Below are 72,089 nucleotides of genomic sequence, written 5' to 3'. Positions count from 1 at the left end.
ACAAATCAATTCAAGTAAAAAAAAATGAAATTAATTCTATATATATAAGCAAATTTTAAAATAGGAAATTAATCCTATCTTTGGTTACCCGAAAATATTAGGAAAGATAAAAATGCTAAAGAAAATTATTTTTCTTATTTTATTTTATTATAAAAAATAAAAAATTAAATTAAATATAATTAAAATTAGTAAGAAATTTATATATTTTTAAATTATTTAATTTTTATATAGAAAAGCTAAATAAATAAAATGGGTTTAAAGTAATATATAAAAAATTATTGATTTTAAATTTATTTTTTTATTTTTCATCACTTTTTATTTCCCTCTCTATTTTCTTTTCCTTGCATTTTCCTTCAAATTTTCTATGAACCAAATACAGCCTAACATATATGCTATGTTTGGTTCTCGAAAAATTTAAGGGAAAATGAAAAGAAAATAAAATATAAAAGAAAAATAGAAGAAAAGAAAAAATTGAAGAAAACTAAAAATATATATTTAAAGTCGATAAAATATTTTTATTTATTACTTTAAACTTATTTTACTTATTTTAAATCATCTGGTATAAAGATTGAATAATTTAAAAGTGTATAAATTTTTAACTAATTTTAATTATATTTAATTTTTTTATATTATTCATACTACAACAAAATATAAAAAAATTATTTTTATTTATATTTTTTTCTTTTTTTGGTATTTTTCAAAAATCAAACATGTTCATAGGTTATCTTTGAATAGATTTTTTATACAATTACCAAGTTTTTTTTTTTTTTTAATTAAGAAATAAAATTTAAACTGCCCCACATGCTTGCTTTTACAAAAATAGAAAATATGATTAAAAACCCAATTCAAGTAAAAGAAAAAACAAAGGATAAAAGAAATGATTTCCTAGCTTTACATGTTTGTGTTCCCTTGAACATCATGGGCCTTCTCATTTTGGCATGATGTGATCACCAGTCAACCACTGAATCCTTAAGGGAAAAAGAAAATAAATAAACAAAATGATTGTAACCCTATAATAATCTCATAAAAAATAAATAAAAATGATAGAGATAAAGGGGGTTGAAGCCGCCAAAGGGAGTCAGAGTTTTACATTGAAGCATCAAAACGTAATAAAATTAATATTTAATTTATTATAAATAGGGCAAATAGGACAAATGACAGTTTTCAATGAACCTTCTACAAATTTCCCCATCCATCCTCTCCCTTTCTCCCCCCTTTTTTATTTTCTCATAGTTTTGTTTTCTAAAAATTAAAAACATTATTCAATTCCTCCCCTAAATAAACATTAATAAAGCCTTTAATTTTTCATTAAATTACTCCTCGTACCACTACCTTATCTATAACATTTCCAATATCAAGTTATTAAAGAAAATTTATTATTTAATGACTTGAACTTTAAATATACTTAAATTATTCACTTGAAACTTATTATTAAATTCTTATTTTAAGTATTAATATTATTTAATAAAATTAATTTAATATTTATTCTAAATCATTAAATTTATATATTTATTCTCATAAATTATAATTAGGGTAAAAACAGTAAATAACAATAGAGGTCGTAGAATAACAACGAAAATTATGAAGGTAATTAGGGGAAATTGAGGTAAAAAAATCAAATGAAAATGTGAACTTAAAAGTAAATTAATTGTTTTTACTTATTATTTAAAATTTTTTTTTTACTTTAAGTTATACAATTAAGTTATTTTATTAAACATATTTAATGATTTAAATTAAGTTATTAAATTGGTTTATCAAACACCCACTTAATTTTAAATACAACTTAAAACTAAATAATTATTAATAGTGTTAAGTATTAAGTTATTTTTTAATAGTTTATTTTTATTAAACATTAAAAAGTAAAAAAAAATATATATGTTACTTTTAATATTTAAAAAAAATCAAATATTTTGATTTTTTTATTTAGTAATTTTTTTAAATAAGTAATAAATTAATAAAAAAAACAAATAATAAATTAAATTTATTTAAAAAAAAAAAAAACAAACGTGAACTCACATTATATATCTATCTTATTTACACATCCACTCTAAAACCGTAATCCTATTAAGACATTCATTTATAAATTTTTAATATACCTAAAATACTTTTGTCCTTGTACTCTTCCACATTTCCTTTTCTTACCCTAACCCAAAATAATTTCTTTCAAACTTATTTATTAAAAATATATATATATTTTAAATTTATTTTAACAAAATTATTTATAAGAATAATTAAAAAAAATTAAAATATTTTAAAAATAAGAAATTTTAAAAAAGTGAAAGAAAAAAGAGAAAAAAAAATTTGATATTTTTAAAAAATTGAATCATAAATAATTTATTTTAAAAAAATGAAAATGTAATTAATTTACGCATATCAATATCTAGTCGATGTTTGAATAGAATAGCAAAACTATTTTCATCAACATTTTTATTTTTATTTTTTTGGAAAATTCAAAACATGAAATTATTTAAAAATTATAGAAAAGAAGGAAAAAGCCAAGTGGAGTAAATAGAGTGGAGGAAAGAGAGAGTTGAGGGCCAATGAGGAGAGAGAGCGGCACATGCGTGTATGCGTACTGCACAACACTGCCGCTGAAAGCGAGCCTTTCTTACCCAAACAAAAAATAAAGCAGAAAGCGTTGTCTAAGCGTTGTCTACAGCTGTATCCAATTTTCTCACAACCCTTTCTTTCTCTCTCTTCTCTCCCCTCCACTCTTCCTTTTATATGAATATATATCTATACTTTTATTCATATGTACTAGTTCTAATCCATCATGCATTCATCATCCTCACCTCATTTTCATCGCATTCCTCTCTTTTTTTTAATCCAATTTGTTCCATTCTCATGTTAATTTCTCCGCCCCCTCGTCACAATTGAAATCATTCCAGCTTTTTCCTTGATGGGTTTTAGCTGTCTCCTCGTGATCCGTGCACAGTGCTCTTGTCTTTTGATGCCGTGATTCGCAGTGGAAGAGTGGCTTTTTGCGTACCCATTTGCTGAATTCCGAGGAAACTGTTTCTGGGTTTTTGTCAGGAGTTGGGAAAGAGTTGAGCTTGTGAAGTCGTGGTTTGATCCAGAAGAGCGTGCTTCCTGGATAGTGGATACCCATTTGTAGAATTCCTGGGTTTTCTCGGGAAAGCTCGTGAAGTGGGTTTCGTGCTTTGATCCATTCTTTCACGGTGGAAGAGAGTTTGTCTGGGTACCCATTTGCTGAATAATTCTCCCAGTGTCTGTTTTCTGGGAAAATTGTTTCCGTCTTTTCCTCGGGAGTTAAAGAATGCTTTGATCCATAGAGTGGTTTTTTTTTTTTTTTTTTTTGATACCTATTTGCTGAATTCTTCTCTCCATGTTTGATTTCTTGGAAAATTGTTTCTGGGTTTTTCTCAAGAAAGCTTGTGAAGCGGGTTTCATGCTCTGGTGAGGAAAAGTAAGGTGGGTGTTTCTTTGCTCTACCATTTCTAGTACTACTTTCGTCTTAAGGGTTTTTGTTTTCCCTTTTTTCCTTGAGTTATTTTTTGTTATTGAGATTTGTTTAGTTTTCTATTTGAAGTGCAATTGATGGTTTGTGGACTTTGGACTTTGTCTTAATCTTTAAGGCCTAGTTTGGCTGCTGAGAAAATGTGGGAAATAAAAAGTTCTTTTGTGTTTCTCCTTCAGTTGTACCTTTTGTTACTGGGATTTGTTTGGTTTCTATTTCCAGTGCAATTGATAGCTTGGGAACTTTGTTTCAATTCTGATTGCCCTTTTTGGCTGCTGAGAAAATATGGGAAATGAAAAGGCTTTAAAGTTTTTACTTCTAACCTTATTTATTTTTATTTGGAATTGGAACCAGAGACAAAGAAACTCTTCTCATTTATTTGCTTTTGGGCTTCCAATTTCTGTTGTCTTGAATTGGTGTGAAACATAAAGCAAAGCTGAGTCAGAAAGAAAGTGAAATCATGAGAATGAACTAAAGTTTGTGGCGTTAGCGCAAAATCAGAAACTGAGCCAGTTTTTGTTGTGGGTTGAGCGGGGAAGATAACACCTTTTTGCCATTTCTTTTGGGTGTCTCATATAGGCTCTGACATGATTGGTTTCTCCAAGAGAAAGATTGAAAAGAAAAGCCTGTAAAAAAGGGTGAAAATAGCTTCCTTGCTTTATACCCCATTTGATTCTGGAGAAAGTATGGGAAATTAATTCAAATTAGACTATTGATTCTTAGTTTTTAAGATTTGGGGAAAACTAAATTCTCCATTTTGGTGGCTTTGTTTAATTGAATATTTCATTTTCTGAAAAAGTAGTAAGTAAACTATTTTTCTTTTTCCTCTCATTTTCTTCTATTTTCTCTGGAATTAGGGTCAGTTTATCACTGTAAAGAATCTCCTTTTCTTTGTCTATTTTTTTTTTTTTTTTCAGAAGACAAACAGGGTTGTAAGATTAAAAGAGAACAGATATTTTTTATAGTCTGGTGCAAATAGAAGCCAAAATTGAGACCCCATCTTTTCGGTAAAAACAACATTTTTGGATTTAATCATCTAGATGTGGAGCTACACTCCAAAACTTTGTAACTTTCTCTTGCTGGGAAAGAAGCTGTAGCTGGCATGACAATTGAATTAATCAAAATACATTTAAGTAAATGAAAAGTGATTTCAGAACCTAAACACTTTTGAGCTCTCATGTAGTTGCCCCACCTCGCACTAGATCCAAATGTTACCTTATATGAATAGATATTGAAGGTGATATTGGAGAGCTTTCTGAGGCCTGGTTTTAACATTAAGCCTTGAGTTTCAATGTAACCTAACCAGCCATAAAGTGTGTATGATAATGCTGCAGCTTGTCTAATTGGCCTGAGGAATGCTGTTAGAGGATATAGTTGTATAGAGGGTCATTAGCCCACAAAACATGATGAGATACACCATTTCTCCATTTGTCACTGTAACTGCCATGATGTCATAGACAATGGCAGCAGACCAGGACTGTTCGATATGTGTGGCACTTCAGGCCTGGAATTGACTTTGGTGTTTGAGCAATAATTCATTCACAGTGGGTAACAACATCAATGAAATGGTTTGCTCTTCTGATCATTCATGGTATGAAATTTAGATTTTTGGATTTGAGAGTTTTTAGGGGTAAAGAACCGGTCTCCTAAACCCTAAACGGTAGGTAAGATTGGGGATCTTCCTTGCCTGGAGTTAAAGCGATAAAATTCTTTTCTCCTAGACTTACCAGGATACTTAGAAAATAATTGACCTTGGCAAATTAGATTTTCTGATCATTCATGGTATGAAGTTTATATTTTTGGATTTGAGAGTTTTTAGGGGTAAAGAACCGTCTAAACTCTAAATGTTAGATAAGATTGGGGATCTTCCTTGCCTGGAGTTAAAGCGATAAAATTCTTTTCTCTTAGACTTACCAGGATACTTAGAAAATAATTGACCTCGGTAAACAAAAATACCAATCTAGCAGCAACAAATGCATATTCTTTCCTTTCTTGTTTATACATATGCTGAAGTGGGATCATGTGTCATGAAATCTATGAATTTGTTGTTGCTCTGCATGATCAGCAGGGTATGCTGTCTTTCCAGTGGAGAAATGGGATGTGGCTCAGACATGGGTCTACTTGCATGCTGTTTATAATTTATATTGATGATAATATTTCTTGCAATTCCTTGTTCTGTTGTGGAAATTAATTAGCTTGGAGTGCTGTTTTTTATGACATAAATTTTGACAATCATGTCCATTTGTACCTTGGTTTAAGAACTATTTCGTGTGAGACAAACTATTTTCAGGAATGTTGTTAATAGTTTCTCATAAAAATGATAATGGTCCCATTATTCAGGGATTGGACTGGTCCTTTGTGATTTTCCTAGATAATCAATAACCACCTCTTTTTATTCAAAGAAAATTATGATGACTTGTGCTGGTGTCCCCATATCTAGATAAAATTTGACAGATGGCTTTTTTATCTCACAGAGAAAGAGCTATCAAAAGAGATGGAATCAATAAGTTCCACATCCATTTACATGTTGATGTTAACATTCTTGCCATTTTATACTTCAGGTTATTGCTGACCTTACTGTCAGTCTAGAAATAAGACAAAATTCTTGAGCTGTTCAAGACTTGAGCTTTTGATCAATGGGGGAAGGCTTGTGACGACAATGGATCCACAAGCTTTTATCAGGCTGTCAATTGGTTCATTGGGGTTGAGAATTCCTGGACCAGCTCTGAATGCTGCAAAATCTGGAATTCATGCAGTCCCCTCTCCATGTTCATGTGAGATCCGTCTTCGAGGTTTTCCGGTACAGACATCATCAGTCCCCTTAGTATCATCTCCTGAAGCTACTCCAGATTCTCATAGCATTGCGTCAAGCTTTTATCTTGAAGAATCTGATCTGAAAGCATTGTTGGCTCCAGGATGTTTCTATGCCCCTCATGCATGTTTGGAGATTGTTGTTTTCACAGGGCGGAAGGGTTCCCATTGTGGTGTTGGCATCAAAAGGCAGCAGATTGGGACATTTAAGTTGGAGGTGGGTCCTGAATGGGGTGAAAAGAAGCCAGTGATTCTTTTCCATGGTTGGATAGGAATTGGCAAGAACAAGCAGGAGAGTGGGAAACCCGGAGCAGAACTACATTTGAGAGTGAAACTGGACCCTGATCCAAGATATGTTTTCCAGTTTGAAGATGTGGCCACATCAAGTCCTCAGATAGTTCAGCTTCAAGGCACCATCAAGCAGCCTATTTTCAGTTGCAAGTTTAGCCGAGACAGGTAATATAAATTATACGATCTCTTCTACATTCACTAGCCTCCTAAATTATATGATTTCTTCTACATTCACTAGCCTCCTAATTTCTTTTGAATTTGTACTACTTATTCTTATTCCCTGTTAGTTCCAGTTGAGACTTGAAAGATACAGGACTAACAAAAATTAAGGGGGTAAAAGGAAAAATGTTTTCAGATTAACAGAGAATATTTGGTAATCTTGTATTCTTTGCCTTATTTCCATAATTTCTGTAAATTGTTGCTGGACAAGTAAGATTTGTCAATGTGTATAAGCTTTTGGCAGCACTGATGCCAACAGTCTGTCCACAAGTTGAACAGCTTTGTGATTCAACATTGGGTATGCTTAAACTTAGTAAAAGCAGGTTGGAACTTTTTGGTATGTAGATAAAAAGGTTTTGAAAACTAAAAACAAGTGGTCTTCCTTTATGCTTTATTTGGTTGTTCAGAATTCATGAGAAAGGAAAAGAGACCTTTGAGTCCTACAACATTGGCTCCAGTTGGAATCTGTTTCAAGATTCAAAGTTTTTTACTCCCAGTTCTTCCCCTCCCTCCGCCAGGTTTTCTCAGTAATCAAATGAACCACTGATAAGTCCTCTTCTTTGCTTCTGAGATTACTATCCGGGTTTGGTATCCTTGAGTTATTTTTTTGGGTTTATGTAGTTTCTTGACAGTTATAACGAATGGACAGGGTATCCCAGGTCGACCCATTGAGCGCCTATTGGTCAGGTTCTGCTGACAGTTCTGAGCAAGAGACTGAGAGAAGGGAGAGGAAAGGTTGGAAGGTGAAGATACACGACCTCTCTGGCTCGGCTGTTGCAGCAGCCTTCATAACCACTCCCTTTGTGCCATCAACAGGTTGTGATTGGGTTGCCAGGTCCAACCCAGGAGCTTGGTTGATCGTTCGCCCTGATGCTTGCAGGCCTGAGAGCTGGCAGCCCTGGGGAAAGCTTGAAGCATGGCGTGAGCGTGGCATCAGAGACTCCATTTGTTGCCGTTTTCACCTTCTCTCTGAAGGCCAGGATGGAGGCGAGCTTCTCATGTCCGAGATTTTCATCAATGCTGAAAAGGGCGGGGAGTTCTTCATAGACACCGACAGACAAGTCCGTGCAGCAGCAACAACTCCAATCCCAAGCCCACAAAGCAGCGGCGACTTTGCAGCACTGGCTCCAGCCGTAGGGGGGTTCGTCATGAGCTGCAGAGTACAAGGGGAAGGGAAGAGCAGCAAGCCTCTGGTTCAGCTGGCCATACGGCACATCACTTGTGTGGAGGATGCTGCCATCTTCATGGCACTGGCTGCAGCTGTTGATCTCAGCATAGAGGCATGCAGACCCTTCAGGAGGAAGTTCAGGAGGGGGAACTGCCATTCTTTATGAAAATGTACTCTAGTTTTACATATAAAATATATGGAGAAAAGGAGAGATTTGGATGAAGAAAGAATGACTGGGTTTTTCCTTTGATTGTTGTAACATTCTGACTTGTACAGGATCTTCTGGTTTAAACTAATTTATTCAGTAGGAGACATTTCTGCAAATCTTCTTGTGGTTTCACCCACACACTCCCCCAGCTGAAGGGCATATGATGATCCCAAATAAGTTGGGCTCCCTCTGGGTTCTATTTCCGATTATCTTACTCAAAAGTCAGTTTTCAGTTGCAATGATTCTTTTTTTTGTTATAAAATCGATATAATGCATAAGTTCATGTGCCTTAAAAATGGAGGCCCGGGATGTAGAGATGCTCTGATTTTCAAACATCAAACGGTTAAATCGAGTCTATATCAACTTTACTTCAAAATTTAGGACTATTTGAGTCTTCAACTAGATTAGGGACGACAACGTGGTAAGATTTTTTTTTATCAATTCACCTCGTTTCTAATAGGATGGGTTGGTGTATGGTTGTGTGCCTTTCCATAAATATTGTAGAGAATTAGTCAAGAATCATTTTTCCTAAATTATAGTTTTTTTTTTATTATAATTGTATATTAGTTGGCTAATCTGATTTTTGTAATTTATTAGTCAAGATATCATAGGAAATTAGTTGTATTAGCTGTAGAGATATGTTAGACTTCATAGCCTAGCTGGTATTCTTTATTCCCCTTTTTATTCTTAGCAATACCATGTATATACTCAACCCTATATACTAATTTTATAATCAATGAAAATCTTGGAAATCTTTTCCTATGAAAACCACATGGTATTAGTTGAATATTCAGCTAGAGAGTCCGTCAAATCATCATCCTCCTGAGAGAGAGACGCAGAGAAATGAGCTGAGGCAGGAGAGAAGCCGGCAACCAGTTGTGTAATGCCCCGGACCCAATTTAGGGATAAAATTGTAATTTAAAAATTATTAATTAATTAAAGTAATTTAATAAGGGTAAAAATATCTTTTTGTATTTAAAACTGTTATATATAAATTAGATTTTTCCTACCTTTTCTATTCAGAAAACCCTATTATATAGAGATCTGAAAGATCAGAGAACATAGGATTGAAGATTTGGAGGTTTAGGGTTTGAAGATCAATTATTCGTTAATTAGTTTTGAATTCTTTACATATTCTTTGAAATATCTCAATTTTGATTAGAATTCATTTAATTAATTTATAGGTCAAAAAGATTAAAAATTTATGAACATAGTTTGATTTATTAATGGAGATCGATAGATTTTGATTACTCAAATGAATAGATCTAAAAATAATAATAATAAATAAATAAAATAAGAGTAGTGTGATTTTCTAGAACGGTGAAAAGAAAAAAAAATAATATAGATATGTATCGTGTAACAAAGAGTTTAAAAGAAAAAAAAACAAGGATGCGTATGGATGTTAGGAAGAAAGAAACAAAAGAAGAAAAAAGAAATATTATTATTATAATAATAATAATAAGGGGTGTAGTTGGTGGCTTGGACTAACAGTAGTGGAGGTCTTTGAAAGTAATAATAATAATATATACATATTTATATAATGGGGTGTGGGGGTGGAATTGTGGTTAAGTAATAGTTAGATTATGGAAACAATAATAATAATAATAGTTTCTTGTATAAGTTTTAATTTAATTTAAGTATATAAATAAATAAATTATGAAGGTAAGATTAGGAAAGAAAAATGATTTTTACAATAATTTGGAAACTCAGTAAATTAATTTATTATTATTTAATAAGTTGAAAATAATATTGGTTAGTAATAATATTAGCATGAGAAATTAATTAGGATCTCTAATACTAAATAAAATATTTTTAGGATTGTCAAATTTTTACCTTTAGATAATTGTGTATGATATTATGTTAGGTGAGGAGTAAATTTGTCAAGCTAAATACTCCAAATTTTTTAGCGTTTCTTCAAGGTAAGGGAAATTAATGCAAATTTTTATAAAAGAAAATAATTTCCTTTTTATATTGTATTTTGAAATGTGTAAAAATATTATTTTTATTTTTACACATGGATCAAATATGTATTTTGTATGGAAAATATATTTGATAATTTTCTTTGTTTATAAAAAACGAAAAACTGAGGAGATATGATATTTTGTTTTGTAAGTTTGAATTAATGAAATAAAGTGTTTTAACTCTGAATTATATGGCCTTAGTCAACGGGTTATAATTGTTGACATTTTTTGGCCTAGTCAACGAGTTATAATAGTTGATATTATATGACCCTAATCAACGGATTATAATAGTTGACCTTATGACCCTAGTCAATGAGTTATAATTGTTGACATTTAATTTTGTTCACCTTAAATGGAACAAATTTGAAACTAGTTACTCAATTGTGAAGTCTCACCTAATTGGACACCATTTGTCATATGATAACCAGAGTAAAGATATTTTGAATGTATTCGATTTAGTTTTGATGATAAATTATTTTGAAATGGATATGAAAAAGTTTTGTTGAAAAGTTTGAATGTATTAGTATTTTGAACTCAAAAGTTTTTATGAAAATAAATATATGTTATATCTCCTATTTGCAAGCATGATTGAAAATATTTGATCCATGAAACTGTATTAATGTTCCTTATTGGGTTTTGAGTTCATCCCCCTTTGTTGATAATCTTTCAAGTAACCTCAGTTCGGGTAAGGAGTGACCGTTAGGAGGGAAATTTGGCTTTATTAGGACATTTGTTTAAACTCTCTTTATGTTGGACATTGTTTATATGTTAAAACTTAATTCTCATTTGAATTATTTGAGTTTGGAGTTATTTGGACAATAACACTTTGGTTGATGAATTAGTTTTTTCAAAATTGATACTTGGAGATTTTAGAATTTTGTCCTATTACTTTGAATAGGAATTTGGTAATTGGTAAATTTTCAGTTATAATACGAATGTTTATGTCGTTTCCACTTTGAGCATTTGGGCTTGAGGTGTGAAATGACCGTCATGCCCTTGGAGTGGGTTTTGGGGCATGGCAAAATCCCTCCCCGATTGAAAACCCATGATTCAAATAATAGCCCATAAGCTGAATGAAGAAAATTTTCTCTAATGGGCTCAATCAGTACAATTCTTCATAAGTGGCAGAGGCAAGATGAGGTATTTAGATGGCACGTGTAAGCTTGTTTTGCTTGGAGAAGTTGGGTATCAAACCTAGTTTGTTGAAAACTCAATGACGATGGCTTGGTTAATCAATTTTATGTACCCAAAAATTAGCTAAGGGTATATACTTTACACCACAACAAAGGAGATTTGGGATGCAACTAATCTAATGCACTCAAATATGGGAAACAACTCTAAACTCTATGAATTGAGTGAGAAGGCAAGGGCAATTCAACAAGGAGACTTGTCGACAATGGTCTATTTCAATTCTTTAAATATTTTATATAAAAAATTGATTTGTTCTAGGATATTGTGTGGAAAGACTTGGAGGATCATGTCACTTACCGAAAATTGATTGAAAAGAAAAGAGTCTTTAAATTCCTTTCTGGTTTACGATTTGAATTTGATCAAGAAAGGGACAGGATTTTAGTAGCTTGCCTATTCCATCTCTTCGGGAGGTCTTCAACTCAATAAGCAAAAAAAAGAGTCACATGAGCTTTATGATGAGTGGACCAAAATCAACCACAACTAAAACATCTACATTATCAACTGCAAATTAGCTGACTATAAGAAACAAAAATATTGGAGCAAATTTGGTTTATGTTGTAGGGAAAAATGCAAGGAAGAAGGATGATAAAGATAGTCTATAGTGTGACCATTGCCAAAAACCACGACACACAAGAGATGGCTGTTGGAAAATTCATGGGAGACCAACAAATTTACACCAAAACTTTGAATGAGGTCGTGGCCAGAATGATGGTGGTGGAGGACGAGGTTGGAACCCAGGATTAGGTGGGGGCTAAGGCTTCCAAGTAGTAGTAGATTTTTCAAAACAACCCAAGCAAGGAGATAATAGAGTTCCAAACCCTACCAAGGAGCAACTTGAGCCATTCTATAGGTTTATATTCCAAAATTCCCAAAATATTCCCTCTACAAATTTTGCCATGTAATTTTAGTGTAACCTTTTCTACTAAATACTTGAAATATGACTCCTAAATCATTGATTCAGGAGCAACCAATCATATGACTGGGAATTCAAGTCTATTTTGTTCTTATACTCCTTGTAATGGGACTCACATTGTAAAAATTGTTGATGGTTCCTTAACTAAAGTAAAAGGAATACGCAACATTCAAATTTTTGAGAACCTGAGTCTTAAATCTTAATTACATGTCCCTAACTTGTCTTGCAATCTTGTTTCCATTAGCAAACTTACCAAAGACTTGAACTACATTGCTAATTTTCACATAAACCATTGTGTTTTTCAGGATCCATGTATGAGGAAGAAGATTAACAGTGCTAGAGAGGTTGATGGACTATTTCTCTTAGAAGAAAAAAATTGTAAGGTGATGAAATAAGAAAGGTATATCAAACTGAAAGTAGCATAGGAGATAATAAAGAAATCTAGTTGTGGCATTGTAGACTAGGGCACCCTAGTTTCTCTTATCTAAAATTGTTGTTTCCTAGTATATTCAAGAATAAAGATATTTCTCAATTTAAATGTGAGAATTATGAGTATGCCAAACACCACTGATCTTCTTTTCCCATTCAAATTTATGAAAAAATCTTGTCCTTTCATGTTAATTCATAGTTATATTTGGGGACCCTCTCATGTTAAAATTAATATTGGAGTTCATTAGTATATAACATTCATTGATGATCACAATAGAGTATGTTGGGTGTATTTGTTGAAAGAAAAGTATGAATTTGTCGGTGTGTTTAAACAATTTCACAAGATGACCTTGAATCAATTTGAAACCAACATTAGGATCCTTCACACAGATAATGAGAGAGAGTATTACCCAAATATTCTAGGAGAGCATCTACAAAAAGAAGGAATCATTCATCATTCATCATGTATTGACACTCCACAACAAAATGGAGTGTCATAAAGAAAAAATCGTCACCTTCTTGAAGTTGCCCATCCCATGGTGTTCCAAATGAACATTCCAAAGGTGTTATGGGGAGAAGTTGTTTTGACAAAATCCTATTTTATCAATAGAAAGCCAACCCATCTCCTAAAATATGAAACTCTCATAAATACCCTAAAACAATGTTTCACTGCCTCTCATAATTTGTTTTCATTCCTAAATCCTAAGGTTTTTGGTAACACAACTTTTGTCCATATCCATGGCCAAAATTGTAGCAAGTTTGATCCTAGGGCACATAAATGCATTTTCCTTGGATATTACCTAACTTGGAAAGGCTATAAGTGTTATCACCCACAATTGCGAAAGTATTTTATGTCCATGGATGTATCTTTCTTTGAGAACTAGCCTTACAAGATCCAAAATTCTCTTTAGGAGGAGATTAGAGGAAAAGAGAATCTTTAGGAAATATTCCTAGGAAAGTAGTCAAGGGGAGAAATAGGAGAAACTGGAAGAATTCTTGAAAATATTTCAGTTGAAAAAAAAAATGAAGGAAAAGAGCCAGAAAACAAAGAAGAAAAAAATGAAGGAAAAAAGTTAGAAAATGAAGAAGAAGAAAAAAGGAAGGAAGAAAGCCAAAAGAAAAAATTAAAAAGGAGAATGAATAGATTACATATTCTAAGAGAAGAGAAAGAAATCCATCACCTCCTAAAGAGGGTCAATCTTTAACTTTGAAAACAAAGTCGAACATTCAAGTAAATCCAACTCCTATACCCTTATTTGATGATCTTGATTTACCTATTACTCTCATAAAATCTAGTCAATCCTACACACATCTTGTTGCTAAATTTGTTTCTTATAGTGCTTTAAATGGCTCATTTAAAGCATTTACCACTAACATGTCTCGTATTAGTATTCCTCGTGATGTTCATGAAGCATTGCAGGTTTCAAAATGGTGAGAAGCAATTAATGAAGAGATGATCTTCTAATAGGAAAGAAACCAGTGAGGTGCAAGTAGGTGTTCACAGCAAGTTCAAAGCAAATGGAAGCATAGAAAGACATAAAGCAAGATTGATGGCTAAATGTTACACCCAAAAATTTGGTATTGATTACCAGGAAACTTATACCCCAATAGTAAAGGGGAATACAATGAGAGTCCTCTTGTCTGTTGCAACAAAGATGAATTGGGCTATACAAATAACTTGATGAAAAAAATGCCTTCTTAAATGGTGATTTGGAAGAAAAGGAGTTCATAGAGTTGCCACCAGGTTTTGAAGATCAATTGGGTAAAGGAAAATTGTGTAGGCTAAAGAAATCTTTGTATGACTTGAAGCAGTCGTAAAAGGCTTGGTTTGAAAACTTCACTCAATCAGTGAAGAGCATGGGATATACTCAAGGGTAGATCGACCACACAATGTTTTACAAACATTCTTATAATGGTAAAATAACTATTTTGATAGTCTATGTTGATGACATTATCCTCACAGGAAGTGATAAATGAGAGATGTTGAGATTGAAGAAACCTTTGGCACACTCATTTGAAATCAAAGACTTGGGAAACTAGAGATATTTCTTGGGTATTAAGGTAGCTCGATCAAGAAAGGGAATTGTCCTATCTCAAAAAAAGTATGTTCTAGATCTTCTTAAAGAGGCAACATATTAAGACATAATCCTATTGACACCTCAATAGATGTAAACATCAAGATGAGTACTCATACATGTGGTAAAGAGGTGGATAGAAGGTTATCAAAGATTTGCCTTTGTTGTCAATTTAGTAAGCCAGTTTATGCACAATCCAAAAAAAGATCATCTCCAAGTAGTATTTAGAATCCTGAGGTATTTTAAAGGATCTCTCAAAAAAAGACTGTTATTCTCTAAACAAGACAAAAGTTTAGATGTGGAAGCTTTTACTAATGCTGATTAGGCAAGTTTTGTAGATGATAAAAGTTCTACCTCAAGTTATTGTACATTCTTAGGAGGGAATCTAATAACGTAGAGAAGAAAGAAGCAAGCAGTTATTGTAAGGTCTGATGCGGAAGCTAAATTTAAAGCATTCGCTCTTGGAATTTGTGAGCTTATCTGGATAAAGTCATTGATGAGTGAATTGAGAATGCCTTTGATGATACCAATGAAGCTCTATTGGGATAACAAAGTTGTCATTAGTATTGTACATAACCCAGTTCAACAGTATAGAGCCATGCATGTGGAGATTGATCAACACTTCATCAAAGAGAAGATACAAGTTGTGCTTATAAACTTGTCTCGTGTTTTTTCAAGTAATTAGGTGGCAGATATATTAACAAAAGGGCTTACTGGACATCAATTCAAGGAATTCACAAGCAAGTTGGGAATGGAAGATATCTACCATCCAACTAAAGGGGGAGTGTAGAGAATTGATCAAAAATCATTTTTCCTAAATTAAAGTTTGTAGTTATAATAGTATATTAGTTGGCCAATCTAATTTCTGTAATTTATTAGTTAGAATATTATAGGAAATTAGTTGTATTAGTTGTACAGATACATTAGTCTTCATAGCCTAGCTAGTAGTCTTTATTTCCTTTTTTATTCTTAGCAATAACATGTATATATTTAGCCTTATATACCAATTTTATAATCAAAGAAAAATATGGAAATCTTTTCCTAAGAAAACCACAGTTGTAACTGAGAGGTGAATGACCACACATTTAATGTAATATTAAAGTTCATTTATGAACTTCATTTACTCATCTTAAAGATGAGTAATGAGAGATAATTCAGAAAGCCTATAAAAAGACTTCCTATCCCTTATATAAGATCCATCCTAAGAAAGAAAACCTTTTTGAATTCTTTCTCTCACTCTCTTATTCTCTCATTCTCTCCTCTCAATTCTCTTTTACATTTCGTGAATTTATTTTTCGTTTTATAACACATTATCAACATGAATTACTTTGAATATAATTCTTTGATCTTAAACTTGAGGTTGTTTGTATAGAATAAACTTTACATATTTATATTACTTGTTCATTTAAATTATGTTATATATTGTTAGAAGCTATAAGCAAATTATTTGGTTTTTATTATAATCAAAAGTTATGCTATTGTTATCAATTTATTGTAACTGATTCTAATAATATTATTTTATATATATATATATATATATATATATATATATATATATATATATATATATATATATATATATATATATATATATAATTAAAGTTCTTTAACAATGTTGAATCCCATAAAACTCGAATTTGTGGTACTTGACATTTCATGAAAGAACTATCTATCTTGGGTCATTGATGTTGAAATACATCTTGATGCAATAAATCTTAGAGTTACGATCAAAGAAGGAAATCAAGCATCCCTACAAGATCGCGCAAAAATGTTGATTTTTCTCGCCATCATCTCCATGAAGGTTTAAAAAATGAGCATCTTACGATAAATGATCTTTTTACTCTATGGAGTGATTTGAAAGAAAAATATAACCACCAAAAAACTGTAGTTTTCCCTAAAGCTCAATATAACTGGATGTACTTGAGGTTACAAGATTTTAAAATTGTTAGTGAATACAACTCCGCGTTGTTCAAAATTGGCTCTTAATTAAAGTTGCATGGAGAAAAAAGATCATAAAAGAAGACATGTTAGAAAAAACTTTTATTACATTTCATGCCTCAAATGTGCTCCTATAACAACAATATCGAGAGTGTATATTTACAAAATCATTTGAATTAATATCATGTCTTCTTGTTGTTGAACAAAATAATGAGTTTTTGATGAGAAATCACCAGTCTTGTCCAACTAGATCTAAACCATCCCTTGAACTGAAGGCAATATCATCCAAACTTGTGGACGTGGGCAAGGACGAGGATGTGGTCATGGTCATAGAAGGAATTCCTGATACCATGGTGCTCATGGTAATAATTCTTTAAATTCCCCAAAAAAAAAAGTTGCATTGCACCATGAGAAGTGGAGTAATACTGAGGTAAAACAAGAAAATGGGAAGTGTATACAAGATAAATCTACCAAAAACCATGAGAGTAATGGCTACACATGTGATATGTAAGGGAATTGGGCGCGTACTTGTCGTACACCTAAACATTTGACCGACCTTTAACAAGCATCAATAAAAGCAAGAGGAAAAGAAATAAAGATGAACTTTACCGATGGTGATGAGTTGAACCTAACCTACTTGACATTGATTTCTTTGGAGGTTCTAGTGAAAAAACTAATCATTTAATAAGTGATGAAAATACTAACATGGACTAATGTTACTTTATATCTTGTTCTATCAATTAATATATCATTATGTTTTATATTTATTTATTTTTATTAAATTTATTATATCATTATTTGCATTACGCCTTGTTTTTTTTTTTTTTCAAATATTAGTGATATCTAAAATCCATATGTTATCAAGCCTCAAGATGAATGAGGATGATGTATGTCTCACAGACTATGCAATCACACATATAATTCTTCGAGATAAAAGAAACTTCCTCAAATTGACATTAACAAAAGTTAATGTAAATACCATATCCAGTATTGTAAACTTAGTTGAAGGCTCCAGATGAGTAAACATAGTGCTACCAAATGAAACTAGATTTCATATACATGATGCTTTATATTCTAGGAAATCAAAATAAATTTGAGTTTTAAAGATATTCTCAAAAATGGATATCATGTTGAAACTATGAATGAAGATAATGTAGAATATTTTTACATCACTCTATTATTTTTGACAAAAAACTTATAATAGAAAAACTCTCAGCTTTCTCTTTTGGGTTGTATCATACAACTATAAAACTTATTGAGTCATATGTTGTCATGAACCAGAAGTTCAATGACCTAAAATTTTTTATCCTTTGGCATGATAGGCTAGGTTACTCAGGGTCTTCAATGATGTGTAGAATAATAGAACACTCACATGGACATCAACTAAAGAACCAAAAGGTTTTTTTGCCCAATGAATACTCATGTGCTGCTTGCTCACAAGGTATATTGATAGTTAAACCATCTTTTACTAAAGTTATATCCAAGCCACCAATTTTTTTTAGATAGAATACATGGGGATGTATGTTGGCCTATCCATTCACTATGTAGACCATTTCATTATTTTATGATATTAATAAATGTCTCAACTAGGTGGTCACATGTTTGTCTCATTTCTATACGAAATGTTGCCTTTTGCTAGGCTCCTTGCACAAATAATCATATTACAAACACAATTTCCAAATTATCCAATCAAGATAATATGTCTTGATAATGCTGGCGAATTTACTTCTCAAACTTTCATTGATTACTGCATGTTAGTAGGGATAAATATTGAGCATCTTATTGCTCATACTCGTACCCAAAATGGTTTAGAAAAATCCTTTATGAAACATCTCTAATTAATAGTTAAACCATTATTAATGAAAGCCAAATTACTTACTTCTACCTGGGGACATACTATTATGCATGTTGCAACTTTAGTCCGTATTCGACCTACAACTTATCATGAACACTACCCTTCACGACTTGTACTTGAAAAACAATCAAATATATCTCACTTACAAATCTTTGGTTGTGCAGTATAAGTACCAATTGCACCTACACAATGCACTAAAATGAGTCCCTAACGAAAACTTAGGATTTATGTAGGTTTTGACTCTCCATCTATTATAAGACATCTTGAACCTTTGACAGACAATGTTTTTACAACCTGCATTGTGGATTGTCATTTTAATAAGAATGTTTTCACCACTAGGAAGAGAAAAGCTGATTCCAAAATAATGATGAGAAATTACTTAGAATGCATCTACTATGTCTCATATTGATCCTCATACAAATCAATGTGAACTAAAATTCAAAGGATCATTCAATTACAAAATCTTGAAAACCAATTACTAGATGCATTTATTAATACAAAGAAAGTAACAAAATCACATATCCCGGCTACAAATACTCCAGCATGGGTTGATGTCCTTGTAGGACAATTAGCAAATAAATCTAAGATATGTTTGAAATGTGGTGGACCCGTCAGTTCAAAGGATGCAATCCTTCAAAATGAGTGATCAGTCTATAATGACTTATCAAATAAAGCAAAAAGTCTCTGAAAAGGCACACATTGAACAAGAAGTCCCTGAAAATACACATATTGAACAAGAAACCTTTGAAGAGGTATGAATTAGACATATAACCCCTACAAAGGTACAAGTACTTGAAAAATTGTGAGAACTCAGTAAGTTATGTACACATGGGAGAAAAAGTGGGATCAAAATAATATTGTTATTAACAATACTTTTGCTTTCCAAGTGGCTTCTAATATCATAAAAAATAATGAAAATTTTGAACCACAAAATGTGAAAGAATGCTGACATAAAAATGATTGGCTAAAATGGAAAAAAAAACTATGTAGGCAAAGTCAAACTCATTAACAAAATTTTTGTAGTCCAAACGCCTAAAGATGCAAAGTCTGTTGGGTACAAATGAGTATTTATACAAAAACATAATGAGAATAATGATATCATAAGATATAAAGCATGATTAGTAGCACAAGATTTCTCATAGAAACCTAGTATTGAATACAAGGAAACATACTTTCTCGTCATGGATGCAATCATATCCGTTTCTTAATTAGCTTGGCAGTCTCAAAATGACTAAATATATGTCTCATGGATGTTATTATAACATATTATATGGATCCATGGATATTGATATATACATGAAAATCCCTAAAGGATTTAGATTGTCTGAAGCAAATAGGTTAAAGCCTCGTAGCATGTACTCAATCAAGTTACATCAATCCTTGTATATATTAAACCAATCCAAACGCATGTGGTATAATCGCCTTAGCGAATACTTGTTAAAAGAAAGGTATGTGAATAACCCTATATGTCCATGCATTTTTATTAACAAATCATAAATCATAATTGCGATTATTGTAGTGTATATTGATGACTTAATCTTGTTGGGACTCCTGAAGAACTCATAAAAACAACAAATTATTTGAAAAAGGAATTTGAGATGAAAGATCTTAGAAAAACAAAATTTTGTCTCAACTTGCAAATCAAGTATTTTCCAAATGGAGTTATAGTACATCAATCAACATACATAACAAAAAAATAAATAAAAATTGAAGCGTTTTTATATGAGTAAAACACATCCTTTAAGTTCTCCAATGATTGTCTAATCACTTGACTTGAAAAAGTTTCCATTTTGTCCTTGCAAAAAAAGTGAAGAATTACTTAGTCCTAAAACACCATATTTTAGTGTTATTGGCGCACTTATGTATCTTGCCAATTGTACATAACTAAACATTACTTTTCCTATCAATTTATTAATAAGATACAATTCTGCTCCAGCTCACTCAAAAACATTGGAATGGTATCAAACATATGTTATGCTATTTTCGTTTAACTATTGATATGGGTTTATTTTACTCAAGGAAATCAAAGCTATAATTGCTTGGATATGCAAATGTGGAATATCTTTCAGATTCACATGAAGTTAAGTCACAAATAGGGTATGTGTTTAATTGCAATAGTACTATTATTTTATGGAGATCTATCAAACAAACAATGGTAGCCACATCATCAAATCATTGAGAAATACTTGCAATTCATGAAGCAAGTCGTGAATATATATGACTAAGATTTATGATCTAGTATATTTGGGAATCATGTGGACTCTCCTCCATTAAAGGCAATCCAACAATATTATTTGAAGATAATGTTGTATGCATTGCATATATAAAAGGAGGTTATATTAAAGGAGATATAACTAAACATATTTCACCAAAATTCTTTAATACACATAAACTCTAGAAGAGTGGTAAAATTGATGTTCAACAAATACACTCAAGTGATAATCTAGTAGATTTATTCACAAAGTCATTGTCAATATTCAAGAAGTTAATATACAATATGGTAATGTGTCAATTTAAGAATTTTGACATGAGGGGGAGTATAAAAGGATGTTAGTGTATTATTGTATTCTTTTTCCCTTTGTTCAAATTTTGTCCCATTGGATTTTACTAGTAGGGTTTTTAACAAGGAAATCCTAATAGACCAAGAGTAGCTTAAAGAATTACAAGAATACCGTTTTTTTTTTTTCCTTCGCTTAGTTTTTTCTACAAGTTTTTTACTAATAAGGTTTTAATGAGACATATTCTTTTAATATTGTGGTCATCCAAGGGGGAGTGTTGTAAATGAGTGGTAAATGACCACACATTTAATGTAACTAGTAGAAAGCACGTGTGATGCATGTGAATGTATATGTAGATATGTGATTATCGATCTATGGAATTAATGAAATGAGAGAGATAACATCGGGAAAGGTAATTAATGAGTGAATTTAAATTATTTATAAATAATTTTATATTGATTAAAATAATATACAACATGATGTAACATACCTATAATTAAATTAATCTATAAATGGAATATATTATTGTATATGATTATAGTAATAGATAATATTTGATAATATATCATTTTAATATAAGATGATGTTTTAAGTTGCTTTAAATTCTTTATATTTTTTTTTTTATAATTTAGTAATTAAGTTAAATATGAAACTCATCTTAAAGGTCATATATTTGTTTTTTAAATTTGAATTAATTGTTCATCATTATTTGAAATACATTATTTAAATTGATATTTATTATAGTGACTTGATATTTATTATTGTGACTCTAAGATGTTGTACTTGTAGAAAAATAGATAAAATATAAAATTACACAACAAACATATTTGTATCATAATTTATATGTTTTGTAATCCACCATTTTTGTGATATATCCTTTGAAATTATTAATTTAGTTGTCCTCTTGCAGCAACTTGGAGGAATCATCACTATAATGATCATTAACTATTGATCATTAACTACTTGCTTGTCTTTGCAGTAGTTTCAAAAAATATATGAGCAAAATATTTTTACATAAGCTAAGGATACGTTATCTTATATTGCTTTTTGAATATTTTTTTTTTCATTTTTCTCTTGTTCTTTAAAAACTATATAATTTGTATTAAAGATATAAGTTTTATTATTTTAAAATTTAATTGAGAAAATGGTAATATTGTGAAAGTTACATTCATTTATAATGATATCAACGTATACTTACATCACTAATATAAAATTCTTCTCTTTCATGTTTCTTTTTCCTGAAATGAATTGGTGATAAGATATGTTTTGTTTATAAAATTTCAATTTAATTATTTGGAAATAAACTATATAATTTATTGGGCATACCTATTAAGAAAGTAGACATCCCATGATCTTTTTGATAAGTTTGTTCGATAAGTTTTACCTAACTGAGAATAGTATAAAATTTAATTTATGTGTAATTTTATTAATATAATTATATTATTGATAAAGATATATGTACCATAATCAAATCAGACTTTAAAGATGTATTAATTGTATTCCTTATTAATGTAAAAATATGAAATTAAAGTTATCATAAATGACATAAGGATAAAAATTAATTAATTTTTATAAGTTGAGAAAATAAACCATTGTTTTTTCTATTTTGTCAAAATGTTTTTGACTATTATCCATAAAGTTTATGAATCAACTTTGACTGTAGCACCCCATATGGACTATAGAGTTTTAGCTTCAACTAAGATTAGTTTGATTTGGTTTAGTTGTAGTATAAATTCAAAACCTAATATTCTGAATATTATGTTTAAGATGTAATACCTTATTAGTAGTCATAATCTCTTATTAACATGCTACTTGCACTTTTTATAGTTATTTAAATTTTTTTAAATCAAATTCATAAAATATTATGAATTTGTTAAAAAGTTTTTTTTTAAATAAATTAAAATATTTTTAAATTTAATATTTTAAAAAGTTTTTTTGTCCTTGTGAATTTATCATATTGGATAAAAGTTGAAACTTATATATAAATTTATTTTTATGGTCATTCAGAAATTTTTATCTATCATTACTTTATATAAATTCTTTTAACTCAAAATTTATTTATAGTCTTTCAGAATTTTTTACATATCATTACTTCCTCTCATTAATTTAAATAAATTCTTTTAACTCAAAATATGTTTATAATGATCCATAATTTTCTATCTATCATTACTTCAAATAAATTCTTTTACCTCAAAATTTACTTATGGTCATCCTATATATATATTTACCTATAATTACTTCAAATAAATTATTTTCACTCAAAATTTAGTTATAGTCATCCAAAATTTTCTATCATTGCTTCAAATAAATTATTTTCACTCTAAATTTATTAAGGTTATGTTAAATTGTAGAAAAAGATTCAAACTTTTTATTTTTGGTTTTCTTTGAGATAATTTTATGATAAAGATAAATCGTATAAGAAAATTCTAACTTTTTCTTTTCTAGTTTATTTAATGATAATTTTATGATAAATATAGACATGTTTTCTTTTCTATTGCTTTTTTATTTTATATTTTTTTTAATGTTAATACCTTTTTTTTCGTTTCATTTAATTAAAAATATGATATTCATCAATAAATAATATTTATAAATAGATATATCAAATATATTATCCTATAATGATTGATTATATTAATATATAATATAATGTAGTGTATTATAATGGTATAAGAGTGTCCTTTAGTTTCTCTAAGTAAATTATTTTAAATTTTGTATAATTTACTTACTTTTTTTCTTTATAAATATTGAATTATATCATTTAAATTGATTTTAATCCTCTAGACTTTTAGTTTTCTATTTGTTTCAATTGCATTTTTTAAACTGAAATTTATTATGGTAACTCATATAGAATATTAAAAATTAATTTCCATTTTCAATAATTATTAATGAGTTGTATTGTATCCTTTCATACTGAGTCACATTTAAAAATTTTCAAAATCAAATTGAAAATAAGAAACACTAAAAAATATCAAATATTTAAATAAATTTTAATTATATCAAAAATTATTTATAGTATGTGATTAAACATAAAAATCCAAATCCAAATGTTTTAAAAAAAATCTAAAATAAAATTGAAGACAATCCACTGCTAAAAAATATTTAATAAAATATCAAATACATTTAAAATAAAATAAAATCATTTTGTTACAATTTATTTATTTATATATATTATGATTTAAAGAAATTTAATTTTATAAATTTTAAATAAAATTAAAAATAAAGACCAACAAATATTTTATAGATCTAATTGTAAATTATTTAATTTTTTTTTTTTTGTGAAAAAAACTAAGTGAACTAAGTTTGAATAAACATCTAAAATTAATTTATTAATTTTATAATCAATGAATATCAAAGTGACTAATTTATAATTTGATGTCCTAGAGTTAAAGTTATTAAATTACACCTAAAAAATTATTATTTATAACATCAATCAAAGAATATGAAATTCAATTTTACCTTTAAATTATCTTTGATAGTGAAATTTTAATATTCATTTAAGGCTGAGTTTTATTTGAACTCAAAGAAATTTCATGATTTTGACGTAATCTGAACTCAATTTAATATTTATAATTTTATATTAAATTAAATTATGATATCTATTTAATACGACTTTTTTTTTCAAAACCTCAAAAATATCAAATTATATATTATTTAATTTTACCAAATAGTAAATAAATTTGATTTTTTTAATTTCTTTTATCATTTGTTTGAAATACTATCACATTTATTATTTAAATTTTATTATAATAATACAAAATATTTTAAAACCATGGTTGTTCAATCCTGCCCAACATGTTTTACCGGCAATCCAACTAATCCGACACAAAAAAAAAAAAAAAAGAGGTCGGAGGTTGAATGCTCGGATAGAGCCGTAGAACATAGAAGTAGGGTTAAGTTTGGTAGGAAGAGTTCCGGTTCAAGTGGTTATTAAAATAAACCGGGTTTTTTTTATGTTAATTCCGAAAGGCGGTTAACTAGAAGAAAAAACCCTGTTTGACTACTTCACTCATTGCTCTCCACAGCCTTCGGCCTCGAGTCCTTGACTCTCTCTCCTGCTCGAAACAGAAAAAATCTTCCTTCGATTTTCTCTCCAGAATATGTTCTTCTCCAGGGGATTTTCTCGGTTGCCAAAAGCCACCTTCAATCGCTGCTCCAAGTGGCTTCTCTCTCACCACCGCCACCCTCATCCACAGGATCATCACCACCGCCACCGCCACTTTGTTCTCTCTCCTACACACAGGGTAATGCTCGCTTAAAGCCTCTCTTTGTTCCTCTCCTCTGTTTTCTTGCTGAGAAAATATCCGGGAATATGGGGAAAATTTTGAAATTTTGTGTATTTTGTTTTGTGAACGATTGTGATTGGTACTGTGCAGCACGTGATGGAAATAGGATTTTTCAGCAGGAAAACACAGCATTATGTCATTTTTTATCATTATGAGGATCAGAATTCGCATTTATCATTCTTTCTCATGTATCATATATTAGATGATTGTGTATGTGTGTGCTATTTTAATGTTGAAGAGGATGGGTGATGAGGTTTCAATTTGTGGTATACTCAAAATAGGTAGCTGATTGCTTGTGTTGCTAATGGATCGTTTAAAGTCTACTTCTTTATGCGTGGGAATTGGTGTGGAAGATTGGGGAGCTTCCTGTGGTGATGAGTTCTTGTCTTGATTTGAGGTGTCGGGATCATGATAAATGGTGGACTCAGTGAATCAGCTGGGGAGCATGAAAGACTCCATTGAAGGCAGTTTGAAACGCGCCAGTGCTGTGGCTATCAATTGTTTGAGTGGGGGTTAGACTTTGAAAGGTTGTAATTTGAGATGGATGAGGAGCTGTTGGTCATGATTTATGAGAATGGGAAGCATGTAGAGGACTTCTTTAAATGCATTGATTTTTTATTTTTTTTTTTCCTTTGTTAGGTATATCCTATAAATCATCACATGAACTCATGCCAAGCAGTGGCAGTTTGTTGGGGCTAGGGTAGTTTACTAATCAGCTTTTGCTAATTCAATGGGCTCTGAAGAAAATAACATTGGTCAATGATATCCTTTAAATGTGTGATAGAAATCTTCTAAATGAAATCTATGATGGTCTGCTTCTCAGGTGTTAAGGTATCCCATCACAGTCTGAGATGTGTCTAAACAGTTCAAGTTATTTTAGCCCTACATTGAAAGAGGGAGGCTTTAAGTTTGTTTTTGCTTGGTGAGGTGGTTTCCTAGAGAGATGAGTTTTTTATGGTACCAAGGGATCAAGAGTATTTGTGGTTTGCATAAACTCCATATTGTGTCCTTGCAAGGCCATATCTCATTGTTTCTAGGATTTTATCTGCCATCCTTGTTTTATGGTTGATGATGGTTCAAAAATTCAAATTCTCCTTATAGAAATTTGATTGCTGGAGAAGCGTGAGGGATCATCAGTTGATGAGCCTGCCCTTTTATGTCTTTTTGGAATATCAATCTATTCTCTATCCTTTACGAGAGATGTTAGGGTTTTAATCCTAGTGAATTTTTTTCCATCCATATCCTTCTTTTTAAAATTGATTTCATCATTCCTTTTCCTTAAGCTAAGTTTCTTTTCTTTTCTTTTCTTTTTTCCTTTCCTTTCCTATAAGTAAGCAAAAAAATATTATAAATATTAGAAAAAAAAGCTATACACCAAGGTACATATGTATACAATTGGTACAAAAAGGCATTGCTAGAAAGAGAGAAAGAAAACACAAAAAATAACTACTTCCTCCCTTAGCTAGATTCTACTCAATCTACAAAATCAATTAAAGGAGTTGCCCTTCTTCTATGTACAAGTTAACCCATGACACAAGATTGCTAAGTAACAAGCATTTATCACTTGAAACGTCTGCAACTTGCTTTTGGAGACTCTTTGATTGGTTTCCTTCCAAATTGTCCAAAAAATGCCTAGCGGTGTGTCTCTCCAAACTTTTTTCTTCCCACAAAGGAGTCATGCCAATTTAAAGGAGTCTTTTAAGTGTAAAAGAAAGGATCCATGTAATGCTGAACAAAGAGAAAAAGCTACCATAATCCCTTACTTTAGTATAGTGAAGGAGAATGTGATCTATTAATTCCTTTTCGTTATTGCAAAGGACACATTTGTTCTCTATTAACCATCCTCTCTTCTAAAGTTGATCCAAGGTCAACACTTAGCCCTAATTACCATCCAAGAAAAAAAAATCACTTTTGATAAGACCCATGAATTCCAAATAATGGCTATGGGGAAAGGAATTGCATGCACCAACTTTAGAAAGGAATATAAATATATGCTAGAGAAGACCCCTTTCCTAGAATCCATTCATACCACTCTTATCCCTCCCTTCTACATGGACCTTCCTTGAAGCCTTGAGAAAAGAGCCTTGACATTATCTAGCTCCCAATCATTTAGGTGACCAGTGAAACAAGGATCCCAATGCCTCCCTCCCTCAGATCATCCCAAACATCCACCAGCCAAGCCTCTTTCAATGATGTTAAGGCATACAAGGAACGGAAAACCATACATAAGAGTTCGTCCTTGTACCACATATCCATAGCCCTTTTCATGAACTTGTATATTGATGCCACAGAGATAGGCTACTCTTAATTGTAAAACTTCATCCTCCTCCCATTTCCCTCCTCAAAGGATCTCTCCTGCCAACCAAGTCCTATCTCTTCCTAATGTTTTTACAAATTCTAACTTCATACCCATCCCCCATTTTGTAAGAACACCCACCCCCATCATATTCTCCATACTTCCATTGAATGACATAAAGCTTCTCCTTTTGAAGCATATCTCAAACATCATTTTCCCATGACTAATACTCCCAAGTGATAGGCTTCTAATTCCTAGTCTCCCCTTTCTCTTCTCCTTGCAAACAATCAGTTATGTCACTAAATGCATATGACCTTTTTGGGCATGCTATAATAGGGACATAAAATAAATAGGTAACAAGAGAAGGTGCTTCAAATTACGGTAAGCCTTCCATTTTTTGAAATATATTGTTTTTCCACAAAGATAGTTTTCTGTGGAATCTTTCTTCCACACTATCCCAAACTGACTCTCCTCTAAATGGAGTCCCTAAAGGAAGCACCAAATAAGCAGTTGGAAGCTCCCAACCCTGCATCCCGACTCTAGGACAAATCCTTCACATTAGCCACCCTCCCTATTAGGATCAATTAACTTTTCTCCATGTTAATTTTCAGCCTTGAGATAGCATCAAACCACATAAGTACCCAACCTACATGTATCATTTGACCTTGTGTAGCATCACAAAGAACTAAGGTGTCATCGACAAACAACATAGGACACCTCCACCCCCTCACTCTAAAACCTGACAAAAAACCAGCTTCCTTGGTCCTCTCCAAAAGAATTTTGAGTATATCCATCACAAAAAAAAAAAAAGGTAGGGAGATAGGAGGTCCTCTTGTCTTAAACCTCTAGAGCTTTGAAAAAACCAAGGAGTGTTGTTGACAAGTACATAAAACTTTGCTATCAAGATTCACCATTTAATACATTCAGTCCATTTTTGTCTAAACCCCATTTTTTCCTAGAATAGCTATCAAAAAACATCAATTGACATGGTTGTACATCCTCTCAATGTCAAACTTACAAATTATACCACTAGAGCTATTCTTCATCTTAGAATCAATTGCTCATTAGCTATAAGCGCTGCATCAAGAATTTGCCTTTATATGTTTAGGTAAGACTCCTCCAAAATCAGAGCCTTGCTTGGTTGGTGGTTAATGCGAAGATAAACAATGAGAGTTTGTTGCAACTCAAGCTCACCTATTAATTCATTAGATTTGAATGTCGCTTGTAAAGGAGTTTTGACCACCTTTACCTTCATTGCTTCCTGGTTTAGAGTTATGGTAGAAACTATTCTCTTTAGCAAGGATTTTCATGGGTACTGCTAAAGGCATTGCAAACTTGCTGATGATTTCCTTTCTTTCTTAGAAAATGTATCATTTGAAGGTTGGACAATATGAAGATATTTCGATGTGAAGAGGTAATGGACACTGTTTCGGTGGTCATTCTTGCTTTTTGGCTTTAGTTAGAAGTTGAGGTTGAAATCATGATTTTAAAGAGGTCAGTCTTGGTAATGGATTACATAAAAATGCAGTCATAAATCATAAGCTATATATGTCCTTAGAGAGAGAGAGAGAAATGGAAATGGCATTTCCTGTGAAGAAAAAAAGAAGGGTAAGGTTATGAAAGTTCAATTCAACATGCAACAGGTTTCTGGTATAAGCTGAAAAAGCGCCTCCATGAGAAGCAGCATTTTTTGCTTCCTATTAAGCTCTTTTATAAAACTATTCAAATAAAAAAACCAATTTAAATGGGGGTCTTTCTCTTCAACTCCTTCATCACAATTAGTGGGAGGCAATGGGACAGTTACCTTTTTATCCAGCTGTTGTGGCACTCTTTGGTCCTGTCTTATGTGGATTTTTTCCTTGATTGTTCACAAGTGCTAGTGGTCCAACAGTTGATAAATAGACCAGGAAGGAAGGAATTGGAACAACTTGCCTGGCTATTGTATTTTTTTCCTTTGATCAGACAATCAGATAGCCTTTAAATATTCTGGTCTTGAATTAGTCATAATTTTGATGAATCCGTGAAGTATTTGTAACAAGGTACTGGACTCAGTACACCGTCTTTTGATGCAATGTTCAGTGACTTAGAAATATTGCACTCTTGGTTTGGATAAATTCTTATTGGGTGAAACAAGTTTTAAGGATGAAAGTAGGGGGGACCTATAATTTAATTAGCAGCTTCTTTCATACACTATCTCAAGGAGCAAGAGAGGGAATTGGAGGCTTAACTCTCATTGCTTAGATTAGAGAATACATCTGAATCTTGTTATCGTGGTTCAGTATGTCATATAGTTCTTAGGGTCTTCTTCTGTTGATGTTTTGGATGCAATGCTTCTTTGTTAAGCTCATAGTTTCCACTTTGTGAATTTGCTTATTTTCCATATATTTTGGGCCTCTCACTCCTCTCTATAAGAAACAAGATGACTTATTGCATTGAAACATGGTAAGTACAATGAAGGATGAGCTTCCAAGGTTTATAAAAACCTAATAAAGAAGGAAAAGTATGCCTATAACTCTGGTTGTAAGGAAAACTATGGAGTAGCCAAAACAAAGTACAACCCAAGATTGCATTACATGTCTCAAGGGGGTAAAAGGTCCCTGGCAAAGCATACCGAGTGTTTAGCACCTTGCTTGGGCAAATGATCTGCAGGCATGATGGTACATGTGGAGTCCTAGAAAATTTTCTCTATTTTGTGTTTGATTGCTTTGAAACACCTATTAACAATTATTGCTTGGTTATATTCATGAGCAGGGTCACCTTTTTACATTCCAGTTGTAATGCTTTGTGATCTAGCCACTTATATTTCCTTTTATCTTTTACTCTGAAGAAAAAAAAGGGAAATCCTATATGAACAAAATAGCCACTATGGTCTATGTAAGTGTTATGCTATTCTACTGTTGCCTTGTTGATATACTGCCTTCTTGAGACTCTGGTACAGTTACTTTATAGATTAATGGTAGTCATGTATATGTTGTGACCATGCCTTGAGGCCTTGCTCCATCGGCAGAATGGTTGGGTTTGGAATGAGGAAATTCCAGGTACCTCAAAGAAAAAAAGAAAAGAAAAGAAAAGAAGTATATGTTGTGATCATTTTTGTTCTTGTAATTGTTTTGGTGATTAGTAGGTTTTGGGCTGTAGAGAAACTTATTCTTGGGGTTCCCCATTCTTGAGTGGTGTTCGGCATCAAATTCATCAGGAGAGCAGCTCCTTAGCTGAGGTCAGGTTTATTTTTTATTTTCATTTTTATTTATTTATTTTGTTGCTTAATATCCTACAACTGGCATTAGTGTTTGTGTTGTTGCTTATCTCCTATATCTGCCATCATTTTTCTAACTGACCAAATTTTCAATGTGCTATCCTTTTTCTTTTATGAAAGAAAAGAAAAAAAAAAGTGGAAAAAATTTCTTCTGAAGGGTGGAAAAAGAATTTCAGGTCTGCAGAGATTTCTTCTCAAATAATCTTAAATGAAATGGAAATAATAAGCCTTCCCCAATCTTCATGATGAAATATTTGTCTTGATAAATGGAAACTTCAGGTTTTTTATGACTATTGTCTGAAACAAAAGCAGCCTTGGAAACAATGCAAACTTGAAAATGGCAGCAAGTTCTATATGTCATACTTATTACTTCCATAATATACCCTAGAGAATGAATTATACACATTATACCTTTTTTTTTTTTATCTGAAGCAAAAATTCATCAATACATAGTTAGAAGAACACGAGAAGGATGAGAAATCCTTCCCAAATATACAAACTTTGATAAAAATCTAATGTATAAGATGTCTCCTATATACCACACATAGCTATACAAAAGAAGTGAGGTTATGTTTTCTTTAGAAATCAATGCGTCTATAAAGGAGGCCTGAGATATGCTCCAAGATTTGCAATTTTAAACCTCTATATACACACCAAGTCCCAATTGAGCTGAATAACACTCAGGAGTGCCCTTGAAATTTGAAGTTGTTGAGGCATAAAAAAATAGAAGTAAATTAAGTCTATATCGATTCTATACTTCTCTATTTATCCTTGAAAATCTTGCATTTCTCTTCCTATCATACCATCCCAAATTAAAGTGAGGCAAGCAATTTTACAAAAGTTTTGATTCTACCTATACTCCTAAGCCTTTGAAGGAAATGGTCATCATGTCACTTATGCTCCTTGCGGGAACCTAATCTAGCTTGACCAGGTTGAATGATTTATGCTAAAGTTCCATTGTCATGGGGTAGCGTAAAAGTAGATGATCGATCGTCTCACCGCTCATCATACACATAGTGGAACAACCAAAACTAAGGGCTTTGTGAGGTTTTCTCACCTATAGCAAGTAGTAGTTGTTGACCTTCTTGTTAGCCACTAGTCAAGCAAAAGCTTTGACTGAAGATTTGGTTTTAGGTTTCCATATGAGTTTTTCTGGAGATAAGTACACAGGAATTGTTAGATTGGACAAGTCTAAAAGGAAGGATTTTACTTAAAATATATTTGAAGAAGATAAAGACTGAGCTCTCTTGTTAGAGGCAAAAGGAATCAAATGCACATGAGAGAGAGAGAAGACTTTAGTCTTTCTAATCATCACAACTTTGAAATTATTTGAAAGAGCGTATAGAGGTTGATCCCCCCACCATAGGTTTTCTCAAAAGTGAACCCTTACCCCATCCATCAGAAGACAAGTATGACCTGAGAAATTTGCGAAGACCTGAGAAATGGCTTTCCAATGGCATTGATGTAACCACCTAATTAGAATGTTGGCGTCCCAATCATTTTGATGAGTTCCATGGATACTCAAAATTACCATATGCCCAAGAGCATCTCTTTCCTTAGGAAACCTCAAACATCATTTCCCTAAGAGTGCTTTATTTCTTAAAGAAATCTCCCTAACCCCAAACCCCCTCCCATCTTGGGCTTGTACACTAAGTTCCAACTAACAAGATGATCTCTCTTTCCCTCCCCTACCCCTTATCACAAAATCCCTTTACATTTTTTCAATTTTGACACTATTGCTAATGAAATCTTGTATAGCAAAAGGAATAACTAGGAATAGTTTTTTTTTTTTCCGCCATCTAATCTTGCGAAATTCAGTCTACCATTGGATCCTAAAGACCTAGCTTTTGGGGTTCCCCCCTAGAGGGAGACCCCAAATAGGTAAATCTCCAATCAAAAACCTTACATTTGAGCATTTAGCATTGAAGCCAGTCTACACATTATAATTATTACTATATAACATACATACTTGCCATAATTTACTCAAAAAAAAATTTAAACAAGTCTATTTGTATGTTCCTTTTTGGTTAAATATTCAACTAATCTGTTGATACTTCATCAAAACTTCAATCTTTTTCCAGTATTTATGTAATTGTGACCTTTTTTTCTTTTACAACCTGTTCAAATGAAGTCAAGATTTGGGGACTCTTTTCTTATATGATACTATTTGTTCTACTTATTCACAGAACCTCTTCCATCCTCTGCTCTTTTCCACAATTGTTTGTTATGTGACAATGGCCCTATTATTGTCATAAAATTTCGTAACACTTAAAAGTATGCTTTCAAACACTGACAACCTATGTTGGCAGCTCATGGTGTTCTGTGCTCATCACACCAATTATTTGGTGTCAGTGGTGGTGTTGTTACATTTTTATCTCAGTATATTGGATATGATTGTCATCAAGTAATTTTCTTGCCTTCTTCTGAATGACCTTTTTAAAAAAATGGCAACACTTTATTGGGAGCCCTGAAAGGGTCAAAAGTTCTGGGAGCCTCCAGCATTTCGGTGATGAGGACTCAACAATGGTTCTATCATGGGTGTCCCTGGTACAGAGGGCTATGGATCTTTCTTTCTATTGGGATTGGTTTCTTTTTTGCTTGGAGGTCTAAATCCAATATTCAGGGAACCGATGGTCTGACCAAAAGAGGAACTTCCCCTAGTTCAGTGTGAAGTTTTTGTTCTTCTGAGTCCTTGGGTCTTCTCTCTTTCTTTTCTGCACAGTTTTCTTTTATGATTCCTCATGCTTCCTCATATTTGAATTTTTTTTTTGAATTTTTTATTTTATTTTATTTTTTTATACTTGACATCTCTATAGTTTGTGATGGGATGGGACCTGGGGATGGATAGTTGATGGATTTCATGTTCTGTAGAAGTTGCACCTATAAAAGAAATTATAGGAAGACCCTATTTGATGGCAGCAGTGGCTGGATTTGCTTCAATTGTTCAACTGTCATTTCTAAAGATGAAAATTGTCATTCTTAACATTTTGGATAACGTTTATTTGTTTTGATAAAATATTTCAGATTACTAGGTTAGTATTTTAAGAGGGCAGAATATTTGGAAATTAAAGTGGGTATGTTTAGGAGAATGCTAGTAGTTTTTATATGTTTACCTAAATAATTTTAGAAGGCTATAGTTATTTTTGAGTGTGGGCTTTGACTAATGTTGTAAATACTCGGCTAATTTTTATGTAAGGTCTATTTAACTAATTATTTTCATCAATCAGAAGGCATTTTTCACTGAATGCACCAATCCTGTTACTGAAAGCTGCACATTCAATTACAAAAGTATAGTTTATGAGTGTGTTATCATTGTTCATGGTTGCAAGTCCAACAGTTTGATTGTCATATTTATCAGTTACTGTTCTATTCCATCTGTTCAAGTTGTATTGCCACCTTAGAAAAATCCTTAATAGCTTCTCTTGTAATATCTCATGAATTTAAACTTAGCTTATATTTGTTGGCCTTTTTCACCTTGTCTCCATTTATCTACTATATTGAGACAGTGGGATACTGTTTTCCAGGAACAACTTGACCCTTTTTCGCTTGTTGCTGATGAATTATCATTACTTGCTGATAGGTTGCGGTCAATGGTGGTTGCTGAGGTATCTAATTGTTCTCTCTCCCTTTATATATTCTGAAACCCCAATGCTTTGAAAGTTGAATAAACTTCAAGGAATTTTAAAATGTCAGATTTGGTTTCAATATGATAAAGATTTAGGTCTAATTTGTCATCCAGGTCCCTAAGCTTGCCTCGGCTGCTGAGTACTTCTTCAAGATGGGGGTGGAAGGAAAAAGGTTCCGTCCCACAGTAAGAATTATAGAATTGCAATGCTGATTTTCTCAATTTCATGCCATTTTTGTTAGATTTGCACCATTCATGGGCTAACCGGGTGACATGGTCTGAGCATACTTTCTGTGTGCATGGGTGGCATAATCCAAGTCTACAAGGTGATATTCTAGCAATGAGCCTTGGTCTAGTTGGCATCCAAGTGGTGGGGTTTAGGTTAGTTCTAAGTATTGTTCCCTGGAGGAAGAGTGACTTCATTAAATTTTACTGGATTCCAGAAAAAATGGAGAACATTTAGTGTGTTCTACTTTTCCATGTCTCTGTATGTGTACAGGCATAACATTCTTCCTTGAGATCTCCTGGTAACCCTTATGGCATTTTTTGATGTTAGTCATGTGGCACTGTTCACTTAAAAAGGTGCTACATTCAGTTTGATAGCATACCTAAATGATTTTACATGGATATATATGCTAGTGCTGGTATCATGGTACCTGAATATTTTCTGGTGATGAGTCTAATACTTGGAAGAAACTTCAACACCTGCAATTCTATCTGCATTTTTGCTATGTAAAGTTGGGAACTGATCCTCATTTGCCGACAGAAATAATTTTTTCTGACAGCTCTCTCTTACTGATTTTATACCTGGTTATTCAAAGTTAGGTAGTCCAATAAACAAGAGAAATAAAAGATGTGATAAATGTTTTCAATTAGGAGCTGCTCTCTCTCTCTCTCATTTTTATACCTGGTTCATCAATGTTAGATCGTCCAATAAACAGAAGAAATTAAAGATGTGATAAATTTTTTTGATAAGGAGCTCTTTCTCTCTAGAGAGAGAGAGAGAGAGAGAGAGAGAGAGATGGAAGGAGGCTAGGTGGTGGGGGAGGGAGGTTGGATTGGGGTTCTCTTCTTTATTATAGGGTTACCCACAATCTCTTAGATAATTTTATGGATTTTTGTACTTGGTTATTCAATATTAGTTGGTCTGATAAATAGAAGAAATTAAAGATGTAATAAAATTTTTTGATTAGGAGCTGTGAACTGGTTTCTTACTTGAATCTTGAGTATTACTGCAAATGATGGGAGGCTAGCGTTATGAAGTTGTCACATTGGTGCCCTTGGAAGGCCATTACATAGGTGTTTGGTAATTTCTCACTTGTTGCACTTGTTATGTAGTGGCTGATAGCACAAAAAATTGGATTATGGAAAGATTCTTGGTGTTGTAATCTAACTTTTTATGTTCAATCCCCAAACTTAAATAGACTAGTGAAGGAAAGAAATTCTAGTGTTTCTTCAATTCTGAGTTCATCCTCCTTTTAGTGCAACCTTTTGAACCATGAAATAGAGGAACTTACTTGTCTCATATTGACTTTAATCAATGTGTATATGTCATCCACTTTCCCTGAAGTGAGAATTTGGTCCTTAACATCCTTTACTTCCATTTTTGTCATGCCTTTTTATTTTTTTATTTTTTTATTTTTATAAAGCTTGTTCTATCTCACCTAACTTGAGCCTTTCCTCCTACAAATTTCATTTGAAAGTCAATGCCTTGGCATAACTAGTGGCAAATAAGAAGGTTAATACAAATAATTTTCTATAGAAGGGGAGACCTTACAAGGCCCTCAACTTGGAATGGTGTGTCACATGCAAGAGGAGTAAGGAATCAATAGATTATCTTTCTCTACATTCTTCAGTTGCACTTCTATTGTGGACCGGTTGCATGGCCTTACGAGATTGATTGGGTTCAGCCTAGAAGTGTGGGGATGCTAACCATTTCTTACTAGCGTTTTAGAAGCCTTCTTGGAGGCAAGTCATTGTGGCACATTGTTAGTCTCACTTTATTATGGACCATTTGGCAAGAGAGGAACAGAAAACATGTTTGATGATAGATGAAGGGCTTTTAAGGCATTATGGGTTCTATCCTATTTTTCTGCATCCCTTTGGGTATCGGCATGCATAACATTTGATGGCACTTCTTTGAGCATTATAGTGCTAGATTGGAACTTACTATGTAGATGCCAGGATGTCAAAGGAGACACTAGCTATTTGGACTCCCCTAGTGGGTGTTTTCAAAACTTGAATTTTGATCGATGTTTGAATCAATTGAGGACAACTAGGAATTAGAGGAACACCAATGGAACATCTTGGAACACTAGTATGAGCATTCTCAAAGCATGTTGGAGATGGGATAGCTGTTATGGCAAAGACCTTAGCCTTGTTAGAATACTTGAAGTTAGCCAAAGTTGAAGGTTTCTCTAATCTTTTAGTTGAGGGAGACTTGGGATAATCGTATCTTGAGTGAATAAGAAAGAAAGAGGTTCATGGAAGTTAGATGGGTGGCTTCACTAAATTTTTTATATTGCTTTAGAGTTGGGATTTTCTACCTTTATCGGGAAATTGATTTTAGAGTTGTAACCGTTTCTTGCTTTAATTATGTTGTTGTGGGTAGGCATTTCAGTGTTCATTGTACCTATTATTTCTGAGTTCTTAATGATGCAGAGAAATACATTTTAATAATTGGGCTTATATTAGTGATTGTCTTTTTAGTCAACATTGATGTAGGGCTTGTAACCCCTCTATTAATTTGTTTCATCTAATTTCAAATTTATGATACACCACTGTCATTATTGTGCTTTCTATTTAATATCTTTTAGTTTCAGAGTTAGTGAATTGAACCTGGACAGATTTTCTTCCAAGCTTGAGAGGTTTGAGGCAGGAAGATCCTTTCTCCTCCTATTTGTTCATGTTACTAACGAAAGCCTATAGTTGGTTTATATTTAAGGATTGGAAGGTGGGGTTATTAGTGGCTTCAAGATATGAATTGGGGTGGGTTGGGGTTGGGAGATTATGAGGTGGAGTAATGCATTTACTTTGTACTAATACCCTCTTAATGGTGTGATTGCCTTCCTGATGTGTTATTACCTAGGAACCTTGGTGTTGTTTCCAAAGATCTATTTTTTCGTTTTCTTTTCATCGAAGTGTGATAGCTTAGGAATCCCCTGGATGTGATTGCCTACATTTCTTTCCCCCACCACCCTGCCGCTCCCCCCACAGAAAAAAAAAAAAGAAAAAGAAAATTACGGTGTTCAACTTTTGAAGGTCCTGCATCATGAGCATTCCCTTTTATCCTCAAATTTGGGAAAATGATATTACTATTTTGTACTGATCAACAATATATTGCCAAACAATATTTGATACTGATCTATCTGTTTTAGTTTGTATTTCATCATTCTGGCTTCTATGGAATAACTGACATGTGCCGTGCAGGTCCTATTGTTGATGGCAACAGCTTTAAATGTGCCTCTACCTAGGCCGGCTCTTGCTGAAGTGCCTGAGACTTTATCAACTGAACTACGCACAAGACAACAATGTATAGCTGAGATCACAGAGATGATCCATGTCAGTTCTTTAAAATTTTGTTTTATTTTTCTGCATGGTTCTTTTGACAGTCATTACTTTTTGTGTCAAAATTGTCACTTCTAGGTAAGGCCTTTAGGGGATAGTCTTTCTACTAGGCTTTTTGGCAACAAAATTAGGTTACAGTTAAGTTAGAGAGTTTAGGTTTCTTGTGGGCATTCTAATTATTTGATTCTTTTGAAAAAAGTTTGAAAGCAACATTTTGGTTTTCGTTCCTAAAAGGGTGGGGAGGAAAATATCAAAGACTCTATACCTATTAGTCTAGTGGAAGGATTATATCAACTCTTGGCTAAGTTGCTTGCTAATATGCTAAGGATAGTGGTTAGAGAACTTGCCTCGAATTTCTAAAATGCCTTTGTGGAGGATGGGGAAATTTTTTATATCATTCTTCTAATTAGAGGCCATTGGCTCCAAAATGCAGAATTCTAGAATGAGTTTTGGATATTGAAAAAGTCCATAGTCATGTTAACTAGGATTGCTTGCTACTTTTGCTAGCTAAGATGGGATGTGGAATATGGATCCAAATCTCTCTTTGTAGTCGAACTTTTTTTTTTTTTCTTTTTGATAGGTACATAAGAATAAATATATATTAAAAGTGCCAATCAAGAAAAGGTGAGCATAATAAAGAAAAAAAAGCAAGCTACAATCACAACCTCAATCTAATACTTAAAGTTAAACCACTCAATAAAATTTATTAAAGATAGTGGTCCAACTTGACTATCAACTATAAGATATCCCCAAGACTATCTATATAGATTATATATAAAGGAGCCCTTGAGAGATTGGTCCGTGTGTTGCACTCCTTCAACAGTTCTTTGGTTGCCTTCCTTCTAGATTGTTTAGAAAAGGCAACGAGGAATTATTCTCCAAGCATTTCTTCTCTTCTTGCCCCTAAGGCTCCTATTCCAATCCAATAATAAACCCTTCATTGAATATGAGAGAACCCACAAAATGCCAATGAAGAGAATATGAAGTGTCATTATCCTTTGTCTTTCCTCTAATGGGTAAGAAAATGGTCTACTAGTTCTTCTACATCTTCACACATACGAAAATAACCCATCACAGACCATCCTTTTTTAAGCCCTCCCATGCAAAAAAAAAAAAAACCCACTCTAGTAAGGGCCTAAGAATCCAAACTAACTTTGAGGGGAATGACACTTCACCCTCCAATTCCAAGGTGGAGTAAAAAGATTTCATCAAGAATTTCCCACCTTTTTCTGGCTTTCCAAACCATCTTCTCCTCTCCTCCGCTACTTTTTCCTAACATGTATAACCTCCTAAGAACCTCTTTAACATTATCCATTTCCTAATCTTGAAAATGCCTTAAGAAGCATGGGTTCCACATGACCATCGCACCTTCTACCTCTCAAACCATTCACCCATGTCTCCTTGGAAGTTGCCAAGGAGAATAGCGGTGGAAAAGTGTCCTTTCATGGAACATCACTGCACTATACATCATGACAGAATTATATTGTTCTCCCATGATCCATTCAAATCTCGTTTTAGCTTTAAAAATTCCCTACCCTTTTCTTATTGACTTCCATAAGCCAACACCAGAGCCTTCTCTCCCTACCTGAGAGCATCATCCTCCCAACTATTCTACAAACTTACCCACTTTGACCTTTATCCACTAACATATCCTTTCCCAATGTGAATCTCCAAAACCGTGTACCCAAAAAGGATTTTTTGAAAACGGACAACTCCTTAATGCCTAGACCCTCTTTTTTATCTTTGCAAATTGTCAATGATTTCACTAAATAAGGCTTTTCCTTGAGAGCCCCTCCCATAGCAAATCCTTTTGAATTTTTCTAGTTTCACTGCCTGAGAGCACCATCGTCTTGACTCTTCTCTGAACTTACCTACTTTGACCTTTATCCACTAACATATCCTTTCCCAATGTGAATCTCCAAAACCATTTACCCAGAAAAGATTTTTTGAAAACAGACAACTCCTTAATGTCTAGACCCTCCTTTTTGTCTTTGCAAATCGTCAATGATTTCACCAAATGAGGCTTTTTCTCGAGAGCCCCTCCCATAGCAAATCCTTATGAATATTTCTAGTCTCACTACTACCAACTTGGGAATAATAAAAAGGGACATAAAGTAAATTGGTAAGCTTCTAAGAGTATCTTTTAGCAAAGCGAGTCTCTTGCCTTTGAGACTCATTATGGTTAATTGCTTCCTTTTAGGTTCTTTTCTTGAGCCTTGAGGTAAGTAGATCCTTTTTAACTTAAATTTCTTAGCTAGTGATGGAAGTGTTAAGTTGCTTCGTCTCCTAGGTTGTTTGGGGCCTAGTAAGGGGTTCCATGGGTGAGAGGAGAGATGATTAGGGGTTGAAGATGTTAGCTTGCTGATGACATTGGCCTTTTTTTCCTTCTTCCATGAAGTGTCCTGGGTCTTGGGATCCATCTCTTGATCTCAAACGCCGACTCCTTTGCTTTGATGTGGTTTTGGTGTTAAGTTCAATTTGAATTAAGTGAGATTATTTTATTGGGGGATGTGGAGAATTGGAACCTTGGGGACTATACTTGATTGTGAAGGAGGAAAACTCTATTTTACATGTCTCAGGTTTTCACTAGGGGGCAAATTATTCTTCTTTAATAAGTTTGGGGTGCAAAGTGTTGAGTTTTGAATGTGAGGGGGTAAAGTGTAAAATGCACCAAAGGTTGAGAGGGTAAAGTATTTTTTAATTAATAATATATCAATATTATTAGGAAAGAAATAAATAGTATGTATCAAAAAAATGTCCAAAGATCTCCAAATAATGTTCAATATGAGAGAGATTTTATATTTTTCTTGGTACCAAAATTTGGATGCAGTAATTTATTTATTTTTAAAACATATTAAATATTGGGATGAGATATGTTTTTCTTTTTTTTTTTCTTTCCTTCAAAAACCAAACATCAGTATGGTATAGGATATCTTGTTGGATACATGCCTAAAAAATCATATCTTATTGAATATGATGTCAAAAGATGTATTCTATTGTATCTAGTGACCAAACCTGGTCAATGTGAATTGTTTGTGTTTTCTCCTCTTGGCATTGTCTATCTTGTATCGGGTAATTCTGCCCCTGCTTCAGTGAAAGCTAGCTCCTAGCCCTGCTCCTCTATCATGGTTGGTCTTTTCAACATAATGTTCTTGGTGGCCTCCAGTATGGTAGGACAGTTGTCATGTTGCCAGTGATTGGTTCAGCTATGGAACCAGGCAGACATCATCACGCTGCAGACTCTTTTGGGAGTTAGATTACCAATAGCTTGGGGAGGAAAATGTCACTCCTGCAAAGCACTGACCTTATTTATCAGTTAACTTCTATTTATTTGTTTGCAACCCATAGGTTTCCTGCAGATTGTCATTGTTGGTTCTCTGGCCACCTTTGCTTCATTGGATTTGGTTTCAAAAGTAGGTTTTTCAACTATCAATCCTTTCAGATTATTCTCAACTTTTATGCAATTGTTAGGGTGTGTTTCAAGCTCATTGTTTGTCAGTGAATTCCTGTTTGTGTGGATGCAAAATTGACTTTGTGCACCGTCGGTGGTTGGTTGGAAGGAAAGGTCCTTGTGAGTTTGTCTTTCATCCTTTCATCCTTTCTCAGGTTGTCTATCTATTCCTGCCTTATTTTTTCATTTGGTTCCTAAACTTTCTGCCACCATTTTATCTGGGTCCTTTTAAATGGTGCTGCCAACCAGATTTCCATCTTTCTTAAGTCATCCCAGTTGAAGGTACTCATGAACTTGGAGATATTTGAGATAGATTTCATGAGAAATCTGGTGCCTCTTTAAGTTATTCTCATATTTAGATGTACTGATCTTTCTAAAGCGAACTGCATTTGTTCTCAACTTGTTTTTAACATGAAATGCTGATATGCATTTGCAATTTGGTTCACATGATCTGATTGTGATTTCATGATCCTAATTTTTGAATATTTTCCCCCTTTGTATTAAAGCTAAAACTGAGAAAGATGATTAAATGAGAACCTACCACCTTGGCACCTCCATTAATTTTGTTGGGACTTTTATGTCTCCTTGAGATCCCATGGGTCCTTTTTTGTTCTTCTGTTTCTTTAATATATAGTGCCATTATAGTTTACAAAAAAAAAGAAAAAAGTCCTTGATGCCTTATAATAAACTTCTGTTGTTTGATTGAGAATTATTTTAATGTTTCATAAAAATAGTTGAAAACAATAAATGCAGTCTATATCAATACCATTGTTGGCATATGAAGCATTTGTACATTTGGAATGGCCAAATTATAATAATTTAGTTTGTTACATAGTAGTGTTTGATTCAAAAGGTGCTCCATTTTTTGTGAGGAAAACTGGGAGTGGACTATCCGGTTGGCTTTTATCTAAAGCTGTGAATATTCAACTATAATGCGAACTTTTCTTCTTGAGGCACTTTGTTATTTCCTTCAAACTAAGTTGTTTGTTTCCCTATTTTAGGTGGCTAGCCTTCTTCATGATGATGTCTTGGATGATGCTGAAACGAGACGTGGTATTGGTTCATTAAATATTATGATGGGCAATAAGGTACTTGCATTTTCTTACTCTCTTGGAATAACTTATTTTCCTCCTTTCTTTTCTATGAATACATTTCCCCCCCCCCCCCCAAATATGCTTCTGCTTTTTAATAATTTTTTCTTATTTTGTCCACATAGACAATAAATTATGGGGTTAAACTTCTCATTTTATAAGTATGTAACACCTTGTGTCATAATGGCAGAATGATTATCCAATCCTTTTTCTGCTTTATTCAATCAAAACATATTGACTCATCCTAATCTGTAGGAAAATTCCTTGGTTCTTCAACTTCAGTGAAATTTCAGGAATGAATGCTTTCTTTGGAGGATAGGATTATGGTTGGAAACTAGGTTGATGTAGCACAACCCTAGGATGGTTGCCTACACTCAAGGGTAGGTGGGCTAGGGTTTTATTTTTAGGGTGTAAGGAGAGGAACAAAGAATTAATTTTATGGTAGAGAAAATTATAAGATAAGAAATAGAGAGAAAGAAGAAACAATGAAGAAAAGATGTAAAAACCTTAGAGTCTCACTAAGGCCTTCTAGGAGTCTCACCTAGAAGAAAATCAATGGATGCAACCTTGCAATGAAAGAAAATATAATATTATTCATATTAATTCATCTCTTTGATTTACATTGATTAGCCTATTTATAGGCTTCTCTGATAAATCCGAAGTCTACTAGGACTCTAATAACCTATTATGATTCTAATTCTAATTATAACATTCAAAGTCTACTAGGACTCTAATAACATATTATGACTCAAATTCTAATTATATTATAACTCAACTAGCTAATCCTAATTAGACTCCAACAAATATCAATCTCAATTCAATTCTAATTAATATTAATCCTATTTAAAGTTTACTTAGGTCTTCTCTTTCTTCCTTGAATAAACTTTAAAAGGCTTTCTCCCATCAATTCTCCCCGGCTTGAAAGAACTCGATTCCGACGAGTAAGATGCTTGATACAATTCATAGAGATCAGGGTTAAGCTTCTGAAAATCCGTTGTTTTTTTTTGATAAGTAAGTGAATTTCATTAAAGAAAAAGGGGGAAAAGAGACGCTAAAATAGCGACTCTAAGTATACAAAACCTATACACCCACCATCAAAGGCCAAAAGACAAAAAGCCTATTGCCACAGGCCTACTTAGAGCCCAACCAATCAATAAAGTTAGCTATAGTTAGAGGGCAATCGTCTATGAACAATTTAGCCTCAGCCCATAACGTAAGAATAAAAGATTGTTTCAATCTCTGAATTGACACCGACTCATCCTTGAAAGCCAATCGATTCCTCTCCTTCCAAACCGTCCAAAAAATATGAAGAGGAGCAGCTCTCCACACCTTCTTGCGATTTTTGCCCATGAAAAAACCATTCCAACTCAGAAGGTTCTCTTTAACTGAAAAGGGCAAAACCCAAGACACCCCAAATAAGGCAAAGAGAAGATCCCATAATGCCCTCGTCCTGGGACAATGAAGAAGGAGATGGTTTATGGTCTCCTCTTTCTCAAGACACATAAAACATCTATTCGCCAAGGCCTATCCTCTTTTTTGGACTAGATCCAATGTTAAAGCTTTGCCCCACGTGGCCTCCCATGCGAAGAAACTAATCTTGGGCTGCACATTCGCATTCCAAATAAAGCTTGAAGGAAACAAAGATGAACCACCCGCTTCAAGAGCTATATAAAGAGACTTGACCGAGAATTTACCGCTCTTGGTTTCAGTCCAAGATACCATATCCTCCACATCCTCAATAACTCTTTTACTCTGAATCCTCTCCATAAATCTTTCTGCCTCCTCAACCTCCCAGTCATTGAACGCTCTTAAAAAACAGGGGTTCCAACCCCCCCAACCCCCCTCAGCCAAGGGATCCCATATATTTGCCACCCACGCTTCCTTCTCAACCGTCAAAGCAAAAAGAGAGGGGAAGGTCATACATAGAGGAGACTCCCCACACCATCTATCCCTCCAGAAGCTCACCCTTCTTCCATTACCAACTGTGAAAGCCATCCTATCACTCACCAACTTCCAATCCGCCCTAATTCCTTTCCACAAACCCAAACCATGAGCCTCTCTCACTTCCCGCGAGCACCATCCCCCTCTAGCTTCTCCATACTTCCCTCTAATCACTTGATTCCACAAAGCCTCTCTCTCATTTGCGAAACGCCAATTCCATTTAGCAAGAAGAGTCTTGTTAAGGAGGGATAGGCTTTTGACCCCCAAGCCTCCTTTCGCCTTGCTTAAACACACTAACTCCCATCTTACTAAATGGGGCTTATGTTCCAGATTGCCCCCACCCCATAGGAAATCCCTTTGGATTTTCTCTAATCTTCGTCTAACTGAGCTTGGTAAGCACAACAATGACATTAGATAAATGGGTAAATTCGATAAAGTACTACGAATGAGAGTCGCCCTTCCTCCCTTGGACAAATATTGTCTCTTCCACATAGTTAACCTTCTTCGGAAGCGCTCTTCCACTCCATCCCAAACTGTGACTGACTTAAAAGGAGCACCCAGGGGCATCCCCAAATAGGTGGTTGGAAGACTACCCATACTACATCCAAACTCCTCAGCAAGATCATCCATACTGTCCACCCTCCCTACTGGAATTAATTCACTTTTTTCCAAATTTATCCTCAATCCTGAAACAGCCTCAAACCACATGAGAAGCCAACTGAGGTAAGTCAACTGATCTTGTGAAGGTTTACAGAACACCAGTGTATCATCAGCAAACAACAAGTGGGAAATTAGGACCCCTTCTTCACTTCGACCTTTAACCCTACAACCAGTTAAAAAATCTCCCTCTACTGCCCTTTTAATGAAAACACTAAAGACCTCCATAGCAATGACAAAGAGGTAGGGGGAAAGGGGATCGCCCTGCCTCAAACCCCTGGAGCTTTGAAAATAGCCCGTAGGGGTTCCATTGATCATCACTGAGAAACTTGCAGTGGATATGCACCACCGAATCCACCTAATCCATTTCTCCCCAAAGCCCATTTTCTTCATGATTGTGAGAATAAAATTCCAGTCCACTTTATCATACGCCTTCTCTATGTCCAATTTGCACAAAATGCCGCTCTCATTATTCTTCAGGGTCGAATCAATGGCTTCATTGGCTATCAACACTGCATCTAGGATTTGTCTACCTTCCACAAACGCCCCTTGAGCTTTGGAGACCACCTTTCCAACCACTTTTTTTAGCCTATTGGCTAATACCTTGGCCAGCCACTTGTACAAGCTTCCCACCAAGCTTATAGGCCTATAATCCCCTAAAGCTTCAGCCCCTGCTTTTTTTGGAATTAAGACCATAAATGTTGCATTTAGGCTTTTAACAAATTTGCCATTTTCGTGAAACTCCTTAAAGAAGCTCATCACATCAGCCTTCATGAAATCCCAAGCAAAAAGCCAAAAGGCCATAGAGAATCCATCTGGCCCCGGGGCTTTATCCCCATTACAGCCCACTAGGGCGTCAAACACCTCCTCTTCCATAAAAGGAGACTCCAATGCACTGACGTCCAAAGGCTCTAACATCTCAAACTGCAGCCCAGAAACAGAAGGTCTCCAATCCCCCGGGTTAGACAACAACGTCTTAAAAGCATTGGCGATCCCTTCCCTAATATCATTTTCCTCCGTGAGCCACACTCCGTTAATCTTAATTCTGTCCACATTATTCCTCCTCCTATGTGCGTTGGCCATTTTGTGGAAAAAACCAGTATTTCTATCTCCCTCTTTCAGCCACACTTCCCTGGATTTTTGCCTCCACGTGATTTCTTCAAGTAAGACCCATTTTTTATACTCTTCTTTCGCTTTGTTTCTGGCTTCCAGCTCTTCCAATGACAGCCTGCTGGTTTTCTCCTTTGCATCCCAATACTCCATCTGCTCCAGTGCCGTATTCTTTCTATATTCAACCCTTCCAAAACTGTTTCTGTTCCACTCCTTCAGCTTAGCCTTCATAAATTTTAATTTTTCAGCCAAGATAAAACTTGCAGATCCACTGAATCTGCCTTCCTCCCACCATTGCTTCAATAGATCCTTTACACCTTCTGCTTTCAATCACATATTCTCGAATCTAAACGGGATAGGGCCTCTTCTCATACCCCCACCATCCATAAGAATCGGGAAGTGATCGGACACGGGTCTTGGAAGGAGAAACTGCCTCGCATCTCCAAAATGGCTATCCCACTCCTCATTAACCAGAAAGCGATCCAACCTTGAACAAGACTGATTCCCCGCTCCTCCAGTCCATGTAAAAGGGCCCCCCACCATGGGCAGGTCCTTTAATTCCAGCTCTTCTTTCACTTCTGCGAACCTTCTCATAATTGAGTTCAATCTCCCTCCTCTGTTGCACTCTTCCGGTCTCAGTATGGCATTAAAGTCCCCTGCAACGCACCACGGCCCATTCCAAAGCCCCTTAATGGCCCCCAGCTCTTCCCAAAAACTCTCCCTCTCCCTCCTTAAAGTTGGCCCATAAACCCCTGTAAACATCCATATAAGACCATCCTCGCAACTCTTAAAAGTGCACGAAATAGAGAACAATCCTTTTTGCATGTCAACCAACTCCAGCATCCTGTTGTCCCATATCACCACTATTCCTCCGGCTGCACCCCTTGAGTCTATAGCTCCCCATTCAATGAACCTACCCACTCCTAAGCTCCGAACAATGCCCGTGGACATTTCCTGAATCTTGGTTTCCTGTAGGCAGACCAAGTCCACCCTATTTTTCCTAATCAATGCTTTGATCACCTTCCTTTTGTCACAATTATTAGCCCCTCTTACATTCCAGGTGAGCATTCGGAGCTTCATTTAGACCTACTCGTGCTTCCCCCTCCTTCACCTCCTCCTCCACCTCCAATATAGTTCACCGTCCATTCCAATTTTCTCAATTCTCTTTCGAATTTTGACGTCTCTAATTTTCTCCTCTTTGTGCCATCCAAATTACCTTTTTGAATCTTCCTCTCTTTCATTCTCTTAAGCAAGAACAATATTTCCCCTTCAAATCCCTCCGTCGGCATTCCTAGATAGCGGCTAAACTTAGCCAGACTACTAGACTGCCAACACAACTCCCCCTCTTTGCCCCTCTCATCCTTGTCCTCATGGGAGACTCTTCCCAAAGCCCCTACTGATAACTCCTCGATACTCCCAGCCTCTCTACCCACCATGTCCGAAACCTCAGCCTCCCTTCCGTCCGCCAAAATCATCCGTAGCGGGTCCATAACTGCTCCCCCTTCGTCATCTGAAGCTGTTCCCCGGTCGGAAGCCCTAGCCATGACGACACCTTTCCCATCCCACCCAGAAGGAGTAGAAAAGAGAGAGATATCCCATTTCCCCAGAGATAAGAAAGGAGAAGAGGTTTGATCGGAATACCTGGAGGCCTCCTCCAATAACGCCTCGTCAGTGATTTCTGAGTAATTGACGACCGGACGAGACGATCCTAGCTTGGACCCAAACAAATCCCCCTCCTGCTCTCCGCCACCACTGCGACGCCCATCGGGAGCCCTAACCCCTTTTGCAGTCTCCAAAATGGTTCTTCCCTCCCCCACCTGGCCTTTAAAAAGCTTCAAATTGGGCCGGCCCATTACCTCTGATTTTTAATCCCTTGGCCCTCCTCAGCGGGCTCTCTTACCCAGCCCGACTCACCTTGCCGGCCCAGTGGCATATATTCTCCAGGCCCAGAGAACAAACTCTTCCCCCCAGCTGAAGATCGGTCTCCTTTTGACCCTTCAGCCTCTGATACTGCTCCCGGCACAGTACCAGAGGGCTGAACTTTCGTGCTGCAGCTTCCTTCATCTGCTTTGTACGCCTCAGCCACTTTTGCAGGTTCCCCATACGTCTTTTCTCCCACCCTTTTGAATCCAGCGCGTGTATCTCCTTCTCCGTCATCCCTAACCTCCCGCTCCTTGCCCTTTTCTTTTCTAATGGCCGGAACCACTTCCGACAAGCCTGGTTTCACCTCCCACCATAGCTGGAGAGCATAACAAAAAAATCCCACTACTACTTGCATGGTACTCGGCCATTCTACACCTGCATATCTCACTAAAATTCTGGCCCACCTTAGTTCCTTAAGATTTGCAGTATTTACATCCACTTCAGCGAACCCCCCGCAACAGTCCCCTATCTTTCTGAAGGCTTCCTGACTCCAAAGATGCAACGACAATCCCATGACTCTTACCCAAACACTCTCGGCTCTTTCGCCATTTTGAGAACACCCCACTTTTGGGTCCCACCTGTCCAAATACAGAGTCGATTCCTTGAACCATCTGTTTCCTCTTAAAAGCACCTTGTCCGCCTCATCTTTATTCTCAAACTCGATCAGCAAGAGAGGGCCCCCTATCCTTGCAAACTTCAGACCTCCTTTAATATTCCAATAGGTTCTCCCCCAACTTTCAAGAGCATACATATCTGAATCCAACAGTGGAGTATGTCCCCATCTGCCAACCAGACATCGGTCCATTAACTTCCTCTCACTTGAGATGTCTTTCTCTCCCAACTGTAACCATAGTGTTTCCCCTACCTTTTTCTCTCTTGAATTCACCACATCGACATAGGATTTTTGGGCTTTTTCTTCAGATTCCCCTACTGTATTCCCTGTCCCATAGGAAACAGCATTTCCCCTAGACTCAACCCGAGACATAACCCCCAGGGAGCGAAGCTTTTCAGCCAACAGAACCCATCCTCCCAAAATTCCTTTCCCTTCTGGAAACACTAAACAATATCTCTTTGATTCCAGGTCAACCACGGAACACAATAAAAACCTGCCTGCCTCATTTGCTCTGCTTTCCAACTTAAACCTCCTTCCTCCATCTTCCCACCTTTTGACCAGACCCTGCACAACAACACCCCTACAGCAAGCCTCCACCCCTTCCAGCAAGCAGCACAAGCTGAGACTTCCAAACCTGACCCACGAAATAAAGCCTCTACTCCTTTCCACAATGATTCCCCTACATCTCTCCCCAATCACCTCTACAGAGATTTCAAAAGATTTTGAATCCACTGCAAACCAACATCTGCCTCCTCCCTTCATTTCACCTTCCAGGCATTTTTACATAACCAAATGCTTATCTAGCATCGACCATAGTCTACCTGAAAATCCGTTGTTGTAATCCATGTATTTTCAGAGTGGATACCGAAAATTTTTGGTGAAATGGCGAGGCAGAGTGTGGTTTGCCTCGCCATTTCACCAAAAATTTTCGGTATCCACGTTGTCGAGTAGACACAAGTTGATCATCAAGAACATCCTCGATCTCAGGACGTGGGCTAAGAGTAGGTGGTAATTGAAGATCCAACTCTTCACTTACATCGTTGTGATGGCCATGGTAGATATACAAATCTTCCACATTAAATATTGGACTAAAATGCAAGTTTGAAGGGAGCTCTAACAAATAAACATTCTCACCCAACCGCTTTAGTACCCGAAATGGACCCATTTTCTTAGCTTGAAGCTTTTGATATGTGCTCGGATGAAATCTTTCTGGTCATAGACGAATCATCACTGGATCACCTTCTTGAAACTGAATATATCTTCGATGTGCATCTGCTGCCTCTTTATAGTTCTCATTGCTGATTTTGATTTTTTCTCGTACCTTTTCATGTATATCTCGTATATGACATGCAAATGCATCACCATCTTGGCTAGTGCGGACAAAAGTAGGCAATGGTATAAGATTAACAGGTTGCTTAAGTTTCAACCCATATGCCACTTCAAAAGGTGAGTACCCAGTAGTACAATTAGTGAAGCTGTTGAAAGCAAATTCGGCTTGTGGTAAGACATTGTCCCAATTTCTCAACTAATCTCTCACAATGCATCTCAAAAGATTACCAAAGTTGCGATTGACAACTTCTGTTTGTCCATCAGTTTGAGGATGAAAAGAACTTGAAAACTTTAATTGAGTACCTAGTTTAGCCCACAAGGTTTTCCAAAAATGACTCATAAACTTGACATCGCGATCAGAAACAATTGATTGTGGTAATCCATGCAATCAAACTACTTCTTTAAAGAACAAGGCAGCAACATAAGAAGCATCCAAAGCCTTCTTACATGGGATAAAATGTGCCATTTTGGAAAATCTGTCAACCACAACAAATATAGAATCAAAGCCCCGTTGTGTCCTTGGTAATCCAAGTACAAAATCCATACTTAAGTCTTCCCAAGGTTTGGATGGAATTGGTAACGGTGTATATAACCCTGTATTTTGCTTTGAATCTTTTCCTACTTAACACTCTCGACATTGTTTGCTAACCTTCCAAACATCCTTCTTTAAACTAGGCCAAAAGAAACGATCTTCCACCAAAGCAATGGTCTTATCTTGACCAAAATGTCCACCCATTCCGCCTCCATGAAGTTCCCATATGACATGATCACGTAAGGAAGTCCTTGGTAAGCATAAACGATTTTTATAAAGCAAGTACCCTTCTAAAATCTGGAAATCAATACGTGTTGCTTTGGAACCACTCAAAAGAGAGGAATATCCAAAATCAGCATCATTGTCATAGCAATGCTTTAATTCTTCAAATCCAATTGTAGTGGTTGACATGTTTACTAAGTGAAGGGCCTTCCTACTAAGGGCATCAACTACTTTATTTTCAATTCCTGCACAATGTTTTAAATTAAAGGTAAACAGTTGAAGAAAACTACTCCATTTTGCATGTCGAGAGTTAAGCTTCTTTTGAGAATTAAGATATCACAAGGCTTCATGATCTGAATACAAAAAAAATTCCTTGTAACTGAGATAATGTTGTCAATGCTTAATTGCTTGCACCACCGCATAGAATTCAAGATCATATGTGGAGTATTTTTTCTTTACCCCATTGAGCTTCTCGCTAAAGAAAGCCATAGGATGTCCCTCTTGGCTAAGAACTGCTCCAATTCCCACATGGGAAGCATCACAGGCCACCTCAAATACTTTCTCAAAGTCTGGTAGACGTAGGATAGGAAGGTTCACCATCTTGGATTTGATTTCTTCAAATGCCTTGTTTGCCGCCTTAGTCCAAATAAATAAACCAGGTTTCATACATTCGGTAATTGGGGCCATAATAGAGCTGAAATTTCGAATAAATCGTCTATAAAATGTAGCCATTCCATGGAAGCTTCGCACCTCATGGATATTTGTTGGTACTGGCCAATCAACAATAGCTTTAATCTTCTCCGGATCTATTTCAACACCCTTAAAAGACACAACAAAGCCAAGAAATACAACACTAGGGCTCATGAAAGTACATTTTTTCAAATTAATGTAAAATTTTTTAGCCCTAAGAGTGCGCATTACTTGCTTCAAGTGTTCCTCATGATCTTCACAAGATTTACCATAGATAAGAATATCATCAAAATAGACAACAACAAACCATCCAATAAAAGGTTTCAATACCTGCATCATAACCCGCATGAAGGTACTTGGAGCATTGGTTAGTCCAAACGGCATGACTAACCACTCATACAATCCATCCTTCGTTTTGAAAGATTCATCCCTTGGTCTAATACATATTTGATAATATCCACTTCTTAGATCAATCTTTGAGAAGATTACTGATCCAACCATTTTATCTAGCATGTCATCAAGTCTTGGAATTGGAAATCGATACTTGATTGTGATTTTGTTGATTGCATGACTATCCACACACATCCGCCATGATCCATTCTTCTTTGGTGTTAGTAGGGTAGGAATTCCACAAGGACTTAGGCTTTCACGAATCAAGCCTCTAGTAAGTAATTCATCAACTTGCCTTTTCAATTCAACATGTTATGTTGGATTCATTCTGTAGGCTGGTAAATTTGGTAATGATGCATCGGGAATCAAATCAATGGCATGTTGTACGTCATGCATAGGAGGAAGTTGATTAAGTAACTCTGCAAGCCACAAGTCAGAAAAGTCATCAAGGAGTACGTTTGCTGGATATTCCTTATCTTGTTCTTTAAATTCTTCCATTTTCCGAGTCATTAAAGCAAAAATAACTTTAGTTTTCTTGCTCTCATTTTCAAATTGACACATAGTAAGTACCTTTTTTGGTTGTGCCTCCTCCTCTGACTTCTTAATTGGAGGGACTTCTTTCATTTGATTATGAACAATTTATTTATACAAAATTGTTTTCCCTTAAATAAGGTACCAAGTCCGTTGAAGAATATACAGAAGAATTCCATGAATTGAGCATTCGAAATCAAGTACGGGAAAGTAATGCTCGACTTGTAGCTTGCTACAAAGCTAGATTTCAAATGGAGATTCAACTTGAGATGATAGTTGTACGCACTTATACCGTAGATGATGTTTATCAACTAGCCCTCAAAATAGAAGAAGGCCTCAAATTTCGGGTTTCCAGGCGTCCAAGTTCACAAATTGGGAGCACTTTCTCCAACAAGACAACAAGCAAACCTTTAAGCACATCAAACTTCATAACTTCTAATCATGTGAATGGTGGGGGCAACACTCAACAAACTTCGAATGTGGCTCATAAGAATGGTAATAAGGGTAAAACTTCAATGAGTATTGGAGATAGAAAAGTAAACGTGACTCCTTTATGCTTTAAGTGTGGTGGGCATGGTCATTATGTTGTTGTATGCCCAACTAAAGGTTTACACTTTTGTGTTGAAGAACCAGAATCTGAATTGGAGAGTTACCCAAAGGAAAAAGACACCTACAATGAAGATGAAATTAGTGAAGAATGTGACTACTATGATGGTATGACCGAAGGGCATAGTCTTGTAGTACGACCTTTATTAGCTGTCCCAAAGGTAATAGAGAGAAAGAAGAAACAACGAAGAAAAAATGGAAAAACCTTAGAGTCTTACTAAGGCCTTCTAGGAGTCTCACCTAGAAGAAAATCAATGGAGTCTCACCATTGAGGGTTGCAACCTTGCAATGAAAGAAAATATAATATTATTCATCAATTCATCTCTTTGATTTACATTGATTAGCCTATTTATAGGCTTCTCTAAGAAATTCAAAGTCTACTAGGACTCTAATAACCTATTATGATTCTAATTCTTATTATAACATCCAAAGTCTACTAGGACTCTAATAACCTATCATGACTCAAATTCTAATTATATTATAATTCAACTAGCTAATCCTAATTAGACTCCAAAAAATATTAATCCTAATTTAATTCCAAGTAATATTAATCTTACTTTAATTACAACTAATACTAATTCCCTTTCTTGATATATATCTTGAAGATTCATCCTCATCATAGGTTCTCTTAAAGGAAATGCGAATCATGCTTGTTTTTATTTGTATTATTCATGCAATGTAATTGTAGCAAGGGGACAGGTCCTCAACTTCTTTAATCCAACCTAGTAAATTTCATGGTAAAAATATACTTTCAGTTTTTGCATTGCTGTATCTTTCTTTTAGATGGGTAGACAGGGTCTTTGTCAAGATTCAAGTTTATTGCTTTTAAGAATTGGATCATACATCCCTCAGAATTCTCGTTCTCTTTCTTGCATACCATGTTTATAGGACGACTTGGGTCATTATGACCATTCTGTTAATGATTACCATGTATCAAAGCTTACAAAAAATATGTAAAATTTTAGTTCCTTATTATGTATGAAAAACGGTAAAATCTCTGTCTGGTTGTTTCTGCCTTCTTTTGCCATATCTAGGTGAAACAAATTTGTGGTTTCTAGCCTAACATTGCCTTTCCCCGTCCTTTTTATAATAATTATTTCTCAAATTTTATTGTAACACAGGTAGCAGTGCTAGCAGGAGATTTTCTGCTTTCACGAGCCTGTGTGGCGCTTGCCTCTCTGAAAAACACAGAGGTACACATTTATTTTATTTTTTTTGTAAATGTTAAATTCAATTTAGCAATAATAAACATCCACACTTTTCTTCATCATTTCATGTCATCCCTTATATGGGAAGAATGTATTTCCCTAAACCTTCTCCATTGTCTCCCCAAATCAAAAAATGAATTACAGCCACCCATTCACCCAGGTAAAATGAATTGGTGAAAGAGAAACTGTAACATCCAACATTTTCCTTCATTAGTTTTTTCTGACCTTATAACTTTTCAGGGAATAGACATTGTGATTTAGCTTGAAAATGCTGGAGACATGGATTGCAATCATAGTTGTACTATAAAGAACTACCTCAAACTTTTTTCCATTTTGCTACTTTCTCTTGGTGTAGAATCTTAGATGGTTGGAAGCATCGAGTGTCTTTGTCCCATTTTATGTTCATTCATGACTAATTAGCAGTCTTATTTACTTTTTCTGTACTAATCTTCTCTGTATCATCACTGTGTATCTGTAGGTTGTATCATTATTAGCAACAGTTGTAGAGCATCTTGTTACAGGTGAGACCATGCAAATGACAAGTACATCTGAGCAACGTGTCAGGTATGCTGCTGTACATTTGGCCCTAGTATTATGTTATATTTCTTCTTGCCCTATATATTATTAGATTAAATATGTTAACTTTGTTTTTTTTTTTCTTTCTTTCTTTCCTTTTTCTCATAAATACACTTAGGAGACATTTGTTTTTTTTTTTGTCTTAAATCTAAATAGACCTTAATTTAACTTAAGTCTAAATAGTACTCAATAGTTTTAAGTATTAAGTTGTTTATTTTCTTTTTGATTTTTATTTATTTATTTATTTTATATGTAAGTCTTAAAGCAAGTTCCTTTAGGAGTTTAAGTCATTTTAAAAATTGTTTGTTTTTTAACTTACCACTTTTTCTATGACAATTTTGTCTTAATGTAAAATGTAAGGGTTTGTTTGGGAACTTCTTTAAAATAGTTTTTTAAAACAGTTCTCAGTGTTTTTTAGAATAAGAATTTATTTTGGATCTTGGAATGCTTTTAACTTGTTTCCTATGTTTTCAAATATTTCTTAAATTTGTAGTGTGTTCTTTTTAATCATTCTCCATATTTATACAATTATTTTTTAAACCAACCCTTAGAAAACAACTAAAACAATTAAAATGTGTTATCAAAAGACACTTTACTTTCAGAACAAGTTCTGAAAAAACATTTTTTCTATCAAAAAGAGAAAAACAAAAAAACTAGCTTAGAAAACAATTCCCAAAGAGGCTCTAAAATTTTCTTTTATTTTTATCTTAAATCTTAAAGCAACTTGCTTTAAGACTTAAGTTAAAAAAACAAACCAACCCTAAATCTTTTCTATTAATTTTAAAGATCAAGAGGGATGAGACATCCTTCCACAATATACAAATCTGATCAAAATAAAAGAAGAAACTCCTTAAAAGGAATCATACAAGTTGGAAAACTAAGGAAGGTTACAAAAATCTAGGAACGAACCATAAGAAACACCAGTTACAACTCAAAGAGGCAAAGAACAAAATAGTATGTTTTCAAACAACCATAAGGCATTCAGTGCCCTCACTTCTGAGTTCCCTTGTTCCTTGTGGAAACTGTCCCTTTGTTTTTCCACTCATCACTGTGTTAGTCAACTCTATCTTGGATATATAAAGTTGTCTACTTATGAATTAACTTCATCACAATGAATAAAAATAATAAAAATTTATGTCTGAGATTTAGTATTTAAGATAAAATACAAACAAATTTATAGAAAAAAAAAATTATTTACAAATAGAGCACGTGTTTAAAGCATTTTAGAGTATAAAACAAAACTGTATGTAAGAGGCATAGTTCACAACGATCCTGTTAAATTCTGACATATAGAGAATCAAATTATACCACTGTTACATGAATTAGAAGTAATTTTCACATGTGAACACATGGAGTTGTGTTTGTTTTGGATTATGGGATTATTTGTAGCATATTAAACATCCATTTTGATAGCTTATCAAGTCTTATTCCTGTGTTTGCACATTAAGTCCTTTCAGTAAATTATGTGAAAATAATTGTTTGTGATTGCAGCATGGAATATTATTTGCAGAAGACATACTACAAGACTGCATCTTTGATTTCAAACAGCTGCAAGGCTATTGCTCTTCTTGCAGGGCAAACTGCGGAAGTTTCAATGTTGGCCTTTGAGTATGGCAAGAATCTGGTTTGTAAATTCCTTAGCTTCATCTTCTTTCTATTATATGTTTGGAGTAAGCTTAGTGGAGTAATCTCTTTGAGTTCATGGGCCTTATCTCCTAATAGACAAATCTAGAGATTCTAGTTGACAAATTCATTTTCTCTCTCCTCAAAATGAAATGGTCTCTCACCTGACCCTACACCTATTAAACATGTAAATCAGAAGAAAAACTTTAATTTCTATAGGAACATCTAGAAATGGATTACTTAAATAAACTACAAATTGGTTTTATTGGGCTTTTTTCATGCTTTATTTGATCTGATAGGGTCATTCCATCAATTTGGGGTCTAGAAAGATGACAAATATACATATCAGTATCTTGGATACTTTTGAAATTACGCTTCTCAAAACAGCACTCTTCTCGCCAACTTATTTGTATAATATTGAGATATCTGAATATTTTAATTTAGTTTTTTGATGACAAGTGGCTGAATCTGGATCCATTTTGTCGATTGCTATTGTTGCTATTGCAATCTTGTTTCCAACTGCTGCACTGCCTATCACAGTGGAGGGACACTGATGTCTTTTTTTTGAAAAAGTTTACCGTTGTTTTATTTTGGCAAAATGACATCAGCACTGTCCCCCATGATTTGGCATGTAGTGACTTGGTGCAATTGCTATGATTTATTGTGGAGAAGATATTGGTGTTGTTTGCTGTGGTTTTCTTTCTTATGTCTCTTTCAATCTGATTGGTCTGGTGCTGCCCTTTTTTCTGGACAGGGATTGGCATTCCAATTAATAGATGACGTCCTTGATTTCACAGGCACATCAGCTTCCCTAGGGAAGGGTTCATTGTCTGACATCCGCCATGTAATCCTTCTTTCTTTGATGTATAATCTTAATGTAGAAAAGTTTTCTTGAGCTTGAAAAGTTCATTGAAGCAAAGATATAAATGTGGTAGACAGAAGTGTCAGGAAATCTGCTATTTTCCTCAAAATGTTTCTCCAATTGTCTTAAATTTAATGGAGGACATGACCCTAGAAGGAACTGAATGGCAGATAAAAAATTCATTTGGCTTGTCCTACTGGTGTCAGTTTAAGTCTTTGTTATTGTTATCTCTTCAGTGGCCTCATCTAATAGTTGCTATTTATTTTAAATTTTAATTGAACTGTTGCACCGTTTTTTTCTTGTGTTGTCTCATGCAATAGTTTCAATTCATTTCTAAATTCAATTTCAGTATTGCATTACTTTTCTTTCTTGAAACATATCCTTAAGTGTAGGCACTAACAATTTTACATTTGCTATATTTTGCCCTAGAAAGGTTAATCTGTTAGCACTAATATGGAATGTGGGAAAATGCTACTACTAACTTTTGCAAAGAAATAGGATAGTTTTTGATAATGAGGTCCTATCTCTTCAAAGGTTGAAAAATTCCTTCATTTGTAATCTCTTACTTTGGGCTAATGCTTCCATAGTTGAAGGTCCCTTTTCTTTGTTTAATTTTGTGGGCTGGTTGGGTTCTTGTTGAGGGCTGGTAAGGGTTTGTCTTTTTTGTTTCCGGTTTTTTGTAGGTGATGTTTGTATACTCCCTGTATACTTGGGTTGCCTTTCTTGCCCTTTTTTAATATATTTCTGTGCGTTTATCTATCAAAAAAAAAACTTTTGCAAAGCATGTGGGTACTATGCATCTTTATAGTGGGTTCCACTACGAACTTAATTTTAATTTTTGGCTGTATACTATTTAATGCGTATTATGTTGTAATTGTAAGTGGAGACAATTTTGATTATTTTGCAGGGAATAATAACAGCTCCAATATTGTTTGCTATAGAAGAGTTCCCTCAATTGGATGCTGTTGTCAAACGGGGCCTTGACAATCCTGCAGATATTGATCTTGTAAGTTTCTGAACCTTTCTTTTCTTTTTGCATGTGGTTGATGCTGCTCATACTGAAGCTACAAAAGGGAACTTATGAGGCTGTGATATTTTTCTTGTCTTCTTATTGTGTCTCTGTTTGGTGACAATGCTGGTATTTGAATTTTAGCTCTCAATTAAAGCATCTCCTTTTTCTATGTAATCCTCTTGTTAGCATACCATGTTCAAAACTTCTGCATAAGGTATTGTGATGCATCTAGTTTTTATCTTTCGATATTTCATCTTCAACTGGAGACATCTAAAAATTTCAGAGTACCAATTTTTTCAGTCAGTTTCAAAATTCTTGTACTTTGAGGTCAATATTCCACTGCAATTTTTATGATTTTAAAGGTTCTTCATATGTCCTCACAAATTCAAAATCCATGAGATGCCTATTCTCTTAACCTGACCAAGAATATCCTGGAAATGAACCTGTACATGGAATAAACTCTGAAGTGGCCTCTGATTCTTTCGTCTTGGATTTCAGTTTTCTTCTGCATATGAACTTTCTTCTGAAATTTGGATGTGATAAATCAAAAGCTATTCCTGTTTAAATCATCTTTTTTTTTAAGTTATTTTTTAGTTTTTACTTTTATTTCAAGTCTATGACTTTGTCTCCCTTTTATGCTGTCAACCAAAGTTTTCATCTTGTAACTCAGCAAACCAACTCCATTTACAATTCTCGCACTTCATTTACATTGAAAGGCTCTCTGATCTTGCCTTTCTGTGAGACAGTAAACATCAGATTCATACCATGTCAACATGTCAAAGAGTTGATAAAAATTCCATCATCTCAGCTTGTTTCATTTATATTTTTTGTGGTCTACTCATATTGGGATCAAGTCAGAGATCAGCAGATTGTACTGGGCTTCAATAGTTATAAACTGGGCTCCCACTAACCTGTGATCTTATGGAAGTCACTGTGTGTTCCGGAATGACTCTCTTATCCCTTTTTTCTTTTTTGGTTGAGTTTTTAACTTAATTTGAAAGTCAGGTTTGCTGGTTGCCAATTTTGTTGTTTCACCAGATTTTGAAGGAGATTTCTTATAAAATGTGTAGTGATGGAAGTATTGTTTTGTTGTTTAACAGATGACACCATTATCTCATCAAATAATAACTACTGAACACTAACCTACTTCTGGAAAACACAGGCTCTTGACTACCTTGGAAAGAGTCGTGGAATACAAAGAACGAGGGAGCTGGCCATGAAGCATGCCAACCTTGCTGCCGAGGCAATTGATTCTCTGCCTGAGAGTGGTGACGAAGATGTTTTAAGATCAAGGCGGGCACTCATAGATCTCACACACAGAGTCATTACAAGAACTAAATGAAGAACAAGAAGAGTAAAATATCAATTCCTATCATAATGAACCATCAAGCCATACGAAAGCATTTTGTTTTAAAATTTCAGCCAGCATTTTCTGTAAGGGACAATCTCCACTTACCTGATTTCATCAATATTCTTTTAGTTACTCCATTTTTTATCAGTTCAATAATTATTCCTAGAATAAAACTCCTTTACCTGTAAATTAAAGTCTCTGGAGTAATGGAGAGCTTAGTTGGTTGAGCTCTATAAATGTGATTTCAGGTTCTAGCTGGTTTAGCAAAGTGAAGTCTTAATACCGTATGAAAGAAAGAGTTGAGTGTGTTTTGTTATCTGCGTAGTCATTATGGGAAGACCAAAGCAAGAGGCATCTGAAAACAGTAGAATGTGGAATTGTATTCGTTTTTATAAGCATATAGATCCTCGGTATTCGTCGTGTCTATTTCTTTGATATTGCTGTTTGGGGTATTAGGGGATTTAAATGTGGGTTGTGGGTTGGTAAACCAGAGACCGTACACTTGTGGTCTTATCAGTTATCGCCGCTGGAGGAACAAAGCTCATTCTAAAGCTTGCCTGCCTATCGAAAGGAGATTGTAAAGGGCTCGTTTAGCTCATACATCTTCTAGTATTAGAATCCAAGCCCAAAAAAGGAACTTTGATGGTATGAAGTGATTATTTAAGATTTTTAAGTGTTTGTCAATCGCTTTCCTACCATTTTCCTTATTTCTATTTTCTTACCCCCAACATTTTGTGGGAACCAACATAGCCAAAATGTTTTCCTTCACCTAAATTAAAGTTTGTTATTAGCCACCGCTCTAAAGATTTGAAAATATTCCCATCCATGTTCATTTCACTTGGTGTGGAAACTACAACAAAACACTTCCAGACAAGAAGAAAAACACTTGTATCAAGAGGATAACCACGCCATATTTTTCACATCCATCTTCACTTAACTGAAAACCCCCTATCCTAAAGCCCACATCCCTTATCTTCTTTCGGCTACCTCCAACATTGCATATCTTCAACATATGTACAGACTTTCTCCTAACCTTGCTACCTTGGTACCTCATTTCTACGGCACCATTGGTCATGAATGCTTCCTCTCCCACTTCCCTTCGCGTCTACTTTCCCGTTCTTTACGCTCCATTATCTGCCTAGACTTGCTCCCTCTAGGCCTTTGGCTGGACCCAAACCCACCAGACAGACTGTCAAATGCTGACACCAGCTCTGGATCTCCAATGCTGCCAGTGTCACCAGAGTCCTTGCTTCCATCGAAGTTTTCTTCGTAGCTGCTTCCACCTTCATCTGGACGGTCACGGGGTTGTAGGATAGTTGGTGGCTGGCCTGAAAATGGACGAGATCCAGACAGAACAACGGTTGGCATGGCTCCCATGGATGAACCAGTGGCAGAAATTTCAGACTGCAAGTTGCCAGTATTTGATCTTAAGCTTCCTTCATTACCTAATCTTCCATTTTCCCTCTCCCGATACCTTTCTCTTGGCCGACTGCAAATACAAAATTGAACAAAATGTAGCCAATATCATAAACAGAAAATAGTTGATATGAATAAAAAAAAAATCACCCATAACCCACAAATCATGTTTAACAACAGAGATATTCTACAGTTTTATAGACGACAGCCTAAGAATGCCTTCGTGAGGCATTTACAATCATGTTATAAATTTATATTTGAATCATTAAAGAACAATCATATTCAGTGATATAGATGAAACGCAAACTGTAGTAGGTCTTAAAACCACAAGAATGTCAAGATAAAAGAGGAAATCAGACATATACCTAACTAGTAATTAGCAAAAAATCTAGAGAGGTAGAATCATGTTGGCTGTGAGTAGCCTTTTGATGATGACAGATAATTATTGCATTACGTTGAAGAAGAGAAGTGTTCCATTGAAATCTTCATCTACTGAAAGTTTTCTTACTCCTTTTTCCCTATTGCAATCTTTCCCCCTATTGACAAGACTTCCAAACAGGTTATACCATTATTTTTAATTTGAAAAATGGAAATTTCATTAAAATGAAAAAGTAGAAAGATGGATGGGAAATCCCTAGACAAACATGAAAATAATAAACAGAAAAACTGCAGCTATGTAATATATACACAATACAACCAATGCCTATGAAAAAATATACCGAGTAAGACCAAACTAAAACCCCATCACATATGAATCATGGAAGCTTCCTTATTTGCCACACTAACTATAAAAGCCTCTTCACCATTATGTTTTGGTGAATGGTATCCTTATGTAAAAATATGTTTCTGTTACTTCAAAAATTATTTACTGCAAAACCATTGCAAAGAAGTCTTATACCATCCCTTAAAAGTCCAGCAAAGTTGCTGAGACAATTTCACAGTGCTTGAAATTATTCTGGCATCTCTGCAAGTATTGACTGGCAATTGCTTACCTCATTGATGGAGCAAATTGAATGAAATCACAACTAATAAACTTACAACTGCTTGCAAGGTATCTCTACGACAATGCTTGTATTTTGATGAACCAATTCTCTAATTAAATATACCAACTATGTTATACTATAATGTTTTGTCCTAGAAAAGAGAGTTCTACCTTTTCCTCTTTTTGAAAAGCTTAACAAATCAGAATAAAAAACAAGTAAAGCCACCCTCTAATTGCCTCACAAGCAATCATCTCCCCAAGACAAAAGAGCAATGATGAGTTATTTTAATATCCCAAAATCCACCAAATTATGAATCATTCACATTGTGTAAATCCTGTAAAACTAGTTTCAGAAAGACAAGATCCATAGATCCAAGAATATAGCGTTTTATCAACACTCCACCTGATGGACAAGATCTGATTAAAAATGTTTGCAGGGTTCAATATTTATAATGGGTGTGATGAATTGTTCCCTCAGACTTTAGAAGATTAGTTCTTATAGATGAAGTCTTCCCTTGCTAAATTTTCTTTTTCAAAAAAGATAAGTGATCTTGATAAATAACATAAAATACATACCCACTATGAGCTGAGGAAGAAAATTCACGTCGTGATGGTCGGACTCCCAATTCTGCTTGCTCTAGTTCCCGCTGAAGTTCTCTCTGCATGAAAAACAGACATTTTCAATATAGTATTTATCATTCTAAGGACTATGAAAATTGATGTATTGGATTAAGGCACCTGTAACATGCAAAACTCAAGTACCCTTCCATTTATGCTCCACTTGGAGACAGTTATTTTCAGAGTATCTTTAGGGGGAAAAAGCAGGTAACCCAAGAACATAGTGGCCCAGTAGTCAAATCATGATCTGGCAAGAAAACATGGAAAAGTGTACTTTAAATGCCACATGTAATGATCTGACAGGAGAATCACCATGAGCATGGGCCTACCTGAGAGGCCATGCTTAGCCATATCAGCCAGTTATCAAATAGACACCATATCCAGTAAAACACGATAAAGCTCATGGTTTGTTTGAAGAATGTGTCATTGCCTGTGTTGCTTTTCCTTCTCCATATCAAGATTGTGGCGCAGGTCTCTGGTTTTTGCACGCTCAGCTTCCAGCAACCGCTGTCTCTCAATCTCCCTTTCTGCTTCAGTAGTCCTCTCTCTAATACACAGAAGACCAATTGTAGGACACAAAATGATTAATATCCATCACAAAATGATCACAAACTTAATACAAGATGACACTGGTCAGCAGGTAAACCTATCAAGTTCTTGCAAAAGTTCTGCTTCTCTTAAAGCTGCCTCTTCTAAGTATTTTTGACGAGCATGTCTCACAAGAAGTTTCTTTTGCCTGCGGGCTACTATTTCTTCTCTGAGTTTGGACTTCTCACTGAGAACAAGGGAAGATTATTTAAATAATAAAGAAAAAAAAAACAAAAACAAATAAACAAACAAAAGCCAAATAATTCAACTGATATAGTGTAAGATAAAACATTTTGGAACTCACACTAGTAAACCACAAAAGCTGAAACAGAAAGAAAGCTTCAGTGTCCATACATACTACCAAGTTTAGGAAATTTTGAAATGGTTTTGTTTCTGTATGCACAGGTCAAAAAAGAGTACAAGAAACACACTTTCAACTAGTTTTAATGCTCATATCCAACCATCTAAGTGCTTATAAAGTTACCTAAAATAGAATTACGAAAATTTATTCACTTGCATCATCGATCAACACCCCATGTGTACTTGGTTGTCTTAGGTTTATCTTTCACCTTCAACTCCCTTCTTTTTTGTATCCCGACAATCAACCAACTACTCATTTTAGATTCAGAATCAATAATTTTCATTTACAATAGTCTATGACTACACAATCATTTTGGCCTCTACCTTAAGTAATTTTCATTTAAAAGTGCATATATATTTGATTGAATTAAGAAGTTGATAGGCAATTATCTCATTCTGAATTGAAAATATGATTTTATCTTTAAGATGACACCATAATCAAAAGACAAATTTGTGAATAGAAACATGCTCTGATCAACCAAAGAAACTGGGGGAGATCAAGACACACACTAACTGTCAAATAAGAATTACTTATTGCAAAGTTGAACATGGTCAGTTGTTTGTGTGCAGCATATGTGAACTATAACTGTTAATTTTAGAATAGCAAAGATGGTACATACAAGGAACGGATGCAATCCTTTATTTGCTGGAGACGGTTACCATCCTTCGTAGAAGCTGGAGGACACCATACATAATAGAAACAAGGTGAAAATAAAGATAAAAAGAAATATTATGATAAGTTTGTTATTAACTCAATAAGATGATTCCAACAATGATAAGGGCAGAAAATAATACTGTCTAGACAAGGAAGCTGATGCTCCTTGGAATCTTTAGGTGACTCCTGTAGTGCATGTTCCTTCTGAAGAATGTCCATTTCTATTTCAGCCTCCTCCAATTCCTGTAACATATTTAGGTTAATCTAGGCAGTAAGGAAGAAACAAACAGCTCAGCAAATATCATCCCGGCTTACCATAATCTCTGGTCAATTTTCTTTGAGAATATATCGAAGTACGACTGAACTGAAGCTAGATTGGCAAGTACCTGTCACAAATCAATTGATAGATACTTCGTTAACAAAACTTTGCCAAAGGAAACAAGGTGACAACTCATCATCATGAATGAGATGAGAGTAGACGGTCACATGGCAACAGAAAACGAGTACAAATATAACTAACTGAAAAGTCACAAGTGATATAACCAAAGGATGGAAGTCCACTAGTTATAATTCTACTCTTCTTTCTCTATATTATTTCAAGAAATAAGACCAGAAGAAATCTAGTATAACACCATTGCTTTCTTCTATTTTCCAGAATAAAGCATAAATAATAAAAGAAAAGTTGGGACAAGTATTAGTTCCAGGATTCCATGACACTTGTCGGGAAACGATAGAATAGAGAGAAGGGAACTCCTAATGTCAAATACTTATCCTAGATGACTCATAGAAATCTCTGTGAATACATTGTTATTTAGCAAACTCTAGTATGGAAGTTAACCAACTGTTTGTGGAAACCTACACTCCAGTAAAACTGGTCTCTTGTTCAGGTGAAATTTGAAACCTCTGATAGAATCACTTCTAGCTCCTCTTTGAAATGCTAAGTAGAGCATATATCCTGATAGAATCACTTTGAACTCCCTTCATAATGCTAAAGTAGACACATATATCATATGGTGATTGATTTTCTAGATTTGATGGTGATAATAGAATCATAATATTTACAATAAAATTCTTCCCAGCAATTTGTACTTTAGGTTGCTCATGCTTGTAACATGTTCTCTTTTCTTGAACCATTGACATATAAGATGTGAATCAAATTGAGCTTCCCATACTTTGCACATATTGGGATGAAATGCTTACCCTTAATGAAGAACTACCGAATGTATGGGTCTAGAAATTCGAAGTTTGGCTCTGGTACCAAACTAACAAAAACAAGATAGGACAGAAAGAGATCAGAAATGGGAAAGAAAAGTTGTGACAATAAGATGAATTTAAGAAGGAAGATGACATTACAAATATGAAGAAAATGTAGCAAGGAATTTTTTTTAGGCACTACTTCCAGAGGCCCTGAGGAATCTTCAATTGAGAGAAGGAATCCACTTTCAAATTAAAAATCTACCAAAAACAGGTTTTTTCATCTCAAAACTTCAATGTTTCAGAGCATATATATACAAGATCTACTGGGGGAAAAGGGAGGGCACTCAACCCTATTGTTTTCAAATCATTAGTTAAACCACAGGTCACTCAAAAAAACTACTCAAGGAACAAGAAAAATAGTAAAACCAAAGGCCATGAGGACTACAACAAAATAATCAACTAGGGAGACATGAAAATGCTGTGAGTTTTTGAGGCTCCTTGTTTGGCCAGTTGATTCACACTTAGCTAGCCAGTCCATTGATTCAAGTAAAAATGACAATTGAACCATCTTTCAAAGGACTGGTTAAGTCTAATACTTGTTTGCAGCATTCCTCACATCAATGAATTCAATATATAAGGCCCGGTTGCGAGTAAGTTGAACTTTGGACAACTTTTCAATCATACCCTTACCATGGGAATTATCATCACCATTTATATACTCATTGTAGGACTGATAATGGTGACTTTGAGTTTTGTGTCATTCAATATGAAATTGACCATAGAATTATGCAAATTTAGGTAAAAAAAAACAATTGCACTCAAAATGGTACAGTTTTGAATTCTTAATAATGTCAAAGACAATCTGAAAATGCGCTTTTATAATTATTTAAACAATATCAAATGTGATGGATACTTTTTATTAATTGGTTAGGTCTATTTAACTATATTTATTTAAAAAAATTATTACTTTGTCAGAAATTTGTGAGCTTTTCAATTAACAAGGTGAAGAAAATATTCTTCTTTTTTCTGTGTCAAAACTGAATACAAAGTGACCTATATATATACAAGTGGGATTCCTAATCTAAGCCATATAATATGCACAATCACTATCTCTAAGGAAACAATAACTAATTAGGAGAGATTCTCTCATCCATAAAAATAGAAAATATCCTAACACAATCCCTCTAATCTTGGCACTTAATTACAAATCATAATCCCATATTTCCACACTCCCCTCAAGTTGGGTAGTAGATGTCTAGCATTCCCAACTTGCTTTTCATGTTTTCGTAGGTGGCCTTTGGAAGTGCCTTTGTCAGAATGTCTGTTGTTTGACGACTTGAAGGAATATACGTAAGTCTGATTGTTCCCCCTTCAAGTTTCTCCTTGATGAAGTGACGGTCTATCTCCACGTGCTTGGTTCTGTCGTGTTGAACTGGATTCTTTGCAATACTTATGGTAGCCTTGTTATCACACAAAACTGTCATAGTGGAGTTTGATATAATTCCAAGTTCCTTGAGTATTCTTTGGAGCCACATTCCTTCACATATCCCATGAGCCATTGCCCGAATTCTGCCTCTGCACTGCTTCTCGCCACTACGGACTGCTTCTTGCTTCTCCAAGTCACCAAGTTTCCCCACACATAGGAACAATACCCAGTAGTCGACCTCCGATCTGTCAAGGATCCTGCCCAATCAGCATCTGTGAATACCTCAACTTCCCTACTTGAGGTTTTCTTGAAGTAGAGTCCTCTACCCGGGCTCTTTTTAAGGTACTGTAAAATTCTGTATACGCCTTTCATGTGTCTTTCAGTGGGATTGTTCATGTAGCGGCTTACCATGCTCACAGCGAAACCAATATCGGCCTTGTGTGAGTTAAGTAGATCAACTTTCCTACTAACCTCTGGTACCTGTCTCTGTTAGTTGGATGACTGTCATTATCTTTATCAATCTTACCAATAGGATCCATAGGCGTGTCCACTGGCTTACAACCTAGCATCCTAGTCTCTTGAAGTAGATCAAGGACATACTTCCTTTGCGTGACCACAATTCCCTACTTAGTTCTACCAACTTCCATGCTAAGAAAGTATCTGAGTTGTCCAAGACCTTTGATTTCAAATTCTCTTGCTAGTAGGTTCTTGAGATTCCCTATCCCTTCTTCATCGTCTCCGGTAATTATAATATCATCAACATAGACAATGAACAGAGTCATTTCACCTTTGGGACAACACTGTACAACCGCACCAAAGATCAGTCCAAAATCTGATTTTGGTACCATTCCCCATTGTAAAAGCCATATTTTCCCAGCACCAATCTTTTTCCTTCAAAATCTCCTTCCAAACCCCTACTCCAAACGTCTCATTAGCCTTTTTGGTCTTCCAACCAAAACCCTCTTGCCCATATTTCGCCAAAAGCACTTGCTTCCACAGATTTTCCTTTTCACAAGCAAACCTCCATATCCATTTACCCAACAAGGCTTTGTTCAACGGGACTAGCTTCCTTAAGCCAAGCCCCCCCTTTTCCTTCTCCGTACAAACAACCTCCCAATTAACTAAGTGCACTTTCCTTTCCAAATTCCCTCATCCCCAAAGAAAGTCCCTTTGCAATTTTTCTAACCTCCGCACAACAGACTTGGGCATACGGAAAAGGGACATTTGATACAATGGCATACTAGCCATCGTGCTCTTTATGAGAATGAGTCTCCCGCCTTTGGAGATATATTGGCGTTTCCAAAGCGCAAGTCTTCTCCTCACCTTCTCTTCTACCCCATCCCACATGGAGGTATTTTTATTAGGAGCCCCCAAGGGCAGCCCCAAATACACAGAAGGCATAGAACCCACCTTGCAGCCCAATTCCGCTGCCATCTCCTCCATCTCTTCCACCTCGCCAACTGGGATTATTTCACTTTTATCCAAATTGATCCTTAACCCTGACGCGGCTTCAAACCAAAACAAAATCCAACTCAGATGAGTTAGATGCTCTTTCCTAGCCTCACAAAAAACTATTGTATCATCAGCAAATAACAGATGGGATATATGCATCGGTTGTCTTCCTCCTCCTTGGATCCTACACCCTGACAGAAATCCCCCTTCAACAGCCCTCTTAATGAGATTGCTCAACACTTCCATTCCCATTACAAAGAGGTAAGGAGAAAGAGGATCTCCTTGCCGCAACCCCTTAGAACTTGGGAAGAAACCAACTGGCACTCCATTCACCAACACCGAAAACTTAGCTGTGGATATGCAACTCCACATCCAACCCAACCACTTTGATCCGAACCCCATTTTTCTCATGACTTTCATCAAAAACTGCTTGGATATGGTAGGTAATTTGCTTCATATTCTGAGGGGCTACAAACTACCTCAGAAGAAGATGCAGTTTATTGGAAAGGGGGAAGAAATGGGCAGTTTAAAGTCAAGGAAGCTTACAACTTGGTGGTTAATACCGTGGCTAACAACTTTCCGAAAAGTAACATTTGGATGGATAAAGTTCCAACTAAAATTTTGTTTTTTGCTTGGGAGGCCACTTGGGGTAAGGTGCTTACGCTAGATAGGCTTCAAAAAAGAGGGTGGCAACTCCCAAACCGTTGCTTCTTGTGTGGCTGCGAAGAGGAAACTGTAAATCACATCCTCATACACTGTATAGTGGCAAAAGTCCTGTGGGATATGATCTTTGCTTTGTTTGGTGTTCAGTGGGTCTTTCCAGAAACTATAAAGGAGGTCTTATTGAGTTAGAGGGACCCTTTTGTAGGGGAAAAAAGGAAAAAGATATGGAAGTCTATACCGTTGTACATTTTTTGGACTCTTTGGAAGGAAAGAAATAGACTAGCTTTTAGGGGGGGAGGGGGTGATAGCAATTCAGAAATTAAAAAATGCTTTTGTCTGTAATTTATGGTGTTGGGCGAGATTGTATAGTGGAGAGAGTTCGCTGTCTCTTATAGGCTTCTTGGAGTGGATAGCCTCCAGATAAGGGCTGGTGGGGGTTTTTTTTTGCTTTCCTTTTGGTTGTGAGGCCTAGCTAGTTTGTATACTCCCTGTATACTTTTTGGATTTTTGACCTCTCTTCAATATATTCAGCGCTTATCTATAAAAAAACAGAGCCATTTCACCTTCCTTAGAGTGCTTCATAAACAGTGTGTGATCTGCTTGACATTGGATGAACCCATGTTTTTTCACAACTCTAGTCAGTCGATCAAACCAGGCCCTAGGTGATTGTTTTAGACCGTATAGGGACTTTCTCAGTTTACACACTTTTCCTGAATTTTTTGGAGTTTCCATACTAGGTGGAATCTTCATGTAGACTTCCTCTTCTAGTTCTCCGTTGAGAAATGCATTTTTGACATCAAGTTGGTGCAGATTCCAGTCCAAATTTACTGCAACTGACAATAACACTCTGATGGAGTTGAGCTTTGCTACTGGTGCAAATGTCTCTTCATAATCAATGCCATAGGATTGAGTAAATCCTTTAGCTACTAGTCGAGCCTTGAACCTGTTTATACTTCCATCTGGATTGTGCTTCACGGTAAATATCCACTTGCATCCAACAGGCCTCTTACCCTCTGGTAATTCTGAGATTTCCCATGTCCCATTTTTCTCAATGCTTGTATTTCTTCCTGAACAGCAGTCTTCCATTCAGGTTGTTGAAGTGCTTCTTGGATGTTGGATGGGATACGATCATCTTCAAGAGAAGTGATGAACGCTTGGAAATTCTGTGAAAGCTTTCCATAGGACACATGATTACTGATTGGATGCTGAGTGCAGGATCTTACACCTTTCCTTAAAGCAATGGGTTGATCAAGATCATCAAGGTCATTATTGGAATTTAGATCATAAATTGTGTTACCTGGTTGTGAGTTTGGGTTGCTTGGATCCTGGTCCAATTCTTGGTTCTGCTCAGGTGAAGTGCTGTCCTCGGGCTCCTTTTGAGGAGGTTTCTCGGGCTTTTCCTTTAAATTTTTTCTAGAATAAACTATTACCTCTTTACTGCCTTGTGTAGTTGACTCAGGTATGACAGAAGGGACATCCAAGGAATTGTTTTCGGGACAAAAGAGTAGTATCTGTTTGAGGAGGCAGTGATGAACTCAAAGGAGAAGTAGTGCTGATTTCGGTTTCCCAGAATTGGAATTCATCTGTGGACCAGTTCTCCCCCTGAATTGCAATTTTGGGGTAGAAGGGTTGATTTTCGAAGAAAGTGACATCCATGGAAGTGTAGAATTTCTTGGTTGTTGGAGAGTAGCACTTGTATCCTTTTTGGTTTGGTGAGTACCCGAGAAAGATGCATTTAGTGGCTGTCGGATCAAGTTTACTACGTGGGACTTATGGATGTGAACGAAAGCAGTACAACCAAAGACTTTGATTGGGATAGACGAATTATTCGAGCGGATGGATATGCAGCGAGGAGGATTTGACACGGGGTTTTAAATTGAAGAATCCTAGAAGGCATTCGGTTGATCAAGTAGGTTGCTGTGAGTACAGCTTCACCCCATAATTGTTTAGGCACGTTTGAAGCTATCATGAGGGATCGTGCAACCTCCATCAAATGTCTATTTTTCCTTTCTGCAACTCCATTTTGCTGTGGAGTATCAATGCACGAGCTTTGATGTACGATGCCATTCTCCAGAAGATATGACCCAAGATGTTGTGATAGTATTCTCGAGCATTATCTGTCCGAAGGACTTGAATTTTTGCCTGAAACTGCGTCTGAACCATGTTGTTGAAGTTTTCAAATATTTCCCTCACTTCTGATTTCTTCTTCATAAGGAATACCCAAGTCACTCGAGTGTGGTCATCAACAAAGGTGACAAACCATCTAGAACCTGTAATGTTGTTGATTCTAGAGGCCCCCCAAACATCACTGTGAATCAAGGAAAAAGGATGAGATGGTTTGTATGGTTGAATGGAATAGGAGTTGCGAGTATGTTTGGACAATTGACATATTTCGCATTGAAAATTTTTGGAATTTTTATTGAATAATGATGGATATAGTTTTTCAAGATAGGAAAATTTGGGTGACCTAATCGGTAGTGCCATAACATAACAACACTATCCGTCTTGGTACTAGGGTTGGAAACTACACAAGCAGTCTTCATTGGTAGCCTTCGAATTTCCTCAGCTCTCAGAAGGTAAAGTCCAGCACGCACCTCAGCATTGCCAATCCTCTTCCCAGAGTTCAAGGCCTGAAATTCACACATGTGAGGAAGGAATTTAGTAACACAATTAAGATCCTGTGTTAGTCTACTTATAGACAATAGGTTGCAATCCAATTTCGGAACATAGAGCACGGAGTGAAGAGTAATATCCTTGGAAATAATAACTGAACCTGTGCCGAATACCCTAGAAAGGGTTCCATCGGCAATTCGAACAGAGGAATTGTTATGGCAAGGAGTATATTCATGAAAAACCATGAGATTCCCAGTCATGTGATCTGAAGCTCCTGAGTCCACTATCCATGTAGTGTGATTTTCCTGTCTAACATTTAGGGCATGGGAAAAAATACCT

At 35.0% G+C, this 72,089-nt stretch overlaps 4 protein-coding genes across 5 annotated transcripts; 2 read left to right on the top strand and 2 right to left on the bottom strand.

The window, feature by feature from the left end:
• The first annotated feature begins 2,681 nt into the window (after nucleotides 1-2,681).
• LOC117932376 lies at nucleotides 2,682-8,291 on the top strand. The gene is made up of 3 exons (XM_034853613.1): nucleotides 2,682-3,432; nucleotides 6,040-6,745; nucleotides 7,449-8,291. Exons 2-3 carry the CDS (start codon nucleotides 6,138-6,140, stop codon nucleotides 8,131-8,133), a joined length of 1,293 nt encoding a protein of 430 aa, XP_034709504.1. The 5' UTR covers nucleotides 2,682-3,432; nucleotides 6,040-6,137; the 3' UTR covers nucleotides 8,134-8,291.
• Nucleotides 8,292-25,058: 16,767 nt separating this feature from the next.
• Nucleotides 25,059-60,175, top strand: LOC117932491 (solanesyl diphosphate synthase 3, chloroplastic/mitochondrial-like). The gene is made up of 12 exons (XM_034853761.1): nucleotides 25,059-25,276; nucleotides 30,739-30,831; nucleotides 34,395-34,475; nucleotides 34,610-34,681; nucleotides 37,925-38,056; nucleotides 42,515-42,601; nucleotides 54,270-54,341; nucleotides 54,835-54,920; nucleotides 56,424-56,556; nucleotides 57,310-57,399; nucleotides 58,325-58,423; nucleotides 59,592-60,175. Exons 1-12 carry the CDS (start codon nucleotides 25,133-25,135, stop codon nucleotides 59,769-59,771), a joined length of 1,269 nt encoding a protein of 422 aa, XP_034709652.1. The 5' UTR covers nucleotides 25,059-25,132; the 3' UTR covers nucleotides 59,772-60,175.
• Nucleotides 60,176-60,528: 353 nt separating this feature from the next.
• Nucleotides 60,529-63,227, bottom strand: LOC117932457. Of its 2 annotated transcripts, XM_034853713.1 has the most exons (4): nucleotides 63,126-63,227; nucleotides 62,755-62,837; nucleotides 61,226-61,269; nucleotides 60,529-61,108 (listed from the first exon to the last, which is right to left on the bottom strand). In XM_034853713.1, the coding sequence occupies exons 1-4, from the start codon at nucleotides 63,198-63,200 to the stop codon at nucleotides 60,852-60,854; spliced, it is 459 nt and encodes a 152-aa protein (XP_034709604.1). In that variant the 5' UTR covers nucleotides 63,201-63,227; the 3' UTR covers nucleotides 60,529-60,851. The 2 variants fall into 2 exon arrangements, with proteins under 2 accessions (XP_034709604.1, XP_034709603.1); XM_034853712.1 differs by having other exon boundaries at nucleotides 60,529-61,269.
• LOC117932062 (protein HOS4-like) lies at nucleotides 63,220-64,718 on the bottom strand. Its single transcript, XM_034853104.1, has 5 exons — nucleotides 64,715-64,718; nucleotides 64,540-64,642; nucleotides 64,365-64,419; nucleotides 63,443-63,571; nucleotides 63,220-63,343 (listed from the first exon to the last, which is right to left on the bottom strand). Exons 1-5 carry the CDS (start codon nucleotides 64,715-64,717, stop codon nucleotides 63,220-63,222), a joined length of 414 nt encoding a protein of 137 aa, XP_034708995.1. The 5' UTR covers nucleotide 64,718.
• Between the last annotated feature and the right edge of the window lie 7,371 nt (nucleotides 64,719-72,089).

This window comes from Vitis riparia, chromosome 15 (genome assembly GCF_004353265.1).
Source record: "Vitis riparia cultivar Riparia Gloire de Montpellier isolate 1030 chromosome 15, EGFV_Vit.rip_1.0, whole genome shotgun sequence".
In the NCBI taxonomy this organism is placed as follows: domain Eukaryota; kingdom Viridiplantae; phylum Streptophyta; class Magnoliopsida; order Vitales; family Vitaceae; genus Vitis; species Vitis riparia.
Note: the sequence above shows the minus strand (reverse complement) of the source record. Positions and strands in the feature narration are given on the sequence as shown.

Excerpts from the sequence above, each read along its gene's own strand:
- LOC117932376 (XM_034853613.1), top strand. The coding sequence starts at position 6,138 with ATGGATCCACAAGCTTTTATCAGGCTGTCAATTGGTTCATTGGGGTTG. Across the intron at positions 6,746-7,448 it reads TGCAAGTTTAGCCGAGACAG|GGTATCCCAGGTCGACCCAT; the intron begins GTAATATAAATT and ends ACGAATGGACAG.
- LOC117932491 (XM_034853761.1), top strand. The coding sequence starts at position 25,133 with ATGTTCTTCTCCAGGGGATTTTCTCGGTTGCCAAAAGCCACCTTCAAT. Across the intron at positions 34,682-37,924 it reads GAAAAAGGTTCCGTCCCACA|GTCCTATTGTTGATGGCAAC; the intron begins GTAAGAATTATA and ends TGTGCCGTGCAG. Across the intron at positions 54,921-56,423 it reads ACATCTGAGCAACGTGTCAG|CATGGAATATTATTTGCAGA; the intron begins GTATGCTGCTGT and ends TTGTGATTGCAG.
- LOC117932062 (XM_034853104.1), bottom strand. Across the intron at positions 63,572-64,364 it reads AAGGATTGCATCCGTTCCTT|TGAGAAGTCCAAACTCAGAG; the intron begins GTATGTACCATC and ends CCTTGTTCTCAG. Across the intron at positions 63,344-63,442 it reads CTTTTGCAAGAACTTGATAG|AGAGAGGACTACTGAAGCAG; the intron begins GTTTACCTGCTG and ends TCTGTGTATTAG.
- LOC117932457 (XM_034853712.1), bottom strand. The coding sequence starts at position 63,200 with ATGAGCTTTATCGTGTTTTACTGGATATGGTGTCTATTTGATAACTGG. Across the intron at positions 62,838-63,125 it reads GGCTAAGCATGGCCTCTCAG|AGAGAACTTCAGCGGGAACT; the intron begins GTAGGCCCATGC and ends TTTTTCATGCAG. Across the intron at positions 61,270-62,754 it reads TCTTCCTCAGCTCATAGTGG|TCGGCCAAGAGAAAGGTATC; the intron begins GTATGTATTTTA and ends TTGTATTTGCAG.